This window comes from Carassius auratus, chromosome 40 (genome assembly GCF_003368295.1).
Source record: "Carassius auratus strain Wakin chromosome 40, ASM336829v1, whole genome shotgun sequence".
Taxonomy (NCBI): domain Eukaryota; kingdom Metazoa; phylum Chordata; class Actinopteri; order Cypriniformes; family Cyprinidae; genus Carassius; species Carassius auratus.
In genome coordinates this window covers 499,058-571,146 of record NC_039282.1, presented here as the reverse complement: position 1 = coordinate 571,146, position 72,089 = coordinate 499,058, and the positions used below count along the sequence as shown (strand labels likewise).

Sequence of the window (72,089 nt, the reverse complement as noted above, 5' to 3'; positions counted from 1 at the left end):
AGAGTTCACATCACCATTTATAGAGGAGGGAGAGGTAAGAGATCGGTAATGAATCAATACAATCCACTCAGTGATATTTATGATCGTGATCCAAACACTCCAAACCACATCCAATTCAGTGTCAAACGTGTGCAATTACAAGACTCAGTTCTCAGTTACTCAGCTCCTCTCCAATGCAAACGGGGTAATTCGCTCTCCTGCTGTTGTTCTCGAATCCCTCATCAAGCAACACTGTCCTCTTCATTCACCCGTCCTCCAGTAACTATTACCACCCAATAAAACGACTTTTCACAAGGGAGAAAAACCACACGCACCACCTCTCTCTCTTGCTTTTTATCCTCTCCACTGTTGATGAGGCCTCACGCAAACTCTGAGTAAATCCCCCACACCTGTTGCCAATCCATCATTTGGGGTTGTCACAGCAACAAACGCACACACAGGCCTGGGAACAGGGTTACACTCAAAGCGTTCCCCCGGGAACACTGCTTCAGCGGGAATAAGTTCCACATGCCATTTGTCACACTGTGACACTAAGTAGAGCATATCTGCCCGAGAGCACACCCATGGGAGATGGTGAAGCAGAGTTAGAGACAATAAACATGACACAACATGTACCGATCTCAGCAGACAGATTTGAGTCTATCCGTTCTGCAACAAAAAAGGACAAAACTTTGCAAACACTGATTAAAACTATACTACAAGGTTGGCCAAAGAACAAGGCTGACACACCACAAGAAATGGGTCATTATTACCTGTTTCAAGAGGAGTTGAGCTGCCAGGATGGCATTGTTTTCAGAGGAGAACGAGCTGTTATTCCTAAGCAGCTTTGGAGGGAAATAACACAATGTATACACTCTTCGCATTTAGGTGTGGATGGATGCCTGAGGAGGGCCAGAGAGTGTGTGTACTGGCAAGGAATGAATGAGCAGATCAAATCACATGTACAGCAGTGTGACACCTGCCACGCAGTGGACTGTAACCAGCAAAAGGAGACACTGCATCCACATGAAATGCTGGACAGACCTTGGGCCAAGGTAGGCACTGACCTGTTTACTTTTGACAACAAGGATTATCTAATTACAGTAGACTATTATTCAAATTTTTGGGAAATTGATTACCTGACAGACATCAAATCGACTACTGTTATAAGAAAGCTGAAAGGTCACTTTGCCCGCCAGGGTATTCCAGACATTGTCATCTCTGACAATGGCCCACAGTTTTCATCACAGGAGTTTCAGAAGTTCAGTGACCATTGGGCATTTCTTCATAAAACTTCATCACCTGGCTATCCTCAGAGTAATGGCAAGGCAGAATCAGCAGTCAAAACTGCCAAGAGATTGGTAAAGCACAAATGTCAAGACAGGATCCATATCTAGCAATCCTAGATCATAGAAACACACCAACACACGGATTGTCAACCAGCCCAGCACAGAGATTACTGAGCCGTCAGACAAAGACGCTTCTACCCACGAAAACCAGCCTCCTACAACCAAAGATTCAGAATTCTTTGAAAGAATTGATAACAAATCAACAACGGCAACAAACATACTACAACAGATCAGCCAAAGACTTAGACACACTAAAACGAGGTGACCCTGTCAGAATACAACCATTTGAGCCTCATAAGATCTGGAGAAAGCGGACGGTGGTGGAGCCCATTGACTCAAGATTGTACAATGTCCAGTTGGAGTCTGGAGGTGTTATAAGGAGGAACAGGAGACATCTCCGAAGGGACCAGGGAATGACCCTGAGAGTATCCAACCAAACAGAGACTGTTGTTGCTGACAATATAGAACACGCAGGAACTGCAGATTCTCAATCACAAACATCCAACAATGTGGAAAGTCAGATGCAGAACACCAAACAGACAGACATCCCAGCATCTAAAAAAAGCTGGGCGATTAATAAAGAAACCGCAATACTTAAAAGACTATATCACAAGTTAAAAAAAAAAGAAAAAAAAAAGTGAAACTGTCCTAAAGTAATGTGATATTAATATACAAAAGTTATAAGGAAATGTATCTTATGTTTGTATCAGAAATCAAGAGCTGTTCAGAATGCTAGTTACATGTAGCAAGTTTAAAAAAAAAAAAAAAAAAAAAAAAAAAAAGAGAAAGGATGTGACAATAGGAACAATTGTTGTATGTTGTTGTAGTGGGGAACCAGAAGAGGGAAGCACACTATGGGTAAACGCATGTGGAAATGAATGTAGAGGCTTTCAAGTTTATTAAAAAGAAAGTCAAATTAGTTACAGAAGTCTGTCTTTATTGAATAGAGATGACACTTAAAACATCACCTGCCTGTAACTTTTTCTAGTGTGTCTAGTTTCAAGATTTTTCTCTGTGTTTTGTGGCTTTGTTAACATAAAAAGAATAGATCACCAAAAATGAATATTCTTTCATCTCTCTATCAATTCTATCAGGGTTTTTTATTTGTATACCATCATTTACTCAAGTTGTTATAATCCTGAATTAGTTTTTTAGTTATTTTGAAGAATGTGGGTAACCAAGCAACTTAGTCCAATAATCAGCCACTTTTTGACAGGCTCTTAGTGTGTGTGCGCTTCACAAGTACGCGCTCAGAAAAAGTGCATACAGAACAACATGTGAAATAAATGTTGAACCGGAAGGGCTTTAAAGCAGATGCAAACAATGTAGTTTTGTGATTGTGCATAAGTGCATTGTCTTGTGAGTGTAACTCTACTGTTAATATTTGTTAATATTTGATGTGAATGTATGTCGCATTGTGCAGTATACTGATACAGCGGTGCCAGAACTGCAACTGCTAGAATGTGTGCTGTAGCACGATACTATGATATTTCTTCAAAAGCAGATAGTGGAGACATAAACAAAAATGATCAAAAATCATCCTATGGCACACGCATAAATACTAAGTATAATCAGACTTACACACACAAACAAGCATAACAAATTCACTTCACAATATTAGGTCGCTGTGTTATGAACATGTAAAACTGTATCGCACACATAGTGGTAAATTTATTTATTACACAGACATATATATACATTCATATATGTTGCACTGTACAGCCCTGCTATAAAGTGATAGTTCACTCAAAAATGTAAATTACCCCATGATTTACTCAAGCCATCCTAGGTGTATATGGCTTTCTTCTTTCAGACAGATGCAATGTGAGTTGTATTAAATAATGTTGCTTCAGAAGGCCTTTATAAACCCCGTGGACCTATGTGTACTTCTTTTATAATGGATGGGTACCTTTTTATTTTTTTTATTTGTATTTTTTTTTTTACTTTAATGTTGGGTTGACATAAACTCACATTGTAAAGCATGGATTAGCTAGACATAACTTAATACAAGATTGTATTTGTCTGAAAGAAAAATTTAATATACATCTACTGTAGGATGACTTGTGTCAGGTGCGTAGATTAGGAGGGGGATGTGCCTGTGTGTGTGTGTGTGTGTGTGTGTTTCATTCATACTTGAAGCCTGAGGGTGCTCTCACGCAGAAAAACATACCAGGAAATTCCTAATATGGGCAAACAGTTGTTTTCACAGAAAAACGTTTTATACAGTCTATGAGAAAAACAGACACTTTTGGAAACACGAACACATTAAACATACGATTGTGACAATATGTGTTTTTTCAAGTCCTCTCCAGCAGGTGACAAATAAAGTATATGAAAAATGCTATTATTACAGTATAAAAACTATTCTGCCTTATTATGTGATAAAAACGTGTATGTAGTTTATAAAAAAAAAAATCATTATTTTTTTGTTATTGTCCAGCAGTTATAGATTTCTAAGCTAATTAAAAGCTAGAACTTAGAGAAAGATTAAAGTTGCCTATAGTATCCACCACTAGTCAAAAGTTTTTGAACAGTACGTTTGTTAATGTTTTTAAAAAGTACAGCAAAACAGTAAAAAAAAAATATTTATAGTAGCCTATTTAAAATAATTGTTTTCTATTTGAATATATCTCAAAATGTAATTTATTGAGATTTCAAAGCTGATTTTTTTTTGGCCTCATTACTCCAGTCACACAAATTCTGATTTGCTGCTCAAAAAAAATAAATAATAATAATAAAATAAACTTATGATAATGTTGAAAACAGTATAATTTTTCAGGTTTCTTTGTTGAATAGAAAGTTCAGAAGAACAGCATTTATCTGTTATAGGAATATTTTGTAAAATGATGCCTTTATCATCACTTTTGTTCAATTTGAAGAATCCTTGCTTTTTATTTATTTTACGGAAAAAAAATATATATAAAAAAATATATATATATATACTGAATCTAAGCTTTTGAATGGAATAGTGTATAATGTTGCGGAAGCTTTTTATTTCACATAAATGCTGATCTTTGGATCCTTCTATTCATCAAAGAATAATGAAAAAAAAAATGTATTCATCTGTTTTAAATATTGATAATCAGCAAATAAGCATATTAGAATGATTTCTGAAGGATGTGACACTGAAGACTGGAGTAATGATGCTGACAATTCAGCTTTAAATCACAGGAATAAATTATTATTTTGTTATTTTAAATAATAAAAATATTTTAAATAATTGCAGGCTTGGTGAGCAGAAGAGACTTTTTTAAAACATAAAAAATCTTTACTGTTCAAAAACTGTTGACTGGTAGGCTATATAAATAGAAACGTTATATTGTAATATATATATATATATATATATATATATATATATATATATATATATACAGAAATCACCCACACACCCACACACACAAATATATATAAAATATATATATGTGTATATGTGTGTGTGTGTGTGTGTGTGTGTGTGTCTGTGTGTGTGATTTCTGTCCCCCCTCACTTCTGAAAAGATGGCTACGCTGTTGGCTTGAGGGTGAGTAAATCATGGGGTAATTTTGATTTTGGAGCAGTAGGTTGTGCTGTCACTAAACCTCGTATCTATGCTCAGATGACTGGACCAACTAGTCATAAAGTTTAGTCCAATAAGAAAAACCATTGCTGAGATGCATCATGACAAACCTTTCGCGAGACTTTGTTTGAAGAGGGAGGCAAATTGGTTTAAAGCAGACATAACACACACAGCTTCAGTCAATTTAATGTTAACCTTAAGTACCTATAGAGTAGTACTGCATCCTTCATAAGAATTTTTAGTTTTATTAGACTTATAAAAGATGGCTATAACGGTACCGCTTCTGAAAAGAGTTGAGCTCCTGGAGGCGTGTCGTGGGCGGAGCTAAAGAGTCAATCACGCAAAGCTTTTGTGTAGCATTGGTCTGCAAGCTGTGACATCAAAATAAATAAAACAGGAACGTAAACTTTATTTACCTAAATTAACTATGGCTAAAAATCATACCCTGTCATATACAGGTGCATCTCAATACATTTGAATCGTGGAAAAGTTTATTTCAGTAATTCAACTCAAATTGTGATGATTTTGGCTCATATTCAACAAAAACCCACCCTGACATTATAATTTATTGAGATGCATCTGTATATTCAACCCAGAAATTGGATCCAGAGTCTGAAAGTGAACAGCAAGAACAACTGCAGCAACAACATCTACAGCAGGACGTCTCTATCTATCTTATTTTTCAACATGGAAATAAGCCGTTTTCTGTGAATGTGCGAGACTTCCAGTTCATTAGCCTCTGTAGGGAATTATAAGATTAATAACAACATGCAGTAAACACTAAATCTGTTCATAATCAACAGGGCCGGCGCTAGCCATTTGGGTGCCCTAAGCACAAATGCTTGGCGGTGCACAGAGATTCACCTTTTTCTCGACTAATTTGGTCTAGGCCTATGTTACTTTTGTATATTAACATGATTTTAGAAATATTTTATTTGATATTTATACTAGTAGCCTATTGTGATGATTTTTTCACGACCCAGATTTTTTGGTGCCCCCCCAAGCACTTGGTGCCCTAGCGCTGTGCGTGATGTGCGTGTGCGGAGCACCGGCCCTGATAATCAAGATAATAACCATTAACATAATACTGTAAGATACTCCAGTTTGCAATATCAAGAAGCTCAATGAGCCGTTTTGTACAGTTCAAAATAGCTGGATGCCAGACACATAAAACGTACAAACCAAGGGAGAAATAAGGTGGAAATGGTAACTGCTGTAATTATTTGCTTAGCGGTTACTCTGTAAATGACTTTAATGATGATGTCGTAATTTTTTCTGTGCTCAAAAACAAAAAGTAAAATCCTTCTCGACTCGAGCAAGTCCTGTGCAGTGCTGTTGATGACTTCTGTAACCAGAATGAAGCGCGTTTGTGGGCTTTGCTCGAGCTCTGGTTGATGTGTGCACAAGGAATCCTGCTCTTTATGATGTCATACAGGGCCAGACTCAAAAGAAAACCTTTCAGAAAATTATTAGAACCCTGATGGAGTGTATTTGGCAGAGAAATACCATGTTTGACACAATAACCCACACAGCAAAATCCCCAGTGTTAATTTAACACTCTTGAGTGTGGACTCATATAAACACTAAAGCAGTGTTAAAAGTAACACTGAAGCAGAGTTGAAGTTAATGAGATAATTAAGAAGTTAATTGAGTTATGATTGACCATTATTGAAGACACCTGATGTTAACAAGCAGAATCACCAACTGAGAAAATCACAATTTGTGTATCACCATTATAGTGTTCAGTGTTTGCTTTAGTTGGGATCTTGACCCTTCAGTTATTATCTTTAGATTTTATGTGGCTGTGGTGACTGAATTATATCATACAGACAGACCACAGCAAAGGCAATCATGTGTGCCATTGATTGTGATTTGAGCTATTTGTTATAGAGTGACCTGAATGCCTGAGTTTAAATTTCTTTACTGCAAACATAAATTAAGTGAAAAAGAAAAGTAAGCAACCCAACATTTCTGACATAGTATGACATGTTTTTAATAGTTAGTTCTACATAAAAAAAGTAATATTTTGTTTGGACACACAGACATCAGGAATCAGCGTGACCATCAAAAAAGCATGTTGTAGCCAATAAAAACTCATCCATTTCATGCATACTGAGTTTTGTACACTGTTAAAGAGTTGGATTCCCATGCTAAACTTGGACAAAGTTTCAAAAATTAAGTTGTAGGTTTGAAGGAGTATTTCTGTTCCAAAAATACTCCTTCCGGTTTGTTCCAGTTTTTTTCGAGTATGGCTCTGTGTGACGTTAGATGGAACGGAATTTCCTTATATGGGTCCTGAGGCACTTCTGCCGGAAGAGCGCGCGCTCCCGTATAGCAGAGCACTGAGAGCACAACAGACATTCACTGATCAGAGCGAGAGACCGAAATGTCACAAAAGAAGTGTGTTTTTGGTTGCCAGGGCAAGACAACCCTGCACAGATTACCAAAGAAAAAACAGCATCAAGGGACCAGTGGATGGAGTTTATTTTTACAGAGCATCAACAGAGTTTGATCGGAGCAAGTGTTTGTGTTTGTTCCCTGCATTTCGAAGATGCTTGTTTTACAAACAAAGCCCAGTTTGACGACGGATTTGCGCATCGTTTATTCCTTAAGGATGATGCAATCCCAACGAAAAAGGGTCACGATTGTGTGTTGGAACCCCAGGCGGTGAGTAAAACTGCTTAAAATATCTCTGCCTCCTTGTTAGTGCGTCCCCCTCCCCTCCCGGAGACCCGGGTTCGAGCCCCGCTCGGAGCGAGTCGTTGCTGCTGCTGCTCTCGTTCAGTTTCAGCCTTCACAGCTGTCACAGCTTCCAAACGCTTTCAACGCAAAAGTCTACTGGCGCTCGTGATTCTTTAGCTCCGCCCACACGTCACGCCTCCAGTCGGTCGTGTTTTTCCGGGAAAAATCGGTATAGACTATCTTTCTCTTATGAATATAATAAAACTAAATACTTTTTGGAGTTATGAAGGATGCAGTACTACTCTATAGGTACTCAAGATTAACAGGATATTGAGTGAAAATGAGCATTTCACCCCCCCTTTAATTAAAAAAAATCAGAATCACTTGCAAGAGATACCTACAAAATGTATAGAAAATACAGATTTTTTCATTGTGGAATCAAAGCTGTGACAATCAATAATGGAAGTTTTACTTTGAGAAAAGACTGTAAATGAGTTCAGTGATTCATGTCAAACAACGATTACATTAAAACATAATCATCAACACGCGATGATTTTTGCTCTTGGTTTGACAAACAAACTTTAAAAGTAAAAAGTTACAAGCCAAGATCCCAACTAAAGCAAACACTGAACACTATAATGGTGATACACAAATTGTGATTTTCTAGTTTGGTGATTCTGCTTATTAACATCAGGTGTCTTCAATAATGCTTAATCATAACTCAATTAACTTCTTAATTATCTCATTAACTTCAACTCTGCTTCAGTGTTACTTTTAACACTGCTTTAGTGTTTATATGAGTCCACACTCAGAGTGTTAAATTAACACTGGGGATTTTGCTGTGCAGCTCTTCAAAAGTGTAAATAACGTCCATTTCACACATACTCCATCTGCGGTGCATATGCGTTGCATATTTTTTTACGCACCCATGTTAACAGATTCCAGCGTTCACAATGCACACGGTTGTGGTCCGTCAGTGCATTCCAGGAGCAGTGCGTCTGCAGCAGTGCAGCGATTGTTTACGTATGTCTGTTTTAGCTTTGCTGCATGCGCTGAATTAAAGTGACAGCGCATTGTTCGCAGTAAAAATGAACATGGATTGACACGGAAATGCAGTCATTTCACAATAAATGTATACTAATTAAAGCCTACTGTGTTTCACACGCAACACGAGTTTTGGCTCGATTTAAAATAAGAAAAAGAGCAACTTTAGAGAAACAAGGCAACATTACATATGCACTTTTATAGAGGCAGAAAAACAAAGTTATTTAAGACCCATTAGATTGCATGTAATAAAGATTTAAATGCAAAAGGCACGAGAGTCGACTGTTTCTGTCAGTGGTGAGTTTTAATTTTAAATGTTTGTGATGTCCTAACAAGAAAGGTAGGCTAATGTTGTGTTTAAATGTGTTGCAGCTTGTTTCAGCAACTTATTATAAAAACTTTGCAGTCAAATGCATGAGTAATACGTTGTTTATATTTCAATTTAAATATGTCAATGAAAGATTGTTACTGTACTGTGATGAAAGAGTATCACAATGCTGAAAAAGCTTTTTGATTTGTTTTATTTATTTTTTTTTTTACATGCTTTGATATCAAAATAATGGACAAATGTTGTTTTTTGTGGCTTATACAGCCGTGGATCAGTAGCGGACTGCAAACGCGTCCTGTGTGAAAGCACAATGAATCCGTGCTGCTTCAGCACCACATACATAACACACACGGACTGCATACGCACTGCGGATTATATGTGAAACAGGCGTTAGTCAGAATAAATGAAATAGCATTAGAATTCACCTTTAAAAAAAACTGCATATTATGAAGGAGAAGAAAGGCATAACTCAAAAACATGCTAAACATCTGTTTATGAAGATATGATGAACCTCACCTGAAACTGTCAGTGTAACTGCATCACTCTCTTGTGTCCAGCGTGATCCTTCTGTCTCTGATCCTTCACAGCTGTATTCACCTGCGTCAGACTCAGTGACAGACATGAGTGTGAGTTCTGGCTGATCACTGAATTCAAAGTCTGAACCTTCTTTATTCCAGATGTAGAGCCAGCTAGTCACTCCTTCATCATTTATGTCACATCTGATAGTGACTGTCTCTCCTCTGAGCACATGTTGAGCAGGTGTAATGGTCACTTTGGGTTTAGGGCTTTCTGTACAATGCCAACAGTTCAGAATGATAAAATATGACAATAACAAATATAAAAATCAGCTGTTTTTAGTGGATAAACAGTTTCTTCTTCTAGTCACAACACACAAACAACAAATAACTTGTTAAAAATGTGTATTTAAAATCATTATAAAAACGATCCTTTTCACAGTTAGTTTGTAACAGTGTAGAATCACTCATGTGAATATGTGATGAGATTCACTCACCGTCAGTGTGTGCAGAGTGGACGCTTGAAATCAGCACTAAAACACAGAGAATAACTCACTAGAATGTGAATATGGAGCTGATTTTGTGTATTTTACATTAGTTATATAAAGATAGATTCTATTCTTCCTTTGCTTGTAGAACACCATCATTTTACTCTCAAATGTTTCTCAGTTTCACAACATACAGTAGTTTTGTGTCAGTATCTGAATAAAATATGTCAATATTTAGCTTGTGTTTTTTTTTTCATCATCACAGCAGAAAGTGTAATCCCAAGCAGAGTAATACATTTCTAAAGACATACCAGTGAACAATTAGTTAAAGCTTCTGTGCAAATCAAACCAACAGAACTGACTCAACAAACACTATAACAAAGTACAATAAATAAATCATTTAATAAATAAACTGATTGAATGATCAAAACACGACGGAGTGCATTTCTCTTTCAAATCCGGCACTAACTGCACACTTACTCCCTCAAGCTCATTTTTACAGATATATCATGGAAGGGCAGGACAAGAAAAGAAAAATGCAGGAACAATAAATCACTTGATCCTATTCACAATATAAGAGCAATTAAAATCCACTGAAATACATCAAGAGAAAACGTTACTCACAGAGCACAAGAGGAAGAAGACCGAGCTCCATACTGACCGAATAATGACAGACGGTTAAAGACTCAAGATGTCCTGATACCTACAGTCAACATAATGACTTATTACAGATATACAAACACACCTCATGTGTTAGAAAATGTCTTTTTTGGAAAATGTCACAGAGCTCAAACTGAACAAACCAAACCACAAGAATGAGCTCATGTCTATCTGTTTCTATTCTATCACACCTCTGACACTGATGGTGTCGAATTTGGCTCTGATATATTTGTATCTCTGAACACGGAATCATATTCATACACAGAGACAAGGGATTTAATAATTCTTATGTCCGTTCCTCACAGCAATGGCAAATACAAAAGTGTATTCAACATGACAAAAGTCACTGTGCAGCATGCTGTCTTTCTCGGTTCAGTACCTAAAATCTAGTAAAGGATCCTTTTTCCTTCTATCTAATGACTTTTAAAGGCTGTTCACATGTTTAGAGCCATGAAAACACCAGGCTCATGAGAGCCATTTGTTCTATTTAGATATTTCATTAGTGTAACATATCTGTTAGTTGTTAAGCTACATTTTTTAAGGGTCAACACTTGACTGGAATTATTAAATATTGCACACATAATTAGCTCACACACACATGTATGCACCACACTAATTATCATCAGTGGACAGTCACACAGTGGGGTCACAGCGAGGGGAATTTTGTTGATGAGTAACTGACAAATTCAAGAAAATTACTTTCAAACTCATTAAAGAGAATCATACGGAGCCCTGCACAAGACATGCAGGAAAAAATAAAAGGCTAAATTGTGTGCATGATTTATTAATTTGTTCCCTTAATTTACTAAAACGTGCACACGAATACTATAGCATTCCCTCGATTCATACATTGTGCACGATTTACTAATTCTTTCCCTCAATTTGCTCGAATGCAATAGTAAATCGAGGGAACGAATTAGTAGATTGTGCGCACAGTTTATTTATTTTTTCTTGCATGTCATGTACAGGGCTCCATAGAATCATATTGGTTGAATTGCATTTTATAAATAAATTCAAGAAAGATTATATTGACTTCAAACATTGGGGGCAAAGTATTTGTCTGAAATTATAAATTCTTTATTAGATAAATATAATGTTTGTGAAAAAAATCCTAAGAAAAGACATTATTCAATGGACATGACACATACCCTAAATTGCAGAGACTGAAAGAGGAAGTACTTTATAGAAAGATGAAACAGTGTGTAGAGAAGTTCACATCAGTTTTTTTTAGATCTGTTTTTATTCTTGCTTTATGCAGAATAACTCAAGAGTCATAATCAGTGTTGCTTGCAAAACTGATCATATATCTGGTTAATATATATATATATATATTTATACACACACTGTTACGGAGTAACAGATGAAGGTGTTTATTTTTAAAGGTACAAGCAGAGGAGCAGGTAGTGTCGAGTGAATAGGAGTTCGGATCCGTGCAGGTAAGGCTGTGACTTCTTGAAGGGACGGTGAACCACACACACGCACTTCAGGGAACTGGGTCCTTCGGAGAGAATCTTTGGAGAGAGTAGAAGAGGAGTTAGTCCTTATAGTAAGCATACGGGAATGATCTTGTCGCGAACGTGACCGGACAAAGACTGAGTGCGTGTGTGTGGCTTTTGTAGTACAGCGCTGATGAGTGGGTGATGAGGAACAGGTGGAGGTGATCTAATACTCAGGTGAGGTGTGGGCTTCCATTTCGCCAGGTTCTGTGGCGGGAGAAACAGAAGGATGTTGAGGTTTAAGGAGTGACACATGGAATGTGGGGTGAATCCGGTACTCAGGAGGGAGCTGGAGTTTATATGTGAGCGGATTTATCTGCTGGGTGATGGTGAACAGGCCAATGAATCTGGGACTGAGCTTGCGGCAGGGTAGACGCAGGCGGATGTCCCGGTTGGACAGCCAGACCTTCTGACCGGGTTGGTAGTGGGGAGCCTGGGACCGGCGAAGGTCGGCTGTCGTCCTGCGTCTGCGAAGTGCCCGCTGTAGCTGGTGATGAGCCGCGTCCCAGACCCTCTCACTCTCCCGGAACCAGTAGTCGATGGCGGGGACATCCGAGGGCTCTCCTGACCAGGGGAAAAGAGGTGGTTGGTAGCCAAGTACGCACCAGAAGTGGGTGAGTCCGGTGGTGGGTTGACGGAGGGAGTTTTGTGCGTACTCGGCCCACCCCAGCAATTGGTTCCAGGAGTTCTGGAGGCCGTGGCAGAAGGTACGGAGGAAGCGTCCAATCTCCTGGACCTTCCTCTCCATCTGCCCGTTAGACTGGGGGTGATAGCCGGAGGACAGACTGATGGCCATGCCTAGGAGGGAATGGAATGCTCTCCACACCCGGGAGATGAACTGGGGGCCTTGATCCGACACGATATCTTCTGGGATGCTGAAGTACCTGAAGACATGGTTGAACATCAATTCTGCCATTTCCATGGCAGTAGGTAGGCCCTTTAGAAGAAGAAGACGACAGGATTTAGAAAATCTATCCACTATAACCAATATACAGGTGTTATTGTCAGAGGGTGGAAGGTCCGTTATGAAATCCACCCCTAGGTGTGACCACGGGCAGTTTGGAACGGGCAGAGGAAGGAGTTTGCCAGATGGTAGGTGGTGAGGACTCTTGAACATGGTGCAGCTGGTACATCCACTCACGTACCTTCTGACATCCGAGGCCATGTTGGGCCCACAGAAGTGTTCCCGTAGCAACGAGAGGGTTTCATTGACCCCTGGGAGACCAGTGCCAAATGATGTATGCGTGGAGTGGATGAGTGGAGTGCGCCGTCTCCTGGGGATGTAAAGGTGTCCTGGTGGGCAACCCGGCGGGGTGTTAATAGGAGGTTCGGCTGGAAGAAGAGTCTCAGCTGACCAGGTGATTGAAGCGATGATAATATCGTCCGGGAGGATGGGTTCTGGATTTTCCGATCTCTCTTTGGGAGCGTAACATCTGGACAGAGCATCAGCCTTCACATTCTTTGCCCCTGGGCAGTAAGAGATGGTAAACTGGAAGTGGGTGAAGAATAACGCCCAGCGGGCCTGTCTGGGGTTGAGTCTCTTGGCTGCTCAAAGGTACTCCAGGTTCTTGTGGTCAGTGAGAACTTGAAATGGGTGTTTGGCTCCCTCTAGCCAATGTCTCCATTCCTCCAGGGCAAGTTTAATGGCTAGCAGTTCCTGATTCCCGATGTTGTAGTTAACCTCCGCCGGGCTGAGTTTCCAGGAGAAGAAGGCACATGGATGGAGGCGGCTGGGATTCCCCTGCTGCTTGGAAAGGACCGCTCCCACTCTGGTGGTAGAGGCGTCCACTTCCACCACAAACGGTCGATCGGGGTTCTGGATGTACCAGGAAGGGGCGGTCGTAAAGGCTTGTTTGAGGGCTTGGAAGGCTTCAGTGGCGGTTGGAGTCCAGGCAAGAGATTTGGGCTTCTGGCGGAGTAGGTTGGTAAGAGGGCTGGTGGTAGTACTGAAATTGTGTATGAATCGCCTATAGAAATTGGCAAAGCCAAGGAATCGTTGCAGCTCCTTGATAGTGGTAGGAATGGGCCAGTCCCTGACTGCACTCACCTTCCCCTTGCCATCCGGATGCCACTGCGGTCGATGGTGTAACCAAGGAACTGCACTGAGGGCTGATGGAAGGAACACTTTTTGGCTTAGAGATAGAGCTGGTAGTCCCTCAGGAGTTGCAGGACCTCCGCAACGTGGCGCTGATGTTCTGCCAGGCTCCGGGAGTAGATCAGGATATCGTCAATCTATACTAGGACGGACTTGTGGAGGAAATCCCGGAGCACCTCATGAATGAAGTCCTGGAATACGTAGGGGGCGTTAACAAGCCCATATGGCATGACACAGTACTCATAGTGGCCAGTACGGGTGATGAAGGTGGTCTTCCACTCGTCCCCCTCACGTATCCGGATAAGGTTATACGCGCTGCGGAGGTCCAACTTGGTGAACACAGTGGCACCACGGAGATGTTCCAGGGCCACATGGACAAGGGGAAGTGGGTACCGGAATTTAAGAGTGATTTTGTATAGTGCTCTGTAATCAATGCATGGTCTCAAACCTCCATCCTTTTTTGCCACGAAGAAGAAGCTGGAAGCAGCAGGATAGGTAGATGGAGGAATGTACCCTTGTGCCAGTGCCTCCTTGATGTAGTCCTCCATGGCCTTCTCCTCAGGATTCCTCCAGAACCAGCAGATGGATCTCCTCATGGTGCAGAAGTCCAGTTTGGAGGGAGATGGGACCCACACAATGACATATGTATTTCTTGCTCAACGGCCTGCCGGTGATTGTGTGGACCTGGTAAGTGGACGGCGTGGCCATAATAGGGAGTCGAGCTCACGGCAGAGGGCTCTGGAGATGAAGTTGCCGGCTGACCCAAAATCAAGCAGGGTGGAAACTGGAATAGATATATCCGCGGCAGTAAGTGTCACAACATTGGTGAGTGGTTTCAATTGGTATCTTGAAGGGAGAATGGCACTCACCAAGGGGATGAGGAGGACAGACGGGGCACACTGCTATGGTATGCCCCAGAGCTGCACAGTAAAGGCACAGATTCTGGGCCAGCCGTCTTTGACACTACGCCATTGTGAGGTGGTAGGAGTCGACTATCATCGGCACGCAGGCTGGTTCTGGGGAGCTGACGTTCTCTGGTCGGCCGAGTGAAGTGGAGAAATGCGCCTGGCACTGGTGCTCTAAGCACGACTGCATACGAGTGGCAAAGCGGATGGACAGCTGGATGAATCGCTCGAGGTCGATGGTATCTTCGTATGCAGCGAGATGCACCCGCTCTCGGGGTTCCAGTCCTTGACGGTAGGTCGTTAGCAAAGCCTGGTGGTTCCATCCACTGGAGGCCGCCAGAGTCCTGAACTGCAAGGCATATTAATTGACAGATATTTTCCCTTGTTTTAAATTGTACAGCTTCTCAACAATAGAAGTATCCCAGGCAGGTCTGCCGAAAACCTCATGGAAATGGTAGATGAAGCTAGAATAAGACTGGATAACTGGGATATTTTGAGTCCAGAGTGAATCTGCCCACAGTAGTGCTTTGCCTTGCAATTGGGAAATGATAAAGGCTACCTTAGAGTGGTCTGTAGGATACAAGTGCAAATGCATTTCCAGGACCAAATGCATCTGCCATGAGTGTTCGACGGAGTGCATCAACCAGGTCTTGAAAGGGGTCCGTGAGGCTCATGCTTGTGCCTGTCGGTGCTGGTCCGGTCATCTGTTACGGATCACTCGGGAAGCTGAGGAGTAACAGAGGAATATATTTATTTTTAAAGACACAAGCAGAGGAGCAGGTAGTGAGGAGTGAATAGGAGTTCGGATCCGTGTAGGTAAGGCTGTGACTTCTTGGAGGGACGTTGAACCACACACACGCACTTCGGGGAACTGGGTCCTTCAGAGAGAATCTCTGGAGAGAGTAGAAGAGGAGTTAGTCCTTATAGTAAGCATACAGGAATGATCTTGTCGCAAACATGACCGGACAAAGACTGAGTGCGTGTGTGTGGCTTTTGTAGTGCAGCGCTGATGAGTGGGTGATGAGGAACAGGTGGAGGTGATCTAATACTCAGGTGAGGGTGTGCGCTGTGATTGTGTGAAGGTGGAACCTGGCGTGTTTGTAACACAGACACCTTATTACAGTTTTTTTCTCAGTTGCTATATAAAAAGCATTATATTGGCCACAACTATTAACCCTATATAAACACTATTCATGTGCTTCACAGCTCTAAACACATATTCAGCTCTTCACAATGTCACCACAACCAGCAGTTCTCACAGAGTGAACACCAGTGTGCAACTGTTGTACCCACCATTCAGAACCACAGGATGTGTAAAAATAATCATGTGTGAATTCAATTGTTACTGTGGGTAAAAAAAAAAAAAAAAAAAATAAAATCTACATATTTAGGAATCAATTCAAACTTGATAGTGTTATTTTTATTTGGATACAGATTGTAATAATGCCTGTAGTATAATGCTGCAAAGTCCAAAATAGACATTTAGAGAATAAATAATATTCTGTAAAGTAAATTTTTCTTGGTTGTGGTTCTTCTACTTTTATTCTGACACAGCAAGATTTTTTTTTTAAACAAAACATCAGCAGCAGAAATAGGCACTCTATTTATTGAAGAAAGAAATAGAGATGAAAGCATGAAACATGGCAGCAAGAGACTTACACTAAAATAAGGAATATACACTGAACAAAATGATTAATGCAATACTTTTGTTTATGCTCCCTTCTTTCATGAGCTGCAGTACTGCTGCTCCCTATACGCAGAGTACACAGATTGCATATGGCACCAACTCCCAGGAGAGACACCAGCCAAGTTGCTCAAAAATAACAAATACTTTCGATATTAATATTAACGTATATACATAAATAAAAATCAAAACATTAACACACACACACACACACACACACATACACATCATATATATATATATATATATATATATATATATATATATATATATATATATATATATATATATATATATATATATATATATACATACATTAGGGATGGTAAGCGATTAAAATGTTTCATCTAATTCATTACTAATTCATCACATCTAATTAATTGCTAAAGCAATCGATATGAAAGGGATGCTGCTTCAGGCTCATCTATTGGGGATGGTTTCATTAAACTAATCTGACTTTTTCCAACACACTGTGTTAAAATCAGTGACATGCTGTTGCTCAAGATAACTGGTGTATCGATAAAGTTCTTGATACTTAAATGAACAGATCGTAAATTTCGCTTGTATGAATGCTAAACATTATCTGGACAAGGGCTAATGCTGTTGCCTGAATTTGAGCACTGAACATATGCCATACCGCTAAAGGGGCATTCTGATCGTTTTAGCTGTTATAAAAGAGCACCCTTCGCTACTTCTATTCTTCTGTAATAATGCTGCCCCACTCTATGCACTTCTGAAGGTCTTTGCTTTAAGCTATCAGGGTATATATATATATATATATATATATATATATATATATTTTTTTTTGGATTTAGTTATTTAAATGAAGTGTATTGGTTCACAATAATTTGCTTACTGAATGGTTAATCATTGTTTTTCATAAAATAAATAGCTCAGCTCGAGTCTGCGCGTGTGGTTGTAGTGTGCTCTCTATTAACGCACGGCCTCAATAGAGAAAAAAAAATGACACATTGAAAATTACAAATTATGGTAAACTGAGAACTAAATACTTGTTTAGCCCCCTGTTAAGTCTGCTTGTTTTTTTTTTTTCCATGGGAGAGTGTGCGCTTTGAGCATATAAAAAATAAAATAAATTAATTAAAAAAAATTAATTCCCTACTCTGTTAAACTAAATCTTAAGACTGTTACAATTAAAGTTGGAACCAACGAACATACACTTTAGTGGCATGCAGCCAAACATATATACATATATATGTATATAAACATTGTATATAAACTTTCTCTTTCAGTCTCTGCAATTAAGGGTACATATCACGTCCATTGATTAATGTATTTTCTTAGGATTTTCTTCAAAAAAATTATATTTACACTCAAAAAAAATGAATTTTCAGTTTTGTTCACTTTACCTGAACAATTCATGTTGAATTAATGCCATTTTGGCTATTTTTCATGTCAACATGATTGTGTCATGTTAAACTGACTTAAAACTGTCACTCGTTGGTTTAACATAAAGTTTTCATTTTGAAAGAACATGTTTCAATCAAGTACTTTAAAATAAGTTTTACACTTCCCATCATGCCTTGCACAGGACTGGATATGGGGAGGGAACATGTTGAAATAAAGTGTTATTTTATGCAGTTTTTAATAAAATGTGAAAATAAGTAGACTTTTTCATGTCTAATGCTCTATTATGTGGGCATTTTGAAATACTTTATATTGCTGTATTTTGTGAGAGTTACAATTGTGGTGAAGTGTGGAGCTTGTGGTTGGGTTGAGGACCTGGTTAAAAGAAATTCTAAAATTCTTAAAAAAAAAAAAAAAAAGAAACTTTAATGAGAGAGCTAGTGCATGATGTACACATAGTAGCATCCTTAAACTGCAAACAATTAACATCATGTGTAAAGGAAAGTTATATCTTACTTGCTAATGTTTTTATAACACTTTGGCTAAACTTGCATGGACAGTGGTTCTACATGATGTAAACATATTATCTGTACTCAGATATTTCATGTAGGATGAACTAAAGCAAACTGAGTAAACTCAACTAAAAGTAGACATGTCCTTATAACTTGATTTATTCATGTCCAAATAACATGGTACAAACATGTGGAACCACTGTCCATGAAATAATCATGTTCAGCCAAAGAGTCATTTTTTTGAGTGCTTATAAAGGATTTATAATGGAAATAATATAATGGCTTTGCACCCCATGTCTGAAGTGAAGTCACACGGTCAACATTATCTTGAATTTATTTATAAAATGCAATTCAACCCCAAAAATATGATTTACTTTAATGAGTTTGAAAGTAATTTTCTTTAATTTGTCAGTAAAGCTATCCTCGCTGTGAACCCACTGTGTGACTGTCCACTGATGATAATTAGTGTGGTGCATACATGTGTGTGTGAGCTAATTATGTGTGCAATATTTAATAATTCCAGTCAAGTGTTGACCCTTAAAAAATGTAGCTTAACAACTAACAGATATGTTACACTAATGAAATATCTAAATAGAACAAATGGCTCTCATGAGCCTGGTGTTTTCATGGCTCTAAACATGTGAACAGCCTTTAAAAGTCATTAGATAGAAGGAAAAAGGATCCTTTACTAGATTTTAGGTACTGAACCGAGAAAGACAGCATGCTGCACAGTGACTTTTGTCATGTTGAATACACTTTTGTATTTGCCATTGCTGTGAGGAACAGACATAAGAATTATTAAATCCCTTGTCTCTGTGTATGAATATGATTCCGTGTTCAGAGATACAAATATATCAGAGCCAAATTCAACACCATCAGTGTCAGAGGTGTGATAGAATAGAAACAGATAGACATGAGCTCATTCTTGTGGTTTGGTTTGTTCAGTTTGAGCTCTGTGACATTTTCCAAAAAAGACATTTTCTAACACATGAGGTGTGTTTGTATATCTGTAATAAGTCATTATGTTGACTGTAGGTATCAGGACATCTTGAGTCTTTAACCGTCTGTCATTATTCGGTCAGTATGGAGCTCGGTCTTCTTCCTCTTGTGCTCTGTGAGTAACGTTTTCTCTTGATGTATTTCAGTGGATTTTAATTGCTCTTATATTGTGAATAGGATCAAGTGATTTATTGTTCCTGCATTTTTCTTTTCTTGTCCTGCCCTTCCATGATATATCTGTAAAAATGAGCTTGAGGGAGTAAGTGTGCAGTTAGTGCCGGATTTGAAAGAGAAATGCACTCCGTCGTGTTTTGATCATTCAATCAGTTTATTTATTAAATGATTTATTTATTGTACTTTGTTATAGTGTTTGTTGAGTCAGTTCTGTTGGTTTGATTTGCACAGAAGCTTTAACTAATTGTTCACTGGTATGTCTTTAGAAAGAGTTGATATTTATTACTCTGCTTGGGATTACACTTTCTGCTGTGATGATGAAAAAAAAAAAAACGCAAGCTAAATATTGACATATTTTATTCAGATACTGACACAAAACTACTGTATGTTGTGAAACTGAGAAACATTTGAGAGTAAAATGATGGTGTTCTACAAGCAAAGGAAGAATAGAGTCTATCTTTATATAACTAATGTAAAATACACAAAATCAGCTCCATATTCACATTCTAGTGAGTTATTCTCTGTGTTTTAGTGCTGATTTCAAGCGTCCACTCTGCACACACTGACGGTGAGTGAATCTCATCACATATTCACATGAGTGATTCTACACTGTTACAAACTAACTGTGAAAAGGATCGTTTTTATAATGATTTTAAATACACATTTTTAACAAGTTATTTGTTGTTTGTGTGTTGTGACTAGAGGAAGAAACTGTTTATCCACTAAAAACAGCTGATTTTTATATTTGTTATTGTCATATTTTATCATTCTGAACTGTTGGCATTGTACAGAAAGCCCTAAACCCAAAGTGACCATTAAACCTGCTCAACATGTGTTCAGAGGAGAGACAGTCACTATCAGATGTGACATATATGATGAAGGAGTGACTAGCTGGCTCTACATCTGGAATAAAGAAGGTTCAGACTTTGAATTCAGTGATCAGCCAGAACTCACACTCATGTCTGTCACTGAGTCTGACGCAGGTGAATACAGCTGTGAAGGATCAGAGACAGAAGGATCACGCTGGACACAAGAGAGTGATGCAGTTATACTGACAGTTTCAGGTGAGGTTCATCATATCTTCATAAACAGATGTTTAGCATGTTTTTGAGTTATGCCTTTCTTCTCCTTCATATTATGCAGTTTTTTAAAGGTGAAGTATAATGCTATTTCATGTATTTTGACTGATTTATACTTTTGAAGAGCTGGATTCTTGTGTCAAACATGGTATTTCTCTGCGAAATACACTCCATCAGGGTTCTTATGATTTTCTGAAAGTTTTTCTTTTGAGTCTGGCCCTGTATGACGTAATAAAGAGCAGGATTCCTTGTGCACACATCAACCAGAGCTCGAGCAAAAGCCCACAAACGCGCTTCATTCTGGTTACAGAAGTCATCAACAGCACTGCACAGGACTTGCTCAAGTCGAGAAGGATTTTACTTTTTGTTTTTGAGCACAGAAAAAATTACGACATCATCATTAAAGTCATTTAACTTAGTAATTTACACAGTAACCGCTAAGCAAATAATTACAGCAGTTACCATTTCCACCTTATTTCTCCCTTGGTTTCTAAATTGGTCTGGCATCCAGCTATTTTGAACTGTTTCCAATGGCTCGTTTTTCTTCTGGATATTGCAAACTGGAGTATCTTACAGTATTATGTTAATGGTAATTATCTTGATTATGAACAGATTTAGTGTTTACTGCATGTTGTTATTAATCTTATAATTCCCTACAGAGGCTAATGAACTGGAAGTCTCGCACATTCACAGAAAACGGCTTATTTCCATGTTGAAAAATAAGATAGATAGAGACGTCCTGCTGTAGATGTTGTTGCTGCAGTTGTTCTTGCTGTTCACTTTCAGACTCTGGATCCAATTTCTGGGTTGAATATACAGGTGCATCTCAATAAATTATAATGTCAGGTTGGGTTTTTGTTGAATATGAGCCAAAATCATCACAATTTGAGTTGAATTACTGAAATAAACTTTTCCACGATTCAAATGTATTGAGATGCACATGTATATGACAGGGTATGATTTTTAGCCATAGTTAATTTAGGTAAATAAAGTTTACGTTCCTGTTTTATTTATTTCGATGTCACAGCTTGCAGACCAATGCTACACAAAAGCTTTGCGTGATTGACTCTTTAGCTCCGCCCACGACACGCCTCCAGGAGCTCGACTCTTTTCAGAAGCGGTACCGTTATATCCATCTTTTATAAGTCTAATAAAACAAAACATTATTACGAAGGATGCAGTACTACTCTATAGGTACTTAAGGTTAACATTAAATTGACTGAAGCTGTGTGTGTTATGTCTGCTTTAAACCAATTTGCCTCTCTCTTCAAACAAAGTCTCGCGAAAGGTTTGTCATGATGCATCTCAGCAATGGTTTTTTTATTGGACTAAACTTTATGACTAGTTGGTCCAGTCATCTGAGCATAGATACAAGGATTAGTGACCTACTGCTCCGAAACGTTGCCAGTTTATCAAACACTAGTGATATCCCAATGTGCTTATACTATGCTCTTACAGTGATAGTTCACCCAAAAATGAAAATTACCCCATGATTTACTCACCCTCAAGCCATCCTTCAGTAGGTGTATATGGCATTTTCCTTTCAGACAAATACAATCGTAGTTGTATTTAGTAATGTCCAGCTAATCCATGCTTTATAATGTGAGTGGATGGCAACCCAACATTTAAAGTAAAATAATAGGACCCATCCATTATAAAAGAAGTCCACACAGCTCCAGGGGGTTTATAAAGGCCTTCTGAAGTGACGCAATGCATATATGTATTAAAAATATTCTTATTTACAACTTTATAAACCTTAATCTCTATTTCTGCTACCTGTCATAGAGGCATTCACTAGTGAGTACACAGCAAAATCCCCAGTGTTAATTTAACACTCTGAGTGTGGACTCATATAAACACTAAAGCAGTGTTAAAAGTAACACTGAAGCAGAGTTGAAGTTAATGAGATAATTAAGAAGTTAATTAAGTTATGATTAAGCATTATTGAAGACACCTGATGTTAACAAGCAGAATCACCAAACGAGAAAATCACAATTTGTGTGTCACCATTATAGTGTTCAGGGATAAGAGTAAGAGCTATAAACACTATTGAAATATTTCTGTAGACTTTACAGCACTAATCTAAATGTAAAAATATATCTCAGCTTCCGCAGACTCAAGGTCTTATAAACCCATGATAATTGGAGTGACTGCAGGACTGACTATCACTTTTTTGATCATTGTCTTCTTGGTCCTAATGTGGCGCTACAGAAACAACAAAGGTTAGATTCATTTTTCATGACACATTTGCAAATGCTAGCTCTGTTTCTAATGCTTGTGAGCTTCTATCCCACAACAGCCTGACATACTCTTCTGCTTTTCAGTTTTCAACCGCACTATACAAAATAAATTAACAAATTGGGTTATCACAGGGATTCCTTTTTTTTTCTTTTTTGCAGAACTGAAGAACATTTATAAAATATAAATAACCATCCATTACCATTACCATAACCAAAAAAAAAACCTGGCTATGCGTTCTATACTAGACTAACTGAGACTTGTCATGGCACTTGTATACTGTTGTTGTTCTCTTGTTGACCTGACTGCTTCTATTGTTCTCATTTGTAAGTAGCTTTGGATAAAAGCGTCTGCTAAATGATTAAATGTAAATGTAAATTTTCCACCATGAAGAGCTTTTTTTCTATTGAAAAGGTTCCTTTTGAAGTTAGAAGTTATTCCTGGATCCACAGATGCCAATAAAGACATTTTATGTTTGTGTAGGTGGAAGATCTCCCTCTACTGTCAGTCAACAGCAGAGCCTCAGTCAGACATCAGAGCAGAACCAGAGAGAAGTGCGAGACAAGACACTGCTGTCTGGTCAGTCTTTACCCTCTACCCATAAATCTATACACAGCAAAATCCCCAGTGTTAATTTAACACTCTTGAGTGTGGACTCATATAAACACTAAAGCAGTGTTAAAAGTAACACTGAAGCAGAGTTGAAGTTAATGAGATAATTAAGAAGTTAATTGAGTTATGATTGACCATTATTGAAGACACCTGATGTTAACAAGCAGAATCACCAAACGAGAAAATCACAATTTGTGTGTCACCATTATAGTGGTCAGTGTTTGCTTTAGTTGGGATCTTGACCCTTCAGTTGTTATCTTTAGATTTTATGTGGCTGTGGTGACTGAATTATATCATACAGACAGACCACAGCAAAGGCAATCATGTGTGCCATTGATTGTGATTTGAGCTATTTGTTATAGAGTGACCTGAATGCCTGAGTTTAAGTTTCTTTACTGCATACATAAATTAAGTGGAAAAGAAAAGTAAGCAACCCAGAATTTCTGACATAGTATGACATGTTTTTAATAGTTAGTTCTGCGTAAAAAAGTAATCTTTTGTTTGGACACAAAGACATCAGGAATCAGCGTGAGCATCACAACAACGGTGACCATCAAAAAAGCATGTTGTAGCCAATAAAAACTAATCCATGGCTCCCATCATGCATTGCGGCATGAATAAATTATGAGCTGAACTGTCTTTTTAACTTTTTATTCTAACTATATTTTATTTTTGCTGTTTTTATGTTCATTTTTTGTATCTAGTTTTGTGATGTTCAGAGTTGGTCTGTTTATCTGAATATGTTGTTTGTCACCGTTGTTGAGATTCATACGTTGATTATTGTTATCTGTGTGTGCCTAAAATTACAATTCTTTAATAAAAAAAAAAATCAGAATCACTTGCAAGAGAGACCTACAAAATGTATAGAAAATACAGATTTGTTCATTGTGGAATCAAAGCTGTGACAATCAATAATGGAAGTTTTACTTTGAGAAAAGACTGTAAATGAGTTCAGTGATTCATGTCAAACAACGATTACATTAAAACATAATCATCAACACGCGATGAATTTTGCTCTTGGTTTGACAAACAAACTTTAAAAGTAAAAAGTTACAAGCCAAGATCCCAGCTAAAGCAAACACTGAACACTATAATGGTGATACACAAATTGTGATTTTCTCGTTTGGTGATTCTGCTTGTTAACATCAGGTGTCTTCAATAATGCTTAATCATAACTCAATTAACTTCTTAATTATCTCATTAACTTCAACTCTGCTTCAGTGTTACTTTTAACACTGCTTCAGTGTTTATATGAGTCCGCACTCAGAGTGTTAAATTAACACTGGGGATTTTGCTGTGTACCCCTAAACCTTTACAGGCTGAGATGGAAGACACTTACGGGTAACTTCAAACTGACAGGATGGATCTGACAATTAAATAATGTTTTACTTTTCTAAAGTGTGTGTGTGTATATATATATATATATATATATATATATATATATATATATATATATATATATATATATATATATATATATATATATATATACACACACACTAAGTAGACATCGAAAACGCCTCTTTTACGTGCGGCTGCGGTATAAAGTGCATTTGCAGCTTTTGACCACTGAGTGACGCTTTAACCACAAGTTATCAAACAAGCGCATCAAAGCACATTTTCGCAAATAGACGTCAGTTTTGCCTCACTGACGTGTTACATTTGACTGCTTCAGTCACGGAAAATGAAAGAAAAACACTATAGTTTAAATATTTAATATATTTAATATTTAATATTCACAGATGAAAGTTTGGTATTTATGAAGTAATGTGCATTTCTTAGAACAAATTCAAGCAGGATAAATATCAAGCCTGTGCCTGAGTCTGTGCTTATATTTTCTAAGCTACATGGTATTAAACCATATTTTAGATTTGACACATATAAAAGGTGTGCAGTATTATTTATATTATATTAATTATGTGTTATATTATTCAAAAGAAATTGTGGTTTACTTTGCATCGGAGCATTAAAAGTGGTAGCCTATTTTAGGGGGGTAGGCTACATGGATTAATATGTAATGTCAATATTTTAATATATCATGCCTATATTTTAATTTATATTTTAAATATAAATATATTTTTTTCCTTTAATAAAACAACATGCATTTTTGTTATTCGTTACCTGTCCTTTATTTTGACATAACTTATTGGGAAAAAGACATTTGTCTGTAAACTGATTAAGAAATTGTTGCATGTTTAAATGTGAAGCACTGTATAATTTCGTTCCCATTATTTAGGCCTAATTTGCCTCAAACAATAAACAAATAAAATTAAACCGGCACGATTAAATCTTTGAAACTCTAAAGAATTAATAAAACGTCCTCACAATTAAACTCAAGTTCTCTCATTATAATCAACAACATTCACACGATGAAAAAAAAAGCTTTAGTAATTTTAAAGGGAACCTTCTTTATTGCTTTTAAGGGTAATATCATATGGCCTAAAACAAAAATTCAATTTATTATTATTTTTTTTTAAAAAAACCTGATTTATGATTTAAATCCATTTTTAAATCAATATTCAAATGACGAAGAAATTTTACAAAACAAGTTTTAATATAGTTCTTTATCATTCATCTAGCAGTCAAATTTATAACTGCAACAAGATGATTTAAAAAAAAACAGTACTGTTATACCTAAATGCTGGAAAGACCTTTATTTTTATTTTTATTTTATTTTTATTTTTTTTTAATACTAGCCCATCATGCATTTAACCATCCACTCAGCTTTAAAAGCTGTTCAGATTAACAGATTAAAACTGGCAGCTCTGCAGTGAGTCAGGGACAAAGGACCTGTTAATATATTTTCTAGTTTATATTTCCATCTCGTTATGCCACTTGTTTGTAAATAGAGCAGGAACTTTCTGTGTGTCTACACCGGACGCGGAAGTTGTCATCTGTGCCCCACAGCGAAAAGTGTGTCTAAACTTGATGACATCACACTATAGTGTCAAATCATCTGAATACAGTATCAGTACATTTCATCATAAACAGAACGAGCATCAATTCACTGATGGGGATAGTGTCCATCACTGGGTTCTGCTGTCTTTTGTTGGATCGTTCCACTTGTGTCTGGTGTAGACCTGGCGTGCGTTTTTTATTGTTTTATTTTACAGCCCTGCTTGTTTTAACGTTTTTATTAAATATCTGTATTGACTGCATGGTCATATTATCAAATTATTTACTGCCATGCGACCTACAAAAGTAAAGCTTGGCGAGTCGATCAACAAGCATTGCTGCAGGTTGATTTTTGGCGGATGTGCTGTGCTTGTACTGCTGCGGTCGTCTTCGTTTCATCAGGTGAAACATCTCTCTCACTCGCAGCAGAGTCTGTGAGAAGCAACAACTTCCCCTCCGCGCGAACTGATACCAGAAACACGCTCCGCCTTCACTCTGTGAATAAAGTATTTCAGTATGTTTGAAATGTTATGTTCATAACATAGCATATAAAATAATAATAATAATTAAAAAAAATAACAGGAGAGTTTCAAAGTGGCTTAAGCTATGTGTAAACTTTTTCCCTATATCACATGCCAAACTAATAACATTGTAAGCATTACATCTTTAATTGCTGCTTTCTGCTGTGGAAATTTTGTTTGTGATGAAAATAACATCTTTGTCAGTTATTTTATCTAAACAGATCGATAAACTTCTTCAAGATTTCAAAATCAGATAGCATGCTGATAATGTAGCACTGTAAGATTACATTTGTTTGAACGCATTATTGCAAAAGTGATTGAGTGTGAATCTGTTTAAATCATGCTTTAACCTGAAAATAATCAGTAAAAGAAACAGACTAACTCTTAACATCCCGCTCGACTCTTACAGTCATTGTAACCTTCTGATCAAGCTAAATGTTTAACATGAATTCTTGCTGAATATGCAGTTATATGGCTGTTGGCATGAATTGTACTCGTAATGGAGTGCTCTGGGAGCAGGTGAAAACCACGACGCTCATAATCAAGTGTTTGTGCAAAAATTATTAATGTGCATTAATGACAGGGAGGCGCCGTCTCATCACTTAAATTTTACATGATAATGAATGTATAATTTTTTAATTAACATAATATCGTGGTGTCTCACATACATTAGAAGTACTATGAATATAACCAAAACAACAGTCCTATATAAACCGGTTCAGCAAGTGAAAGCCTCATAAGACACTGTCCATATGAAAGAGCAATTCACACATTTATCTCGACCCCCACAAGCCATGAATAACTACCCAAAACCCAACCCCCTCCAGCTGAACAGAATTCGGTCTGTGTTTTGGCTCTGAGGAACGGTGTGTCACTGGGCTGAAACATGCCTGCACTCAGCAGCACTAGGCTACTCTTTGTATTCATAATTTTCTCGCAGCCCATTATTTTCACAAAACCATAATGATAATAACAAATCATCAATTAATAATTAATCATTATTTTACGAAAATCATTGCTATTTGTGATCGTGGATGTTTGCGGAAGGCTTTAAGACCAAGCGGAGTCCTCTGTTCCCGCCTCACAGCGCGCGGGTCTCCGAGGCTTCACTGTCTGCGGTTTGACTTTACTGAATCAGATTGAGGACAATACAACTTATTGATCATGAGACCAACATTTAGCAAGGCAGGAAAACATTCATTCTAATGGAAGGAAGACGTATTTCACTGAGCTAATGCTGTTAGAGAGAGAGAGAGACAGAGAGAGAGAGAGAGAGAGAAACGAGTCTAGGGCTATTCTTAAACTACACAAGATCTGATTAAACAACCCCACAAACAGCATCACCAGCTCCACTTATTAATAACCAGACTGACTTTATTTCTGTCAGACGTCTACAGAAGATCTTATTGAGAATGAACTAAGGTTTAGATGTTGATTTATTGTTTCATTTGAAGTAACCATGTTAGAGATCAGTGTTTGCTTTAGTTGGGCTCTTGACCCTTGATTTCTGTCTTAGTCTTTTCTCTGGCTGTTATAACCGTGTGTTTCTAAAACATATTTGTTGTAACTCAAAAGCCCAAAAGAAATGCCATCAGATGTTAACCTGTATCTAGATGTAGGTTGTAAATATATATATATATATATATATATATATATATATATATATACACATACATACATAGGCCTTATATTTATTTGCTGTTTAATAAAAATAGCATACATATGATCCTTTGTGTGAAGGTCTTCTTTTAATTTTTGTTAAGTAGACTGTAGTCTAAGACTATCCTACATTTAAAAAATTACCAAATTGTAAAAAAAAAAAATCTTTTTTTAAAATGTTACAATGTTATATCATATTGTTATTGTTGTTTTACTTACTGCTATCTCATTTTATAATAACATTAATTTCGCAATCCATCCCTTTGTGCCAACTGGTGGTAGTTTCATGAATGATTTCAACACGCGACTGAATTACAGTTACCGCGGCGGTACGTGCGGCGGTAAGGCCCAGATAGGCTGGCCACCTACTGTATATATATTAGGGTTGGGTAAAAAAAATATAAATTTTTCGATTAATCGTTTTTTAAAATGTGGTCGATTCAAAATCGATTCTCAAAGGCCATGAATCGATTTTTTCCACATTTATTTCCGCAGACATTGAACGTAAGATTAAGATTAAGTTAACCTGATGTTAACAAGCAGAATCACCAAACAAGAAAATCACAATTTGTGTGTCACCATTATAGTGGTCAGTGTTTGCTTTAGTTGGGATCTTGGCTTGTGACTTTTTACTTTTAAAATGTGTTTGGCAAGCCAAGAGCAAAAGTCATCTGGTGGTGATAATTATGTTTTAATGTAATCATTGTTTGACCTGAATTACTGAACTCATTTAAACTATTTTCTCAAAGTAAAACTTCCATTAATGACTGTAATAGCTTTGATTCCACAATGAAAGAGTCTGTATTCTCTATAGTGGCTGTTTTGTAGGCATCTTTTGCAAGTGATTCTGATTTTTTTTTTAATTAAAATTTTTGATTTTAGGCACACAAAGATAACAAGAATCAGCGTATGAATCTCAACAATGGTGACAAACAGCATTTTCAGATAAACAGATCTACTCTGAACATCACAAAACTAGATACTAAAAATTCACATAAAAACAGCAAAAATGAAATATAGTTAGAATAAAAAGCTGAAAAGACAGTTCAGATCATAATTTATCCATGCCGCAATGCATGATGGGAGCCAAGGATGATATTTTTTATTGGCTACAACATGCTTTTTTGATGGTCACCATTGTTGTGATGCTCACGCTGATTTTTGATGTCTATGTGTCTAAACTAAAGATTTTTATTTATTTGTTTAGAACTAACTTTTAAAAACATGTCATATTATACCAAAAATCCTGGATTGCTTACTTTATTCACTTAATTCATGTATACAGTAAAGAAACCTGAACTCAGGCATTCAAGTTACTCCATGACAATTAGTTCAAACCACAATCAATAGCACACATGATAGCCTTTGCTGTGGTCTGTTTGTATGATATAATTCAGTCACCACAGCCACATAAAGTCCAAAATAAATAACTCAAGGGTCAAGATCCCAACTAAAGCAAACACTGAATACTATAATGGTGACACACAAATTGTGATTTTCTCGTTTGGTGATTCTGCTTGTTAACATCAGGTGTCTTCAATAATGGTCATTCATAACTCAATTAACTTCTTAATTATCTCATAAACTTCAACTCTGCTTCAGTGTTACTTTTAACACTGCTTTAGTGTTTATATGAGTCCACTTTCAGAGTGTTAAAGTAACACTGGAGATTTTGCTGTGTGCGATGTTACCAACGAACCTGTCATTCATTCATTGAGTTTAAAGCAGTGGTTCTCAACCCGCGGCCCGTAACAAATTCAAATGAGGCCCACCATATGCTGAACACACACACACACAAAACTTATGCAACTCACTTGCAGAAGTTCAAGCAAATGGAAACACCATACGCAGCAATCATCGTTAATTGAAGAAATGTGGCAAAACATCTCTGGAGAGAACCTCATATTATTAAATTCAAAAGTGCTTTCCATATTTGGATCAACATAGGCTACATTTGTGAACGCACATTTTCTGCAATGTCTCTGAGCAGAAGACCGCGTGGACAGGTGCGCGTGATCAGTACTAGTAGTAGTAGTGGTCAGTAGTAGTCAAAAGCACAATTGCACATGTTATGGCAGTGTGAAGAAGCCCATTGCCAATCAAACCTGTGCAATCCGTCAATAAAGAATATAAAGACAGCGATGTGCAATGATTCTGGGCAACTGTTTGTTCACATGTTTGTTGCAAAGAGGACCATTAGCGTACGCTTTCGGAAGTATAAATGGAAGAAGTCCGCGTCAGCGCTGGCCGTGTCTGCGGCAGGATTGCTCATCCGGAAAATATAACACAGGCTTTACAATCGCAACTTCAGTGTGCTGTTACTATATCGAGCCGAATTTCACAAAATTGTTCAGCTCCTGACAGAATCAGGTAGTAGAATTTTTTATTTTTTTATTTCAATGAATCTAATAGATTAGATATCATAATATTTAGGCTATAATATTATAAATCAGGTTGGTTTGTATTGGTGATGTAATGTGCGTGCGGCCCGCGAGACTTGTACTTGGACCATAATGCGGCCCGCTGGAAAAAAAGGTTGAGAACCACTGGCTTTAAGGGTTTCAGGTGCTTTGTCGACGTCGATGAAACCTTCACATAAAAAGTCGGAGGTATGAAAGCATTTTAGATTTCGTAAGCAAGACGATGACGATAGTGTTGTGGACAAGAACAAAGCATTTTTCATCTTGCATCAAACTTGTATTTATTTAACATAAATTGTGTGCATTTGAAAATTAGAGATGGATTCTGTTTTAATGTACCCAAGTGTACCTAAATAAAAGAGTTTAATATACAGGTTTGTGGCTCTTAATTTCTTTTTATTAATTAACCAATTGTAAACTTATTTCCATTGTTCTTTTTTATATATATAGTATTTGTATTAAATCTATATTCATTGCCTTGAATTGAGAATCGAGTATAGAAAATAGAGCTCAAGATCTTTGCCCGAACCCGATGGGACCCAATCGGAATTTATATAATTTTACACGGGCTCGAGCTTTGTTCGGTAAATGAGACGTCATGTAGCCTAATGTGTTTCGATTAGCGCGAGAAAAATGCGTACATGATTGGGTACAAAAAGAGCCTCTCAGAGTGGCAGTGTTTCTCAGAAGTCAAGATGGGCAGAGGATCACCAATTCCCCAAATGCTGCGGCAAAAAATTGTGGAGCAATATCAGAAAGGAGTTTCTCAGAGAATAATTGAAAAGAGTTTGAAGTTATCATCATCTACAGTGCATAATACCATCCAAAGATTCAGAGAATCTGGAAAAATCTCTGTGTGTAAGGGTCAAGGACAGAAAACTATACTGGATGCCCGTGATCTTCGGTTCTTAGACAGCACTGCATCATATAAAGGAATTCTACTGTAATGGAAATCACAACATGGGCTCAGGAATATTTCCAGAAAACACTGTTGGTGAACACAATCCACTGTGCCATTTGCCGTTGCCGGCTAAAACTCTATAGGTCAAAAAAGAAGCAATATCTAAACATGATCCAGAAGCACAGGTGTTTTCTCTGGACCAAGGCTTATTTAAAATGAACTGTGGCAAAGTGGAAAACTGTTCTGTGGTCAGACGAATCAAAATGTGAAGTTCTTTTTGGAAAACTGGGACGACATGTCATCAGGACTACAGAGGACAAGGACAACCCAAGTTGTTATCAGCGCTCAGTTCAGAAGCATCTCTGATGGTATGGGGCTGCATGAGTGTGTGTGTCATGAGCAGCTTACACATCTGGAAAGATTAGCACCATCAATGCTGAAAGGTATATCCAAGCTCTAGAACAACATATGCTCCCATCCAGACGTCGTCTCTTTCAGGGAAGACCTTGCATTTTCCATCATGACAATGCCAGACCACATACTGCATCAATTACAACATCATGGCTGTGTAGAAGAAGGATCCGGGTACTGAAATGACCAGCTTGCAGTCCAGATCTTTCACCATAGAAAACATGTGGTGCATCATAAAGAGAAAGATGTGACAACGAAGACCTAAGACAGTTGAGCAACTAGAAGCCTGTATTAGACAAGAATGGGACAATATTCCTATTCCTAAACTTTAGCAACTTGTCTCCTCAGTCCCCAGACGTTTGCAGACTGTTATAAAGAAGAGGGGATGACACACAGTGGTAAACATGACCTTGTCCCAACTTGATTGCCATGTTGATGCCATGAAATAAAAAAATCAACTTATTTTTCTCTTAAAATGATAAATTTTCTCAGTTTAAACATTTGATATGTAATCTATGTTGTATTCTGAATAAAATATTGAAACTTGAAACTTCCACATCATAGCATTCTGTTTTTATTCAAAATTTGTACAGTGTCCCAACTGTTTTGGAATCGGGTTTGTATTCCGTTTCCTGTTCTTAGCTGACAGGAGCGGCACCCGGTGTGGTCTTCTGCTGTTGTAACTGATCTGTTCCAGCATTCGATTGTTCAGAAATGTTATTCTGCATACCTTGGTTGTAACGAGTGGTTATTTGAGTTACTTACTCTTTCTATAATCTCTAACCAGTCTGCCATTCTCCTCTGACCTCTGACATCAACAAGACATTTTCGCCCACAGGACTGCTGCTCACTGGATATTTTCTCTTTTTTGGATCATTCTCTGTAAACCCTAGAGAAGGTTGTGTGTGAATATCTGAGTAGATCAGCAGTTTTTGCAATACTCAGACCAGCCCGTCTGTCACCAACAACCACTCCACGTTCAAAGTCTCTTAAGTCCCCTTTCTTCCTCATTCTGATGCTCGGTTTGAACTGCAGCAGATCGTCTTCACCACATCTAGATGACTAAATGCATTGAGCTGCTGCCATGTGATTGGCTGATTAGCAATTTGTGTTACCAAGCTATTGAACAGGTATATAGTTATATATATATATATATATATATATATATATATATATATATATATATATATATATATATAATATGCACGTGTATCTGTGTGTGATTAGAAATCAATTAATGTAATTAATTCATTACAGGAACTGTTCATATTTATGATTCTCTTGATGTAACTGTTGATATTGACATAAGCAATGGTAAATAATAACATCTTTTAATTATATCATCATGATAAGCACAGTAGTTTATTTGTCAAGAAATTGTAAATGAAAGCCATCTTTTTATCACTGTGATATCTGCAGAGCAAATCAAGTTAAACCAAGTGTTTTTTCCTCATTGTAGACAGTGTAAGTGCACCTTCTGAACTCACCTATGCTGAGATTGAACGGAAATCTACAAAGAAACAGAAGAAAAAGAAAGAAAACAAAGGTAAACTGAAATAAAAGTATCTGCTCTTATGATGTTATGATCATAACAGTAGCAAAAATCACCACATCATTTTCCTAAATGTCAGTTTGTGGCTGTGAACGGTGAAATGACCTGATACGAAAAGCTCATTACAATTCATTTATTTTGAGATCATTTGATCATGTTATCGTTTTTAATTAAAATAACTATTCTCTCTGTATTAAAACAGACCACTGACTAACATATATTAGCAGTAGAGATTTTATAAATATATTGATATTTCATATCACTGTTGGACATACAGCTACATGGTACATGGTGACTGTCAGTTTATGTGCATATGACAGGATTTTTCAGAAAAATGAATACAAGACATAGTCAGCCAGATGATGAACATTATTAATATTATTAATAATTAATAATTATTATATGATGCATTCACACTTGTAGCAATATTAGTTGGTTCTGTTGTTGATTCAGGGTCAGCATCATCTGTGGTCCTCTGAGGGTCAGCATCATCTCTTCTCAGGTGTTCTGGATCCAGACTGGAGCTTGTGTAAATCAGCAAAACAGAGAAACAAATAGAGACATCATTAACATAGCTGCTGATCCAACAAAGTAAAATTAATTAGTTTAACCCAAGCTAATGAATAAAAATGCACGTTTGATCAGATGCAACTACACTCACAATTAAAAAGATACATTATTCGAATGCTTGGTGAAAGAGATGTGTTTTTAATCTAGATTTAAACAGAGAGAGTGTGTCTGAACCCCGAACATTATCAGGAAGGCTATTCCAGAGTTTGGGAGCCAAATGTGAGAAAGCTCTACCTCCTTTAGTGGACTTTGCTATCCTAGGAACGACCAAAAGTCCAGCGTTTTGTGACCTTAGGGTGCATGATGGGTTGTAACGTGGTAGAAGGCTAGTTAGGTACGCAGGGGCTAAACCATTCAAAGTCATCAATCACAGTTCACACACACACACACACACACACACACACACACACACACACACACACACACACACACACAAACTGCTTATACAAGCCTCAACCAGAATTGAAGAATAGAATGAAACTGTGTATAAAAATGAAAACGTGCATTTTGAATTAATTTGTATATATTTTTAGGTGCTGGATCTGGTGAAGTGACTTATGCTCAGGTTAAATATTAATGTCCAAAGGAGAAATGGATGCTGATGGGTTTCTGTTGAGAAGGAGTGGAAATTAACCAGGATCAACAATGATCAGTTATCTTTGTGATATTGAGCACTTGATGGAAATAGATTTATCAGGACTTAATATTAATGATTCAAACTGTTGTGTGCTTCAGAGAGTTTGCATGCTAATATTTGATTATACATTGAAAAAAAAAAAAAAAAAACATGATTATGTTTTAGTAGTGCAGTGTTTTCTGAGTGGTTAATACTAGCAGAGGCAGTAGATTATTAGTAAAACTGAGATAACACAATATTCTTTTCTGACTGTTGAGTAAGTGAACAAGTTTCATTTTCCCTGCAAATATTAAGGAGTTTTAAATTGTGATTATGAGGTCTGAAAATGCTGTCTTTAAATGTAAATGTATATAGTGAAAATGTATTTTTGCATTTTATTTTGGAAATATATATCTAGCCCATCTGTCAAATAGTTTAATGGACAGAAAGCCATAGCACTTTGAGTTTCCAGTCTCTTAAATAAAAAAATAAATAAAAATAAAAATAAAAAATCTTATCCAGCAATAATAATTATATTATTATAGCACAGCCATGGAAATACATTAATAAAAATGCTATAGCTTGCTTGTTTGTCTTATCCTAACTGTTGAGTATTAGAAAATGGTTTTATATACAATGTCTTTCAAAAGTTTGGGGTCAGTAAGATTTATATAATATATTATTATTATTATTATTATTATTATTGTGATTTTGAAAGAAACCAATACTTTTATTCAACAAGGACGCATTGAATTGATCAAACATGGCACGTGCAATGTTTCAAATAAACGTCAAAGGATCCTAAAAAAAACTACAATAAATAAAAGTATCAGGGTTTCCAGAGAAATATGAAGCAGCACGACTGTTTTCCACAATGACAGGAACAATAAATGTTTATTATTTAGAAATATTAGATTGATATTCAGCATATTATAATAATTTCTGAAAGATCATGTGAGACTGAAGACTGAAAATTGAGATTAAATTATTTATAAAATATATTCAAATAGAAAACTTTTATTTAAAATTTGCGTCATATTTCACAGTTTTACTATTTTTACTGTGTTTGGTCAAATAAATACAGCCTTGTTGAGCAGGAGACACTGGAAAAAATAATAAACAAAAATACTGACCCCAAAGTTTTGAATGGCTCTAAACAGTTATTTTAGTAATTTTAATTAAATATTATTTGTTAAGATAAACAATATCAAACATCCTGAATACACTGTTATGTATAATTAGCATTTCCAAATGTATGTTTTCATTACAGACGGATAACGACTCTAGGTGATGCTTACTGTTCAACAAACAGCATCTCGATAAATTGAACTAACAAATGTTCTTCATCAATTATTATTTCAGAATATCAGCATACCAAAATATTTGTGCACTGTTTGGTTTCGAAAACTCAATAAATATGGAAAGAAATAATAATCTACTCCATGATTGTCTCATTTCTTTAAACCTGATTACTTTCACGTTATCATGGATTTCAAATGATGAGATCTAAAATGATTTATTATCCTGTAGCTCCCTCTGCAGGACAATATTAGTGTTGCAGCCTTCAAATGAAAAACCATAGATATAAAAGACTTATTTTCAAAATTAATGCAAGTACCCCAAGCATCAGGAGTACATGGAAACTTGGCAAGATAACATAACTCTATAGATTACTTCTATAATATTTTGTTTTATATAAGAAGAAACTCATCAGGTCAGGAACACACTGCCAGTGATTCAGTAACTCGGCTGATCTGGTGTCAGTGTGTACCTTGCATGTTCTGACAGAGCTGTGCAAATTAACAGAAAAATGTCTAAAAGTGTCAAATGCTTCACACAACTGATTTTCTTTTCTGCTTTTACTGAAGTCTGAAGTGCAAATGCACAAATATCCTAAAGACAGTGCTATGCATAAACCATTTAATTGTACAAATGTCACATTGACAAAGATATAAATTACATACAAAACTGAATTGCAAAAAAAAAAAAAAAAAAAAAAACTGCATTAGTGATGACACAGAAGATACTTGATGTGTTTCAGCCATGAACATCTGAATCAGTGAATTGTTCTGTAAATCATGACAATGTCTGAGCACTACAGACCCTTCATATGAACGCATTAGTGAACGGGAACAGTGTCAGATTTGAACTCAAACATCATCTGGTGTATTTCATTCTACCGAGGCATTCCTTCATGTGCAGTTCAGGTAAATGTTTTGTTCTACATAATGTTATTATATAATATTATTTTAAATGCCATTCAAAATCAACAAGATCATGACCAGCATGATGTCACTGTATTCATTCTGTCATTATTTACATTAAGTACAATAGTCAGAATATACAACTGAATCTCACAAAACCCTTTTCAAAAACACATTTCAATCCAAAGATGACGGAAACCAGAAATCAGATTTAGCATTTATATTAAATGTTTTTTTTTTTTTGTGAGATTCATCTTTTTGGCTTTGGCAGTGGATCATCATCCATGAGCGTCTGATATGTTCTCAGCAGGTTTATTTGCTGCGTTTGAGCCAGTCTCTCCAGGGCGTCTGGTTCTGCTCGGGGCAGATGTCTGATCGACCGGACGGCCGTCTGGACTTATGCAGGAAAGAAAGCCGACCCGCTGATCTCTTCTGAGGCTGTTCTGTCTGCTGCTGGCTCCTCAGCTGCTGATTGATGATGACCTGGATATCGTCCTGCAGGTGCACACAAATAGTTAATAGACAATACATTATAACATTTTAAAAATTTACTTCTGCACATCAGTGTAAAGGATTTGGGTATTTGAGTACTACATAAAATTAATAACCCCCACACCCTCACAAAATTACTACAATTGTAAACTTAAAATAAAAACTGAATAATTGCATTAAATTATTAATAAAAAGCTATGACAGCATCTTAATTATATTAAAATAACACTGATAGAGTGTTGATGTATTTGTTTGTTTGTCAGTGAATCCATCCTCCAATTCAGATTCATCCTCATCCTCATCCAACAGAATATATTTCCTGTTCTTAACCAGCAGCCAACAGACGTTAAAATACAAATCAACTTTTTTTTATCATTTAAATTTTATCTACTCATTGAAAACTGAAAAAGCAGTTACACGTCATTAAACAGCTGCAGGCTTCCACTGTGAACAGCAGGGGGCGACAGAGTATCCATTACTTCATTAACACACAATACACTCCTAATCGATGTGAGGACTGAGAGGACAAACACACAAAAGTTTCTTACCTGCCAGGCCTCCAGTTCCTGGGACAGCTCAAGTTTGCGCTGAATGGCTTCCAGGAGTTGGTTGTTTAAACACATCATATCATGCTTTGTCCTCAGCAGCTCTGTCTCCATCACAGTCTTCCTGCAGGAGAGAAAACAAACACAAAAACATGAAAAATGCCTCTTTTCTAACAGACAAAACTAAAAGTATCTAAAAGAAAATGTCCCTCACATAACTGAATGAATTCACTTTCTCATTAACATTTATAGAATCATAATACCAAGTGAATGTTCAATATTTACTTAGTGATGGCATCATCGCGCTCCTTTATGGCCTGCTGAACTACTTCCTGCTCCACAAGTCTCTCGGCTCTCAGCATGAGCTCTGTGTTTTCGGCTATGAGACGCTCATTCTGAGAAAGAAGCAAAAAATATATATTATTAATCTTCTAAATGATTTAGCAAATATCAAGTTAAGTCTGCTTTTTCAATTCTTCCACATGTACAGTACATACAGGGAATCGAAATTGTCTTACTCTCAGACCCCCGGTGCATACAGATAACATTAACAGTAGAGCCTAAAAATCTAGATCAAATATAAAATATAAGATACAACTATACAATAAGGGAATGTAAAAAAAAGACATAATAAAAATAAAGTTAAATGAAACCGAACAAGCAACAAACAAACAATGCAGATAAATAGACTTTTAGTGCAAAAAAGGCTTATTCGGTCTGATTAAAGTGACAAAGGGCTCAAGAGCAGTCATTTTATTCAACTGACGGATGAGGTAGTAGAATGATGTCCGTTCCATGCTGAACGAGGTAGTGAGCAGACTATGGTGAGACCGGTTCCATAAATGTCCTGGAGGGAGGGGAGAGAAGACATCAATGATCTTCTCAGCTGTTCTCACTATGCGTTGCAGATTCTTTCGGCAGGACGCGTTGCAGGCGCCATACCACACAGTGATGCAGCTCATCAGGATGCTCTTGATGGGGTTCAGGAGAGGTCCTCTGTGATGTGCACACCCAGGAACTTGGTGCTGCTCACTCTCTCCACAGTCACAACTTTTGATTGTCAGAGGAACGTGCTGAGTGTGTCCTCTCCTGAAGTCAACAACAATCTAATTTGTCTTCTCCACGTTCAGAGAGAGATTGTTGTCACTGCACCACCCGGACAGCATCTTTGTTGCTAATGAAACCCACCACATTCGTGTCATCTGCAAACTTAATAAAGAGGTTGGAGTTGTGTGATGGTGTGCAGTCATGGGTCAGCAGAGTGAAGAGGAGGGGGCTCAGCACACATCCTTGGGGGGCCCCAGTGTTCAGTGTGAAGGTGCTGTATGTGTTGCTGCCGACCCCGACTGCCCGAGGTCTTCCAGTCAGAAAGTCCAACAGCCAGTTGCACAGCGAAGTGTTGATCCCCAGCTGGACCAGTTTGTGAATGAGCTGTTGAGGGATGATAGTGTTGAATGCTGAACTGAAGTCTTTGAACAGCATTCTGACGTATGAGTCCTTTTTGTCCAGATGTGTGAGTGCTGAGGGGAGGGTAGTGGAGATGGCATCATCGGTCGACCGGTTGGATCAGTAAGCAAACTGGAAGGGGTCCAGGGGGGAGGGCAGACTTTATGTGATGCATGACTAGCCGTTCAAAGTACTTCATGAGAATGGGGTAAGTGCAACAGGACGGTAGTCATTGAAGCAGGATGGAGATGGCTTCTTCGGAACTGAAATGATGGTGGTAGGTTTTGAAACATGTGGGAATAACAGCCTGACTCAGTGAGATCTTGAAAATGTCTGTGAAGACATCAGTGAGTTCTGCTGCACAGTCTTTCAGTACACGCCCAGGGATGTTGTCAGGACTCGGAGCTTTGGGGGCATTGAACCTGTTGAAGGATCTCCTCACGCTGTCTGGGGTCAGAGTCATCACCTGGTCTCCGGGAGAAGGTGGAGTCTTCTGTGCAGTGGTGCAGTTTTGTTTTTCAAAAAGCGAGCAAAGGCGGCGTTCACCTCGTTCAGCAGAGAGATGTGGCAGTCACAGGTCCACGGTGGCGTTTTGTAGTCCATAATGGTCTGTGTCCCCTGCCACAATCTCCTAGGGTCTTTGCTGTCGCTGAATTGATGAGCTATCCTCCTGGAGTGCTGTCTCTTAGCCTCTCTGATGCCACGGGACAGGTTGGCCCTGGCTGTTCTCAGGCCCACCTCATCTCCAGCTCTGAAGGCAGCATTCCATGTCTTGAGGAGTCTGTAGACCTGCCCTGTCATCCACGGCTCCTGGTTGGCCCGGATAGTGATGGTTTTGTGACGGTTACATCATCCATACACTTGTTGATGTAGGCTGTGACAGTCTCCGAGTACTCCTGGAGGTCAGTGGTGTTATTGTATGTGGCAGCCTGCTTAAACACATTCCAGTCAGTGGTGTCAAAACAGTCCTGACGACCCTTCCGGCCACACTTGAAACTGTTTGTGAACTGGTTTGGGGACTTTAATGAGCAGTCTGTATGCAGGCATTAGCATGACAGTGATGTGGTCTAAGACACTGAGGTGGGGGAGGGCTTTGTAAGCTCCTCTCTGTGTGCTGTAAACAAAGTCCAAAATGTTATTACCTCGTGTTGGAAAGTGAATGTGTTGGTGTATCTTTGGAAACACACTCTTTAAGTCAGCATGGTTGAAATCCTCAGCTATGATGAGAAAAGCATCGGGGTGTGCTGTCTGCTGCTCACTGATGTGTTGGTACAGTTCATTTAGTGCGTCGTTCCTGTTGTAGTTGTTTGGAGGAATGTAAACCGAAATGAGCTTTATGGCAGTACATTCCCTCGGCAGATAGAACGGCCGGCACTTAATAATCATAAACTCCACCAGGGGTGAGCAGTGTTTGCAGATCACAACAGCATCGCGGCACCACACGTCATTGATGTAAACACAAAGCCCGCTGCCGTGGGTTTTTCCTCCCGCGACGAGAGCTCTGTCCGCTCGATAGCACATCAGCTGGTCGAGCTGAATACTGCCATCTGGACGCTGAGCAATGTTTCCGTGAACACAAAAACACAGTCTCTTACAGTCCTCCGAGTTGAACATAGTAGTCGGATGTAGTCCAGTTTATTGTCCAAAGAGTGTACATTAGCCAGTTCGATGGTGAGGATAGATGGCTTGTGTGGGTTAGCCGTTAGCCTAGCCCGGATAACTCCTCTCTTATCCCTCTTCTGCTTCCTCTCACGCCACTTGTGTTGCCTCCCCTGTGTCGTTGAGAAGCAGTAGTGGGGTCGGTGATTGTGTAGGTCCCGCAGCTCTTTGGCATGCATGGAGTTTAACTCTAAAAATGTGGTTCTGCCAACATCCAGCAGAAACTCATGATTGTATGCGCACTTAAAAGACAAGTAGATGCGATGAAGACCTACAAAAACACTGCGACTCACAAGATTAAAAAGAAGACATGAAAACACCATTCTGTTGGGAGCGAGAGAAGGCGTGTCGGTCTAATATCGCTAGTAAGAATGTTAACATTACACAAAATTATAAAAGAAAAAGATCACACGCAAGTGCTCTGTATTCTGTCTGCTTGAAATCTTAAAAGTTGTGTGGAAAACTAATTTCAAGCATTTTAATCTTAAATTACTCAACTTTAATAACCTAATAAGCTCTTGTAAAGGGCCCCATGTCAGGATTCAAGGGTGATGCTTGGTAATAATAACTTGGAGAAAGTTTCTGTGTGTTAGTCATGTGTGTGAATATTTGAAAACAATGAGGTGGCACTATCAGTCTGGTGTAGAGAAGTGAAAAAGAAAGTGAGGATAATGGAAAATGGTGCCTTTTGAAAATACACAGCTGAAATGACAATGCGACATTTCCATTCACTTTATGTTGATGTTCCAAGATAACCAAAACAAAATCAAACTTCATAACTATAAAGACAACAAAACCAAGGCCCTCTTTTGTAAATCTGCTTAGGGTCCCATAATGTACAGATTAAAATGTTACAGAGAGTTTTTTCATGGCAAACAAGCATTATTAAAGTATAATTGCATCTCATTAAATATTTCTGAGCTTTCTACAGATGCAGAAACTTTCACAAACTGTTCAACATTTGAATAGATGCTGGAAAAAAGAAAATCACATTAACTGAATAAAAGATACTGCAATGTAAATGTGATAGTGTGCATTTCCTCGAAAATATGCTAAATGAACGCTAACCCACATTTGTACAGCGTGAAAACTCAAAACCTGCTGAGCAAGGACTGGGGTTAAACGGTGTATAAACAGTGGAAAGAAGGAACAAGACAAGCCAGGATGATTTTTAAAGGTGAAGTTTAAAGGCTTTCCCAGAAGTAACACACCTCACCTTTACCAACTTAATCCGTGAAAGGCCCAAGAGAGTCAGTGAGCACTAGTTTTACTACACATAGTGAAGACTTTTAAAAGGTATTTTTAAGACAAACACAATACAACATCCTATTAAAATGAACACTTCATAGTTTGAAATCAAATTCTTGCAGATCTCCATTACTTTTTAATTCAGCTAAATTCTCTCTCTCTCTCTCTCTCTCTCTCTCTCTCTCTCTCGCACACACACAGTACTCACAAACACTAGAAATACAGTAAGAGATATTTCCATATTCTAATCACACTGGGGACATAAAAAGTATTTCCTAAATATTTAAGGCTTTCATTTGTGGAAGGGCAAATTAAGACTTTTAAAGGAAACCTTGACTAACCCTTTGAATCCCAGACAGAAAAGCAGTGAATCTTGGTTCACAAATTCCCCAGGGGTTGCCAGGCCTTCCAAACAATGGAGCCATTCTTTTTTTTTTTTTTTTTTTTTTTTAAACTGAGCCCAGGTCGGGGCAGTGGTTTCGGGCTGCTGTTAGCTAACGCATGAAGCACTGTTACCTGATCCTGCAGCTCCTGTATCCGGATGGCATTCTCACACGGACCACTCATCGATCCCACAGCGGACTTCCTCTTCTCCTGCAGACACAATGATACAGAAGCGTTCAGCACTGCATGCTGGGTAGCCTTGGAGAATTTGTCAAGTGTGGTCTTTGTTAGACTGTGATGGCAGGGTGCATCTCTCTACAGCATCCACATCTCTTCATCGATCCTCACTGAACACACTACAACCTGAACAAAAACTCTGATGCAATTCCCACTTCAGTAGTGAGAAGTTTGTTTAAAATCCAAACCTTTTGTTAAATGAAACATATTGCACATTAACTTTAAATCCTAATGTTATGCTATGTACTGATCGAGCTTACGGAAATAGGGCCCTATAATACACCCGGCGCAATGCGATGCAAGGCACAGCGCAAGTGTGTTTGCTAGTTTCAGTCCGGTGCCATTCGTATTTTCCCGTCCAGCACCACATCTATTCATTATCATATGCATTTGTGCTCATTTTTGCGCCCATGGGTGTGCTGGTATAAAAAATGAGGTGTGTTCAGGTGCAGTGCTGTTTTAAGGGGCTGAAAATAGACTGTGCCATAGACCAACTCAAACCTGGTCTAAAGTCTGGCGCAATGTTTTTTCTGTTATTTAAAGAGCGTACACGCTGCTTATTAAATACGGACACACAGCAGCACACAAACATGCCAAATATTAATAATTAAAGGATTGCAATACATAAGATTTTTTGTAGGCTAAATAAAATAGATAGATAGATAGATAGATAGATAGATAGATAGATAGATAGATAGATAGATAGATAGATAGATAGATAGATAGATAGATAGATAGATAGATAGATAGATAGATAGACAAATCCATCATGGCACGAGTGCAACTGGCTCTTAAAGGGAGTCGGAAGATGAGACTCTGATTGGTTTATTGCATGTTACGCCCAAAAAAACACCCATTACTCATTAAGAGAATTGGAACAATTCGTTCAGACCATGCGCGCTAACCGTTTTTCCATTGTTAAAATAGCAAAAGTGGATTTGGACAGGCCCTGAGTGCACATGTGCCGTGTGCTTTACATTTTGCATTTAGAGAGTTAAAAAAAATTCTCTCTTTTACTAAAAATTTTATAGCATCATTTTCTTTAAGAGCATTACAATATCTTGTTTTCCTCGGTTTGGTGTGAGTTTGGAATATGATCCAGGAATGTAATGAGAGATTTGCCCAATGGCAAAAAGCACAAACTGATAAGGTCTGAATGCAGACATACTGTATGAAGATGTGCGCTTGTAATGAACGCAAGTCATCGTTGCTGAAATGTGAGATAGTGTGAGATGTCAAAATACTCCAGGGAGGAAGATATGTCATATGCAGCACATTGTTATGTTTCTGTACCTGTAGTGTCTCACTCATCCAGTGTGCTGTGTGTCTCAGCTGTCCCAGCATGCCCTGCAGGCTGTCATCTGAGTCCTGCTCGGCCTCTGATCTGTAGGCCACAGGCTGAAGCAGTTCCAGGATGCAGTGCAGCTCCTGACACACCTGCTGGGCAAGACATGTTCTAGTGGTGCCAAATATCAAAATAACAGGCATAAAATATAAATAATCTGAAATGTAAATGAAACCTAAAGAGCCCTCTTGCTGTCCACTACAGCCTCCTAATCAAGAAGCCTCATTTCTTTACAAATGCAGCAACTCTATATAATACACACAGTGCACTTCACATAATAGTGCAGAAAGATTCCAAAATTAGGGCTGTCAAGATTATTTTTGCGATTAAAATGGTTTAAAGCATTAAAAACAATGCAGCATCTGCTTCTTGATGTAGATTTTATGTGTTTCCCCACATCTTTCAGTATGTGTTACAGTATATTATCACACAAAGTACTGATAAATGTTTTAACTAAAATGAACATGGGATAAATGAACTGACAGCTCAGTCAAACAGAGGTGTGATTTTAACAGACACATCAATATAGTTCTGTGTGCACTGCATACAAGCACAGCTAAATGTGATAGAATGGGTTCGTGAACATTAAGATCACTTAAATAACAATAGTTTTGTAACGGTTAAAAAAAAAAGTCTATTAAATGTTACAAATAATTGCAAAAATTTTACTGTAATGTTGAACGGCTAGATTTCTCATTTTGTCTCCAGAAATCGATTTAACAGACAGATCAGCATCAGTTCTGGCATATTTGCCTTCATTCATAGTACTCCGTAAAGAGAAGCCATTAAACAAACATTTCAAATAAATCTTTGTGCTGTTCCCTAATTATTTTTGAGTTAAAAGGTGATAATATAATTACGATTCGTGTGGTTAATAATGATTAAACAGAACTGTGAACAATCTTTTTTTTTTTTTTACTAATAAAAATGCATATTGTAGTAAAAATCTGTACTGAACTTTTCTTTAAACACTTTTCAAGTAGAAATTTAAATAACATGTTCCTCGACTCTCCTACTATTTTTATTCATTCCGGGATTCCACTTTTGCATATGATGAACATTGCTTTTCAATCTTAAGGGTGTGTCACACACACACACACACACACACACACACACACACACACACACACACACGTCTGGTGTATCCAGGGAGTATCTTTTTTACTGGATTGCATTTACACCTTCACTCCAATGTGTCTCCAGTAAGACTGGATAGAGAAAGAAAAAGCATCAGGTTGTGTTAACTGAAACCTGAATTTAAATAGCTGTGTGTGTAGAGTGTAGCTAGAAGTCAATTAAACTGAGATTTATAAGCACATGAACAGAGGGCTCTTCTGTAACATTCCAGTCTGGCATTATCAGGTTACAGTGAGCTGAGTTCAGAGTATCACCTGTTCTTTGTCCAGGCTCCAGTCTGCCACGTCCAGATTGTTTTCAAGCTCAGACAGTAAAGAGGAGTCGTTGTGACTCTTCTCCTGGAGGGCCACCTCCTCCTGCAGCTCCTGGACCTGACACTGCAGCTCTTGAGCCCGGGATCGAACCCCGTGCACTTCCCGCCAGGCCTCTGCCAGCTGGGACACGGAGAGGAGAGAAGAAGAAGAAGAAGGAAAAAAAAAGTGTTATTCTTGTAAGTCATGTACAAATATGTACAAAAGAGTCAATTTAGCTGAAATGTAATGGTTTTACTTTCATGAAGTACATAATGTACTTTATAAAGTCTCGTTAATCTCAGAGATCATTTCAGACCCTGATTCTCTCATGCTTCACGACTCTCTTCAACACTTCTGAATCAGTTCTGAGCTTAGCTTGTGTGCACAAGAGACAGACATATTCTGCTTTCTACCAATTACACACAAAAGTATAAGCTTGTATGAAGTTTCACGATTGAAGCGGATTAATTGCAGAGAACACATGTTGAGAAACGTGTGGTTTCAGCCATATTTTCCCTTCCAAATGCATCTGTAAGCATCATTTATGCCATGAATGAAGCACACTTACTGACAGACGGCTGCTTTCAACTGTTCACGTGCACTTTGTGTGATCATACTGAAGGTGCTCGTGGCATGTGACGGTGCATAACTCTGTGTGAGTGGTAAATTTCATTTTCATCTCAGTGTCAAATTAATGTAAACACAATCAGCTGTCTCTTGAAGACAGGACTAAACATCTCATATTTCACAAACAGATCTGTTCATTAGAGTGAAAGCAGCCTATTAGAGCTGCCACTGTTTGTGATGTCACCAAGTCTGTTGCCTTTTTCTCCATCACACTCTATAAATCATAAGAAATTATATTTCACTTGAAAACTTAATCTCAAAATTCACCCTTTGAGACCCATTTTAAATTCAAACATTGCATGATCATGAAACTTGTACGTCAAAATCATGTTACAAAATGTTTTCGTTCATGAAATATAAAAATGTAGGTTTGGATCTTTCAAGTTTATGTTACTTGCACTTTCAAGTTTATGTTAAAAAAATGTGAGAAACTCTGAGATAGCGAAATAACGTTTTTCACTTGACATGTGTTTCTTTGTTCACCTTTGTTACTAATTTGCAATATTTGTATGTACTTTATACATTACATAATGTACTTTTATTGGTAATTAAATAATAAAAAAAAAATACTAAATTTGATATTCAAGTCAGTAAACTCCGTTAATAATAAAAAATAAAAAATAAAAAAAAAAGTGTTCAACGATTGTTTTGGAAGCGGATCATGATTCCCAGAATCAAAACAGGATCATGAGGTGGATCAATGGCTGATCATCAGCATTTGAGAATGTATCATATGACTACATTTTTATCATTCATAAGAACTACTGTAATTTTTATGAGACAAATCCTGAACCACCAGATTCCAGTTTCACATGAACTACATTCAGAGTGAAGCATCCTGCTCAGCTGAGAACAGTGTGTGTGAGCGACCGAACCTGTTGTATGTGTGTGTGACTCTGTTGTTCTTGTAGATCCAGGCGTGCGTGGAGCGCCGTCACGGTGTCTTTTAGTTCCTCATTCTCGTGACAAGTCATCTTTAAGCGCTGCTTGAGTGTTTGCTCCCGCTGCGTGAGCCGTGCCACCTGAACGCACACAAACACACACATTAGTCTATAATTCAACACATTCTACAGTCATTCACACTACAGATGCTGTCGCTTTCTCATTTAGTCATGTTTTGAGTCAAATAGCCATGTTTGAATGTAATCCTTGAATGGAAGAGAAGGTATGATGATGAAGGGCGAGCGTGATGACCCTCTGCAAAGAACTGCATTCTGCAGCCGTGTCCCAATTCAGAGGCTGCATCCTTTGAATGCTGCTTTTGGAGATCAACAGAATAAAGGCGTCCCAGTTCAAGGGCTCCTTCAAATGTGTCCTTCATTTACCTGGCTATGAAGGAGTCAGTAGATGGGTCCTTTCCCAAGAATCACTGCACACCAGTGATGACAGGATTATTATTCAGTTTAAATGCCAGATTACATTTTTAAATTTAAAGGGATAGTTCTCCAATAAATAGTTAATTACCTATCCTCATACCATTCCAAACCTTGATGTAGAACATAAAATGATATTTTGAAGAATGTTGCTAACCGAACAGTTGCTTGTCCACATTGACTTCTACAGTATAAAAAAATAAAAATACTATGGAAGTCAGTGGCTGGTTACCAACTGTTTGGTTACCAACATTATTCAAAATACTTTCTTTCACTTTCAAAAGAAGAAAGAAACGCCTACAGGTTTGGAACAAAGGGGTTTGATGACAGAATTGTAAGTTTTGGGTTTAACACGAACATTAAAAAAACAACAACACTTAAAAGCAGTTTTGGCATGTGACAGAAGATGCAATTTTATAGACTGATTCTTCATGTAAATACTTCTACGGTATATAAATTGGCCAAGATGAACATTAGGCAGGTTGTGAACCCGGTTTATCTTTAACTCAGATTGATCTTTAAGGTGAAGGTGGGGCCTTTGACGTTCTTCCAAGGATGCAGACTCTGAGATGGGACACAGTTATTGTCTAGTTTATGCCACAAACAAAGACAAATGTAAAGTTTTTTGAATGTTCCAATCAAATTTGAGTTCTGGAACGGACTACTGCATACCATTTAATAAACCGGCATGTGTGTAGAGCTGCTGATTCAATGTAAATATCATACAGTGAGTGAGTATGTTTCAGTTTCTCACCTGTTCTCTAAGTGCGTTGATGACTTCTTCGTCCTGGGGTCTGGCTTGCCCCCTTTCTCTCATTTCTTCTTTCAGTCTTTGAAGCTCGCTGGTCATGGCTCGCTCCACTTCCATTCCCTAAACATACACAACACAGCACACCAATCAAACCACTGTACGTCCAAACGCTTTCCAGCTTTCAGAGATGTTCAGAAATCAAACGGGTGATATCCAGGAGAGGCATCATCATTCAGAAGAGAAAGTAACCTAACAAAAAGACATGTTTTTCCATTAAGGAATGCGTCCCATTTTCATAGTGAAAAGAAGTTAAGTTCGCTTGATAAGAGCTGAACAAGAGCATGCACTGGCTGCTCGGGGGCCTCTGGTGATGAAGCTGAATCAGCAGATAACTGGACGGACGTCAGTGTGCATCACACACATTCAGAAGCTGATCAAAGAGCCGCATGACTGATGAAGCTTGGCATCCTGGTCTTGGCAGTGGCATCAGTCACTGGGAGCCTGTATGGGACGACCCCACGCTCAACAGCATTTGCTCAAAGAAGAAAATACAGGAGAAAAACCAACTCCAAGTCCAAATGTGCAACGCTTGGCCTTGGCATAACAAATGCGATTGGATATTAGAGTAGATGGTAGTCCAATGGGAGAAGAAGATGTGAAATAGTTTTACTCACAAAATAAGTCAAAAGGAGCATGTAGATCTAAATTTAAGATAGAGAGGACCACAAAACAAGAGCATCTGACTCCAAAAACCATCTAACAGAACAGCAAAACTACTATTAGAAAATGCATTGTTCATTCTCCAGTGTTCTTTTATAATGAAGTGTTATAATAACTTGGTAAAGGCAGACAGTATTCTTCAGAAAGCATATCAATGTGGCATCTCCAAACTAATAAAACTCTATTAATCACAGAATCAGATTGTATCACTGAAGGGACTGCATTACTAGCAGTATTCACTAAAATAAGGTTATTTTTACATGGCACTAAAGCTTTCAAAGTAGAGAAGTAGCTTAAGGTGAACAATTCCAAAGAAAAAACAAACCAGGAAATACAGGGGACAACAATTCTGCAAACAGCTTTATGTACTGGTAACTAAGTTCATCTTGGTGCTCCAGCGGTCCAGGTTTTTATGCATATTAGCATTAGTGTCCCTGGTTATAGTTTTAGCATATTCATGAATGTTTGTTTTGCTAATTGCTCTGTGGTTGTTGTTGTTTTTTGCGGAAACAGGGTGTTCATGCTGAATCTTGAGCTATGTATTGCACAATGGGGATAGCATCAATGGGGATAGCATTTAACTTTCACGATAGTCACAGACTCCAGTTGGAGGATATCAAACATTTTTGAAATTTTGAGATGATTTTAGAACACATTGTTTTCATTTGTGATGCGTCTCCTAGCAACAAGGCACACATTTCTGTGTGAGTTTGTTGTGATCAGAAAAAAACTTGAAAGTCTGGTAGTCAGTCGTTAAGTGAATGATGACTCTTTTTTTTTTTTTTTTACCCGATTTAAAGAGTTGTGTAGTATATTCCAGACTTAAGTGATCGACAGCCTCTATCATTTACTTTCAGTTTTCACCTACTATTCTCTTTCGCTGATGCTTTTCTTTTGTTGCTATGCTTTGTGAGTACGCAGTAAAGAATGCTGTTCTTAGAAACACCAAACTACTGGTCCATGAAGGATACAGATGCTCCTGTTAAACGGCCTCCCAGGATTTGATCTTTCTGGACATCTGTCAAGTCACTAAGCACTTCTACTAAACACTGCTGAAAAGAACTTGTACTACACTGATATACAACCTAGAGTGTGTGGACAACATTAAAAAATGTTGATATTAACCCATATAATAATAGGGGTTCACATAATTTTGTCCAATCCCTGTATATTGTGAAGAATATTTTTTTTGTTCTCCTAAAGTCATGCTACAGTAGGAGGCATCACTATCTCCACTGCTCCTACAGCTATTAAACTTTGGGAAATAACGTGTATGGTATCTCAGATCATGCAGTTTGTGGAGAGCAGGTGTGGCATTCACAGCACAGCAGGTGACTGGTGTGAATGATTTACAAAGCCATGCAATTAAACTGTGACTGATCTCGTGACCACAGCAACTCTACACTTCCAGTATGCTCCTTTAAAGCAAACAATTTAAATAGATACTCCTGAATGTTTGCTAGTTTAGTTAGCAAAACTGCATTCAAAGACTCCTTTTGATGTACAACTTCCCTGCAATAACTCTGTAAACAACAGGGAGACAGATCTCCTTTAAATGACCTGCATTCTCCTGATAGACTCATTAGCGCTTGGGTACTGTACAGACGGTTAGACTCTAAGAGTTTGTCATCAACAGTAACAACAGGCTATAGAAACCCCTCACAGATACACACATTTGAATTAACCTCATCCTAACCCTCACACAAACATCTCTGCATCTTTAGGAAGACATTACAGTATTTAATAAGTTCATTAATCATATCAAGATGGTTTAAGGTTGTTCTGTCTTTGTGGGTACAACACAAAACACACACACACGCTTACTTTTGACCCCAAAAGTAAAACCCACTACATGCACAGACATTCACACACGTAAATACTTACCATTCAAGGCCTCACACAAATCAAAAAAAAAAAAAAGCTTTTTACCAAAACAGTCAAAAGCACATCTGAAATCGAACCATAAAAGCCCTTTATCCGCTATAGACTCCAGTCGAGACCCTGTTTGAGCGCAGAAACCAAAACATACAGATGTTGGGAGCCGTGGTGGAATGAGTAAGACCTACTTCCTCTTCCTTCGGAGCAGGACGGGACACATAAACATCAGTGTTTCCTGATCCTTGATTTCTTGGTCTCTACGGCTGTGTGGCGTGTGGAGGATGAGAGGGTGTGGGACTCCCAGAGGAACGGTACGAGTTAACCATTACTCTAGTCCAAACTCACAACAATACATGACTACAGAGCACAGCCTTAGTGCAGGGAGCCTCAAATCTGGCCCACCAAACACACCTGAGCAAGCTAATCAGTGTCTGCAGGATCATTAGAGAATCACAGGTAGGTGAGGTTGATCAGGGTTGGAGCTAAACTCTGAAGCGCACTTGACCTCCAGGACAGGATTTGAGGAACCCTGCTCGTGAGTCTGAACCTGGCAAGTGTACAAACCTCAACCTTTTGCATAACGCACTTGTGAGATTAGACCGGACGAGTCGAGTGTGAGAGGAACGTCTGTGAAAGCGGTTTCCTCACAGAATGAGTCAACAGCAGCGGGTGCATCTAAATTTAGATTTCTCATCTCTTACAAGAAGACGGAGAGGATTTGTGGAAGGCCTTTTCCATCACAGGAAAAAAAATCTGAAAAAGATTCTGACTTTCTTTCACGGTTTCCATTTCGAATTTCTGTTTTGTGTTTTTTTTTTTTGTTTCCACCATAATAAAAACAAACAAACAAACAAATATAGTGAATGACTTTTTATATAAGAATTCAGAGTTTTTCTTGTGTATTGTAAATTTATATCGTTTATATATAATATGTATATATATATATTTATATTATATATATTCATGTGGTAATTTGGTTCATGTCATGCCTAATAAAATTAATTTTAATGACAAGTTCTTCCTGCTACTTGCTCTCTCTCACTCTCTCTCTCTGTTACATTTTTTCACTTTAAAGTATTTAATATTTATACATCATGGTGTTATTTGTTTGACTTCCTTTAATTTATCCTGATAAAACAAAAGTTATTGTATTGCAGTAATATTTTAATATTGAATTATGGCAATGAGAATGTACTTAGAACAAATATTATGAAAAATGTGAATTATTTAACAAATATTCAAAATTGTATTTAAAGAAATTGGTAAAAAAAAATAGCATCTTAATAGAATAAAAAAAAAAGAAAAACACTTAAGGAATTATTAGGGAACACTATTAACTAGCATGTACATTACTGTTAAATAATAGTTGACTGTGTATTAGTACTTATAATCACATATTAATGCCTTATTCTGCATGACTGTATTACAGATAATTTAACACAATACCTAAACTTTTGTAAAAATATATTTTTTACATATTTATTAAACCTGTCATTATGTCCTGACAGTAGAATATGAGACAGATAATCTGTGAAAAAAATCAAGCTCCTCTGGCTCCTCCCAGTGGTCCTATTGCCATTTGCAGAAATACATCGCTCCCAGTAAAAAACAACCAATCAGAGCTGCGGTCTGCAACTTTGTTTGTGTTCAAAATGTAAAAAAATGTATATAATAAGCGAGTACACCATGAATCCATTTTCCAAACCGTGTTTTTAGCTTGTCCTGAATCACTAGGGTGCACCTATAATAAGTGTTTATATTCAGACTATTTTAGATTGCTTCGGGGATACCGCGGCGGAGTAACCCAGTACCTTTGTGATTCTTCATAGACATAAACAGAGAGAAGTAGTTCCGGCTACGATGTTCTTCCGCAAGACGCAAGCAGTTCTGTTTATTAACCGCTAGAGCGTCAAAAGTTACAGACTGCAGCTTTAATAGAATAATAATTATATTAATATTTTTATAGAGGAATTATTTCTGATTATTCTAAAATATGTTTCATTTTCTTTATACAAAATATAATTTCCTGTTTTTCTCTTTTGATTCTGGGCTGAAATGTGAAACTTTTTTTTTATAATGTTATCTCTGGAATCTACTGTGGTTTCGCTCATATGGCCTTAACCAGGAAGGATGAGGAAAGTGAAGAGGAATGTCACAGAACAGCACTGCCACAAACCCTGAGCCAAATACTGTCACCACGCACTCTTCACAAAGCCGAAATCAGCAAGTGACCCCCTTGTCATTCATAGATCACTAACACTTTTCAATAAGGTCCGATTCGGTAATGCTAATGCATCAGCTAGCATAACCAGCAGTGAGCAATACAAGTTTACACCATTTACTAAATCTCTGTAAATGTTAATCAATAAAACTAAATTCTTCATTGTTTCTTCATGTTAATGCATGCTATTTTTAATTTAAAAATGCATTAAAAGACGCTAAAAATGATCACTAACTAAGATTAACAAATGTTGCAGAAGTATTGCTCATTGTTCTTGTTTTCTGAAACTGTAAAGTGTTACCCATAGATTTATTTAAAGTATGTATTATAGGGTTGGGACGGGCTTCCTCATACTGCATTCACAATTTTTGGATGCCAGATCATTTTTCTGTATCATATCTGTTACACTGAGCCTAGGTACAGTGTGAAGTCATCTTTAACTGAGCAAGAGACGATGTCTGTTGCATTATTGGCTTTTACAATCGTTACGGTCTTTTATGAGCCCTGTATGCGCATGTCCTCCAGTTAAGTGTGTGGTCTGGTTTTGCCGTCTGCTAATAAAGGACAAATTAATTACCTTGTCAAAGCAACAAATGTCCTTAATGATCGCATCCTCAAAACTGGCTCGTCACTACATATATGATCATCCAAAAGATTACAATGGTTTTGATATGAGAGTGGCTAAACGATTGATCATAGTTGTTTGGCTAAAAACTTATAATCTCAATTATTGCCATTTTATTGCACTTTCACGTAAGCACGAGAACGACATCTCGCATGATTTGATTTAGTCACAGCAGACAAACCTTCCTTTAAGCAGAATCTAGATCTGTGGAACTGTCTTCAGCTCATCTGGGCTTTTTCTGTAATGTAGAAAGAGTGTGTGCACATAGCTGCCAGATTGGGAAATTAAATAAACCACTGGTCAAAAAAATGGGGGATTTAAACTCTTGAGATCTGGCAACCGGAATCTTGTGAAGGCTTGTTACCAATGCAAATATCACTGATGATTATTCTTAATAAATTGAGAGAAACACAAGAAATCGTGATAAAGAATACTATCCATCGTGAAGCCTGATAGTATCAAGCAATAACTGATTTAACATTGATCAACTGTGAGTGGATGTGAAGGTTTACTTGAGCGGTTACTGAACGCCTGCAGATCCAGTGCTGCAGGATGAGTTATGATCAGATCAGCGACCGTGATATGAGGAACAGTGAGAGTGATGTTTGAGTACAGCAGGTGTCACTGACCCTCTGCAGCTGTTCTGCGAGTCTCTGGCTGTGTTCGCTGTGCTCCTGCTTCAGTCTGCTCTTCTCTCTCTCCGTCTCACTCAGACTCCGCTTCAGTCTCTCGACCTGCGCCTGCAGCTCCTGCACGTCTCGCTCCAGCTCAGACACCTGACTCTCCCACTGCGCCTGGCAGTCCTCCAGCTTCACCCGCAGCTCGAACCGGCCCTGCTCCAGCTCCTGACGACACAGACCACTCCGAGATATCACACTTTGATTTGACCGTCCACTTAGACATTCTACATAAGTGATTTTGTAACATGTCACCTAACTCTCAGTATTTGTAGACTAGGGAATAAGTTAACATGTAGTTGCATACTTACTTGTCGTATAATTCGTTGAATGTTTTTTTATAGTCAGTAGAATATGTAAGGTGGACTATCAGAATAAAGTGTTACCCACTAAAGCTATAAAATAACCTTGTTAAACACAACTACGCCCGGGACATTTGTTTTATTGTATTTACATTTAGTAAACATTCAATGAATGAATATAACTGCTTAGAATTGTCTTAAAAGTTGGTCATTAGATAGATAGATAGATAGATAGATAGATAGATAGATAGATAGATAGATAGATAGATAGATAGATAGATAGATAGATAGATAGATAGATAGATGTTCCTGAGTGAGTGGTCATAACTTTTTAAGCATGTTACATTCAAAGGTACACTGAAAAAAAAAAAAAAGATTATTTTTTGTGGTTAAGTGGTTAAAATCTATTTATCTTAGCTACATTTAAATTTTACTGGAAGTTAATCAACTAAATTAGTTTATTTAAATAAAGCTAAAAGAAATTGATTGCAACAACTTACTATAAAAATATTTAGTAAATTCAATGAATATTTTTTTTTTCAGTGTAGATTGGTCTAACTTGAATTCGAAACTTGTTAGGTCAAGTAGTCAGATTATATTAACCTACCTAAAATGTGTAATGTAAAGGATTAAGTTACTAACTTTGTACTTTGGTATAAAAGTAAATGTTTTTAAACGGCATGGAAATATTTGAGACCACTGTACACATAGTATTACAAATGTGATATTAATATATAGACACAAGTTTAAAAATGAATATAGAACATCATCTTGTATAAAGCGGAAGTGATGTGGACACTGTATAGACCTCCGCTGACCTCGAGCTGCTGCGCGTGCTGCTCCTGGAGCGCGTCTCTCTGCTGTTTCAGCTGTGTGTTCTCCAGAAGAAGAGCGTTCCCCAGCTGAGCTGCCAGAAGAACCTCGTCCTCCTTCTGCCGAAGCGCTGCCAATAGATCCTCACTGTCTTTATACTCCGGCGGACCTTCATCATGACTTAACTCATACGAGTAGAAGTCTTCCTCCACTTCCATCTTATGTGCTTTATAACACAGCTCTTCTCCCAGACTCATGGCGCTCGTGTTATGAGTGGAAACAGTGAGGCTCACGGGGAAAACTACCCGAGGTCTCGAGTCTCCATGTGTTTGCGCTTCTGAGTGAGAGAGACTGAAACTGGGTGAGAAGCCTCTGGTTGACAATCATGGGTTTGTTTGCACGCGGATGATGGAAAGAGACTCGTGTGGGCGGGGCTTGTGTACTTTCAGGTGACTCGTTACTGTAATATTTTTCTTTTTTTTCCCCTTTAACAAATGTATCACAATAACATAAAAAAAATAAACAAGAGACTGATGGTGTAGGGTTATTACTGTTGCAGAATGCTCACAAATATAAACTTTACAAACAAATAGCTAAAGTAAGGACTACAAACAATCATCATATCACAAAAGTGAAACGGATTCACAAATGAACAGAATAAAATGCAATGCTATATATATATATATATATATATATATATATATATATATATATATATATATATATATATATATTACAAATTAATAATAAAAAAAAAAGTTTTCCACTCTTGAACCAAAGCGATGGGGGAAACTCCGAAAGGGGCGGGATTTTCACGAAATGCCCCGCCCCCGTTGTGAGTCTCCGCCCTTTCTGGAGTGCTGCCTGCAGACTACTGTGTATCCTTATGAGGAGTGTGCATTAATTCACTAACAGGTGGACGCCAGCCACTTGTCTAGTCAGTAGTCAATGAAAATTGTTTAGATTGATTACAGAAGGAACTTAATATTGAAGTTAAATATCTTAAGAGTATAAGACATGACAAGTTATTTATTTACATTTCTATACTCGTAAAAAAAAAAAAAAATAGTAAAGCCTAAACCACAAGCACCAAAATAAAAAAGTATACCTCTAGATAAGATATTTTTTACCATACGACCCCTGATAATTTATAATTTATCATAATCCTTGACTGAAACAGTAATGTATTGCCTGTCATTAAACATGAATAAACATGACCACAGCATGCATTAATTTAGTAATTTCAGACAATTTTGAAGTAAAAAAAAAAAAAAAAAACTGAAATATTATTTTCTTGCTTAAAAAAAGTACTCTAGTAATCTTTGTTTTATTTATAACATGAAAATTATAGTGCACATATGGCCTCATACTCAATGTATGTATGTACAATGTATGTTGTAAAATTACATACTGAACAGCCTTGAAAAAGGTAGGGTGATATTTTCCCTTTGATTTCAAATAAGATAATTAGATCTAGAAAGGACTCCATGCATGAATCACTGGAGCATCAAACACTTCATGACTTTCAGCCAGAGATGTGCAGTCTGGATGTGTTGAAGCTAGCGGCCAGAAGTCAGAGTGATTCTGCAGATTCTGGCCAATTGGAGTGTGGCTTTACAAACTTCACACACTTGAAAATACATAATGAACTGTTGTTTGCAATGTCAGGAAAGAGTGTCGCTAATATGCTTTGCTATAGACAATGTTGTAGCAGAGTCTAGAAGAAACGTGTACACGGAGTCCAGCAGATTCAGGCTTGTTCTAATACAGAGCTCATTTCTTCAGTTCCAGACATCTCTGAAATGTGTGGGGGGTATTTCATCAATCCATCCTCCTTTATGCTAATCTACATCCTATTTACACCTGCCACTTTGTGTGTCTGATCAGATAGTTGTACGCTTTTTTTTTTTTAAGTTGAACTGTTCACAAACAAACTACATTGAGTTTATATAATGAAAATTAAATTGATCAAGTTGTGGTTTTAAAACCAATTCATTTGATCCATTTCAGTTAAAAAGTAAATTAACTAGCATGTAAATATTAGATTTATAACTGGCAGCAGCACAGTCTTTCTCCACTGAGTCAATGTAGTGTATGTGTTCATCTAGTCACTCAAACCCCGAGCACCAGCTATACTCTTTAGCACAATGCTAACCACAAACCACTCGAAAACTTACTTAAATGTCAAAGGTAACAGCATTAAACTCACTCAAACACATAATTACACTTAAACGTCAAGGTTCAGGGGTCGATAGGATCAGCTAAACCTCTCCGAGTCATGAAAGTCACAAAACTAGTTTCGTCCGTTTTTCAACTTTTATTTAAAACATATTTCGCCAAACACCATGCCTATTGTGCAGTACTCAGACATAAAAAAGGAAATGTTTTCCCACTCAGTCCTCGTCGATTGAATGAAACTATCTTTGATATCAGCTGCAGCCAATGCTGATAATGCTGACCGAGGTCACTACTGCGGATCACAGAGGTATCAACACATTCGACAGTATTGGACTGGCATCTTTTATTCAGTATCTTCTTCTTCTCCAAACATGTACACAGAAATTCCAATATACAGTGTGTGTGTGTGTGTGTATATATATATATATGCATACATATATATACATATTATATATATTGGTGTAATGATGTTCTCTAAAAAGTCAAGGGCATGGGACATGGCTGCTGTGCGTTTAAAGAGAGGAAGGTGGTTCTCTGCTGTGTTATAACTAAGGGTTGGGGATCTGTTAGACAGACAGTGGAAGGTGCGAGGGTTACAGAGCATCTCCAGAGCATCCGGTCGAGCGTGTTGGGAGCTACACAGAGCAGAGGACACCAAACACTTGCTGCGCTTCACAAGACTGCACTCTTCCCTGTTCTGAAAGATGAGCCAAAAAACTACTGAAGTGACACAGTACCAAGATTTGTTGTGTGACGTTTATCACAGGAAGTCTGAGCTCAGGACAGACGCTCTGGGTGGACCTTCCAGTGGCTTTTATTATGTTTATTTTAATTTTTTTATAGATGGCGTGCACAACACCTTCACTGCTACAGTACTGAAATGTCACGCTGTTCTCCCTCCCTACAGTACTTCAGACGTAACAGGACTGTGAAGTGTTTTTGTGGGGTAAAATTTCTAAATAAAGGCCCTATGTAAAGACACACCTTTGGGTAAAAGCATCAATCGAATTGTTTGCCTCCGCTCCTCACAATAACTTGGTCACAGGCTCTAATTCTACATCAGCACTCTTACTTTGGGATGTGTCGTTTACACTCACCCAGTCTTTGGTCAAATTCAGCTCATTTATCACACAGCTAAACATCCAATCAAACTGTGCAGCTCTAGATGAATGAGGGGGGATTAAGCCAAGGGATGGCCATCTCCCCGATGTGTCTACAGGTATGAGTACAGTAAAGTGTGCGTGTGTACATGAGGAAACAGAGATGATCAGAATGTGAGAGTGGCTCCGGACCTCTACATCATACCCATCTGCATCAGAGAGTTAGCGTATGCCATGGGCTTGACATCTGGATGAGGCTGAGGAGAGGGAAAACAACATTTAGCACAGTCATACACAGCTATCTAGTGATTAACTGACCCTTCTGGGGTTATTATGCAAATGAGAGTAGCAGGGTTTCTGCAGGTTTTCTGAAGGTACATTTAAGACCACACAATATTAAGGTTGTATTAGCAACACTTCAAAAAGTTATGCAGAATGCAAAGTGACTGCAGAATGAATAGTGCTCGACCGATATTGATTATTTATTATGTTCGATGCCAATATGTTAGAGAGCAGAGTGCTGACATAAAGCTGCTAGATATGATATCACTATTTAATTTAAAGATAATTAAAACACATGCATAACAATTGCTGAAATTAAATGTATGTATATTGCCGATAAATAAACTCCAGATATCGTCCCGGGCGATATATGGGTGGACCACTAACACCGACTGAATGTAAGTATGAATCATGTGTGAATGTAACTGACCACAGCAGTAAACTGGTGAAACTCTGGCTTGAGGTCTGATCCCCTGAGATGAATGTACGCTCCTTTATTTCCCATCTGGTCACTTCAAACAGAACAGAAGCACACAGAAGAGAAGGAATGAATATACACAGGAAGAGTAGCCGGAGTCTCTGTTCAGGGTTAGGACATTTCATTCTGACTTGACCCAAACATGTTCTAACACTTAGTTTGTTTTCAATGAGACTGTAATTCTTTTAATGCTGTCAAACGATGAATCCCATCCAAATAAAAAGTGTTTGTTTACATATTATATGTCTGTGTACTATATGTATTCATTATGTGTGTGTGTATATATATATATATATATATATATATATATATATATACACACACATATACATTTCTATCATTAAAAAATATTTACCGTATTTTCCGGACTATAAGTCACACTTTTTTTCATAGTTTGGCTGGTCCTGCGACTTATAGTCAGGTGCAACTTATTTATCAAAATGAATTTGACATGAACCGAGAGACATGAACCAAGAGAAAACATTACGGTCTAGAGCCGCGAGAGGGCGCTAGCAGTGTGAAAGTGCAAAATCTAGTGACCTGGGAACAATTGCCGGAACACTTTACCCGTGTATTTGCCTGAATGGCAGTGTGAAAGGGGCTTATACTGCTCAGTGCTGCTGTAGTCTACACTGAAGACACAGAGCGCCCTCTCGCGGATGTGGACGGTAATGTTTTCTCTTGGTTCTTGGTTCTAAATAAATGCGGAAGAAAGGGGATTTAAGAGACTTTGAACGTGGAGTGGTTGTTGGTGACAGACGGGCTGGTCTGAGTATTGCAAAAACTGCTGATCTACTCAGATATACACACACAACCTTCTCTAGGGTTTACAGAGAATAGTCCGAAAAAGAGAAAATATCCAGTGAGGAGAAGTTGTGTGGACGAAAATGCCTTGTTGATGTCAAGAGGTCAGAGGAGAATGGACTGGTTAGAGATGATAGAAAGACAACAGTAACTTTCAACAGCATGAAAGCATGGATCCATCCTGCCTTGTCTCAAGGGTTCAGGCTGGTGGTGGTGGTTTAATGATGTGGGGATATATATTGTTGGCACACTTTTTGCCCCTTAGTACCAATTGAGGTTTGTTTAAACACCACTGCCTACCTGAGTATTGTTGCTGACCATGTCCATCCCTTTATGACTAATGTGTACCCATGTTCTGATGGCTACTTCCAGCAGGATAATGCACCATGTCACAAAGCTCAAATCATCTTAGACTGGTTTCTTGAACATGACAATGAGTTGACTTTACTCAAATGGCCCCCACAGTCACCAGATCTCAATCCAGTAGAGCATCTTTGGGATGTGGAGGAACGGGAGATTCACAGTATGGATGTGCACCTGACTTTGTGATGCTATCATGTCAATATGGACCAAAATCTCTGAGGAATGTTTATAACACCTTTTTGGATCAATGCCACGAAGAATTATTTTTACTGAACATATTTTTCTAAAACATATACATGCGTGTGTATTTATATGTACATAATAAATATATAGAGTACACAGACATATATTATGTCAACATTCACTTTCATTTTGGATGCGATTAATCATGCTGACTCGTCTGACAGCACTTAATTATTTATAATAATGGGGGGAAAAATTAATTATGCTTTCCATAATTCAATGTGCATTAGACTGATGTCTAATGTAATGAGTGCTGACTCTGCACTCTCTCCAAATAAAGTATTTGGCTTTATATTCTGATATTGACAAAATGTGGCAAATAACATCTGCTGATTTTTGTCCCACAATCTTCAATTCTGCAATTTTAGTCTCTTTAGCTCTTATTTTTAGTAATAAACATAAAGTGGAAGAAAATTACACTGATCGCCATTAGACGATCATTTTCGTAATGGTACAGGCAGCAGTCATCAAGATTAATGCAGTGATAATCATTTGGGCTTAATTTTCTTTATGCAGTATCTAATTCTTATTTTGGGGTAAAATATGTTGCATCTGTGTCAAGACAGTGGCTTAAAAACAGTTAGCCAAGCTATAATCTGTCTTATTTTTTGGATTATAATCTAACTAATCTATGTGTTTATGTAACAGAACTAAAAACAAATTACCAGTACAAAAAAAAAAGACTAACTTGTAAGACTAGTCTAAACCTTTTAAGCAACCGGCCCCAGGACATGTTTTCAGCATGACCTTCACCCAGATGTGTTTACGACCCTTGGTTGATTGTAATACGTCCTGTTTGTGTAAATCAGTTTCGTACCAGTAGTTTGGCGCTGAGAACACGGTGATGCACTTCCCTGAGTGGGTGACCTCGTAACCCTCGGCCTTCACCTCGTGACTGCGCACGATGTACTGCAGCTTGTTCTGGTCCAGGAAGCGCTCGGTGACGTCAGGCCCAAACTGACAGCTCACACCGCGCTTGCTGACGGACCGCCCGTCCTGGAGGAGAACACACATCAGTCAAACACAGCTGTGACCCAACACCCTCACTCAGCTGAAGGAGAGGAACAGAACTGACCTGCGGCTGAGGATCTGACCACAGGAGGTCACACATCGGACCTGCGCAAGAGAGTTACAAATTACTACTGGAGTTTTACATTGAGTCCAATGAACAGTGCCTGGCCATGCAACACTTGAGTTCCTGAGACCATCTCAGTAAAATTTAACAGTGTTTCTCTGTAGAATCCATTAGGGCCGGACAATTTTATCGGTTAATTTAAATGGATAAAAAAATATTATGAGTAAGTTATGATTACACACAATAACAATAAGCCAACGCTAACAGTTAAGAGAAAGAAACGATTTGATTGCACGATGGCGTGTGACACACTCTATAAAGCGACCTAACAGAACATATTATCGCTAGTTCTGAGCGGCTATTCACACAGAATGGGTTTCTGCTTTTAAAACCATGAGACGCAAGGTTATGAGACGCGAGTTGAACTTCTTTTAACTTAATTGCTGCGTTTTAGAAAGTTTGCAGTGTGAGACGCTGTAAAAGATGTGAGATGCGAGCGGATTTTCTGGAATTTTGCCGATAACAATAATCAGGGATCGTTACTTTCCTCATAAATCATTGACTCCCAAAACTTGTGATGTTCTTCATATTCTGTTAGGTGGTTAGTAAGAGTAACAGCAATCAACTTTTCCAATAAGTATAAATTTAGTTTGACCTTTTATGTGCATATATATATATATATATATTTTTTTTTTACAAACTCATTATAAACTTTATTTTTTTACTGATATTTGAAATACTTGTAAATATTTACCTGAACTGCAGAAGGTAACAGTCTTTTATTTGAAGAAGGCTTTTAATTAGAGGCATGCCTTTATTTCTAATTCCGTGTTGACCACGCCCCGGCCACTATAAGAGGCCCAAACTACCGGTTTTTATTTGAGGAATTATGGTATACTTTAAATATAGACCTGTAGTAGCCAATAAGTGACAGAAAATCACTGCATGAATGAGTCATTGAGTCATTCAGTCAACCGATTCGTTCAAAAGACTGAACGATTCAGTAACGAAACACCGTCGTGTGCTGCTCAGAGACGAAAACAGTTCTGCTCTGGCTTTGTTTGGAACAATTTAAGTCACTTAATATTAACTTCTTGTGTATTGAACGGTTCATCAAATCAATATCACATTTGCAATCATGCTGCTATTGGGAGGAATACATCACTCTTTGAGTGATATTAACTATATCTAATGATATAATTATAAAAGACAGATAAAAGTCATACCAGGGCATTTTTGCCACTATGTCTTGAATTTTGGGGGAATTCTAGAAGTACTTTACAAGACTTAAATCACACAGTAAAAGAGTGAGCTCCCGCAGTAGTGTAACCTGCATCTCATTATGTATATGTGCACACCCAGAGTGTGTGTTTTTTTAGTTTTTTTTTTTTTATGATTTAATCGATCAAATCCCATATCGTCAATATTTTTACAGGTGCTGGTCATATAATTAGAATATCTTCAAAAAGTTGGTTTATTTCACTAATTCCATTCAAAAAGTGAAACGTTTATATTCAAAATTACGTTTACATTTTGGCCAAGAAACGTTTAGCATTTTTCTTAATTTATATTAATTCTAAATATACAGGAAATGTTTAATATACGTTTGTATAGTATCTGCCTTCATATTTAATAAGTGAATGTGTCTTGCCTTTACATCACGTTGACAGCTTCATCTGTCATGCGCTTGGAATAAAACCGTCTTTAACCAGATGATTTCATTTTAATACGGAGAATGTTACTTGAATCATGTTGTAGTTTTATTTTTAAGTTGACTAGTTAAGAAAAAAAAAAGTGTTATCAAACAACATTTTGGTCACATCACAGTCTGCGCAGAAGCACATAAGCTTGGACATGAACAAAATGATCTAGTGATATCACACACGTCTTACCAGAGTCTGGAGGCTGTCTGTTCCTGTCTATCTTTCTGATATCATCTAAGCTCACACCGTCCTCACTAAACAGTCCTCCATGCATCACCTGAAACACAGTTCAACCCAAATGAAAACTGAAGGATATAACTTGAAAGTGGTGTAACTGTGACAGCAGATGCGCTGAAACCGCTCATACCAGCACTTTGTTATTGATGCACTGAGCGAGAGGAAGCCACTGGAAGACTTCACTGAAGAGCTGGAACATCTGAGCGGTGTACTTCGCCTTCACCTCACCCTCGAAGCCGTACATCTGATTCATGTTATCCGTCTCGTGGTTCCCTTCACAGAAAACACCTTTCAGACAATAACGTTTACCCATCACACACTCGCACACAAGCGTGTTTGGGAATCTCACCTCGAAGCAGGTGGAAGTGTTCAGGATACAGCAGCTTGAAGCCAAACAGCATGAGAATGACTTCTACAGAGAAAGAGCCGCGGTCCACAAAGTCACCGTTAAACAGCTGAGAGCCTGACGTCAAGGCTATTCACTGGATCTCAGGGGGGGGACATTTGTTTATAATGCAAAGATTAGGTTTAAGGTGTTGAATTCAATATTTATTATAATATTATACAGTTATACAACAATTCATATTCCATGACATACTCGAGGTGTGACAGGTATGAGAACATTACAGACCCGAAAGGAAAGGATACGTATGGATTAGTTACAGATGGTAAACCGTTCAGCTCAAAGATATTTAGGAGATCATAGTACTGGCCATGTGTGTCTCCACAAATAGTTAATACTTCTGTCTAAACATCAAGAGAAAAGAAAAGTGAGAACAGCATTATCATTTTAAAGTTAAAGGAAACTACTATACGGACAATAACAACAACAACAGAAAGACAGAAAGAGAGTTGCAGCTCTTTCAGCGACTGAAGACTCTTACCTCTTTTAATGATATTTCAACAAGACTGGGAAGCTTGGATAAAACCTCTTTAACTTGAACCAGCATCTGAAAGACAGTCATATTGATTATGATCCTGAGTCAGTGAATATATTGATTTATTCAAAAATACATTCAAAATGCAATCCATTAAGACCCATCTTACACCCATCTTCTCTGACAAACTTATTTACATTTTACCTTTATTTTCATTTCATTAGTTTCATTTTGTGGCCATGATAAGGATAATGACCAACAGATAAAATAGAAAAACTACATAAATAAATACATTCAAAAAATCATGTTTTAATTGTGTTTTATTGTGTTAGTTAGCTGGGTTTTTTTAAGTTATTTTTTAACCTATTTGAAATAATCCAACTGCAGTTTGATTGAGTTTAATTAGAGTGCACAATGAAAAAACATGATTTCTGAGAGTTGTTAAAAACTGAGATAACTGTTTTTGCAAAGAGTTACTACAGAAACTGAATAATCAAATGAAAAAAATAATAATTAAATTCAGTGTATGAGTTAAATCTACATAGATTTTTATTACAGCTTCAGAAGTTACCCAGAGCAGTGAGTGATTTGTCTTGTGTTGTCTGAGATGGAAGTGGGTTTATTGGGCTGCTGTCACTTTAAGAGCTAATGCATGGATCTAATATCTCTAAGCACATTCTATTCTATTTTTACCCAAATGTTTAAATTAATTTAAGACAAATCTGACTGTGTTTATATACTTGCCCACATGGGCATTTTTATAAATTTGTGAGCATTTGACCGTTTAAAAACAATAAGCCAAAAAGAAGTGTGACGTTATATGTGCGCAATTCGACTGTGTAAACAAATCATCTCACAGACGATGTCTGAGCATCAACCTGAGTTCTCTTTCAAACTTTTTAGAGCTTGTTTTTAAACCACAAGACTTTAAAGTGCAAGTGTGCAGCACTACAACATCACGTGAGCGTGATCCAGGTTAATTGATAGGATTGATGTATCACCCATCACAACAGTTACGTTTCAAGATCTCTCTGTGTGTGTGTGTGTGTGTGTGTGTGTGTGTGTGTGTGTGTGTGTGTGAGCCACTCACCTGGTAAGCACACTTTCTGTGCAGTTTCTTCTGGTCTTTGAACCAGGCCATCAAGTCTTTCATGAACTTCAGTGTAACCTTCCCATCTTCAAGCTTAGGTCCAGCATAGTCATCCTCGATCACTGGTGGGAGACGATTTAAAAAGATCAAAGTGTGTCCAAATCATTACAAATCATTAATAATTCATATTTGGAACTATTTTTTAACGGCAATGAATTTTCCATTTTTTTTTTTTTTTTTTGCAACAGGTAAATAGAAAGACCCAATGTCATCAATTCATTTCTCAGTCCCACACACTTCTGCTTCAAAACAAAACATCGTACACAAAGATTTATAACAACTGACACTCTAATTAGCACCTTATTACTACAATTAAATAATTTCTCCATTAAAATAACAAATATAAAATATATAAAAGCATATTTCAAATGCTTTGAGCAATGTGGGAAAATAGGAAATAAAAACTAGTTTCCACTTTATTTGAAAGTGTCCTTGTTACAGTGTAATTACACAGATATGAACTGAGGGATATTACTTATAATAACACACAGGGTTATGTTTAGGGTTGATAGCTTGTAATGAAGCATGATTTACTCCTAATAACTGTAACTTTTCCAAGCACTTACTCATGTTCTCGATGTCTAAGGAGTCGACGACCGATCGTTTGAGCTCGTCGCTGGCGATGGCCCGCTCAAACGCCTTCTGTTTGACGATCTTATTACACTCCTGGTACTTCATCTTGGCATCTTTGTCATTAGGACGAACTCTAACCACCTGTTAGTGAGGAAAGACAACAGCACAAAAAACTATTACTAAAACAAAATCAAGTCACGTCTGTGTGCTGAGATGAATGTGCAGTTTTAAAGCTAGAAACTATATTTTAAGGCACAGTTATGGTTTTTCCCCACACTGCCAAAACCTGTATCAGAACAGTTCCTTTCGTTCTTAAAGACGTGTTGCTTGAAACACAGACCCGTTTACTTTATTTTCATATGTGCAATGACTAATCGACATTGAGAAAAGAGAGATTTTCTTTCCTAACACTGACCTAGCACATAATTATCATTTATATATTCACCAAAATAAAAATTCTGGGCCGAAATTGAAAATTTTACATTTTAAGTCAAAACATAATAAAAACATAATATAGTGCATGTATGCTTCTTATTTTTCTAGCATGGACACCGGGTGTCTTTCCTGAGATGTGACGTCTTTCTGTGGTTGAAATAGTGATTAAATGACTGTATGATGGAAGTTTCTTTCTTTTAGCTTCATGTTTCTCACGAGCTGTGACTAGAAGAGGAAGAGAGGATCTGTTTATGTGCTGCTTGACTGGAGTAAAGCGATCCGTCACGCCACCAGAAGAAATGTGTCAGACCCACACGCATCGCTTGTATTCATGATAAAACTGAAATGTGAACGCTGTTTCATCACAGCCTTTATATATCTCATATTAAAAGTAACAAAGCAGCAGACTGGATGACAGGTGCACTAAACATAATATCTAGACAAGCTGACGCATCACCAGAAAGCCAGAAACCGCTGTATCAGTGATATATATTGATCTAGAGTGAGTCTCACCGTCTCGTAATCTTTGAGCGCTGCTTTAAACTTGCCCAGGGCCATGTTGGAGGTGGCCCTCCGGTAGTAGCCCTTGATGTAGCTCTTGTCCAGCTCCAGGGCCCTCGTGGCGTCCCCCAGCGCATAGCCGTAGCACTCGGTGCGCAGGTACGCCAGACTCCTGTTACTGTAGTAGACGGCATTGCTCGGGTTCAGCTCCAGTGCCTCCGTGTAATACTTGATGGCGTTCTCATAGTCTTTATCTGAAACCAGAGGATATGAATCATGATATATATATATCACAGAGCACTGGGCAACACTGTCAAACAAGAGCCTGCTAGAGACGAGACTTTGTCGATTGTTTGGGAGGTTGGAAGGGGCGAGGAGCGGGAGCCAAATTTCTGCTGATGGTATTGCATTGGTCTGATCAAGTTTTATATGCTTTAATAAAAAGCGAGAGCATGTTAAGATCATCAGTTTTCTTTTGATGAGAAAGACTGAGTGTGAACGAGTCACAAGCCCACCTCCTTGCCTCTATTTGGTGATTGGATGCCGCAAATAGTTCCCAAAAAGCTGATTAAAGCTGCACTAAAACTGTGCATGTGAGTATTTGTCATGAGTCAGATTTAAGAAGATGTCTCTGAAATGCACTCACTCATCTAACTCTATCTAATGTATTATAATGGGTTTATGTGAAGATTGATTTAAGTTCACTTAAATCAGAAATTGTTATTTTCTTACAGTCTAATAAATTTTCAAATTAATAGCGCTGAAATATCCTGTTATGTTAAATGACTAGTCAACAGATAAATATTAGAGGGAAAAAAAACTATTTCCTAGAGATACAGAAGTATTTGGATCAGTGATACTCGCCAGTCATTAAGTAAATATACAAATAAAAAAAACTACATTAAATTAGTTATTTAATTTCAAATACAATTGTATGTGGTTTTATTTGTAGTTTCAGTTTTACTTTCAGTGAACTATAACAGCCCTGTCTTACCCAAACTAAAAAACACTCCAGGAACCACTTTGCGACTGTATATCAATGTGAGTTCAGAGGAACACATGAAGATAATTTAATTAATTCACTTTAATTATATTTTTATTAATATTAATTATTATGATAATAAATAAAAATCCAAACGGTTACATTATAAAATATTAAAATATTATTTTAAATAAATACATTTATTGGGGACTCAAAAAAATATGTATATACTTAGTTAATTAGTTAAATGTAATAATAACGATATTATTATTGCTATTATAAATATTTTTTATTAATAATAAAACAATACATTTGGTGCTGTCTCTAATTTCAGTGTTACAGTGTCAAAAGTCACATTTACTGCACTGGCTCATGTATTTGTTTTATAATTATGTTTTATTTTAGATGCTAAAAACATCCAACAGTTAAACTAATGTTCAGGTTCTCCGGAAGAGAAACAACAGACACAGACAAGGCTGCATCTCATTTCTAGTCTTACTTGATCTTAGTGCTGCGTTCGACACCATAGATCATGACATACTCATAGATAGATTACAAAACTATACAGGTATTCAAGGGCAGGCTCTAAGATGGTTTAGATCCTACCTGTCCAATCGCTACCATTTTGTTTACTTAAATGGGCTTTCATCTCATTTATCATCAGTAAAATATGGAGTGCCACAAGGATCCGTCCTAGGTCCCCTACTATTTTCAATATATATGTTGCCCCTTGGTAATATTATTAGAAAATACGGAATTAGCTTCCACTGTTATGCTGATGATACTCAGCTATATATCTCAACGAGACCAGATGAAACTTCTCAATTATCTAAGCTAACAGAGTGTGTTAAAAATATAAAAGATTGGATGACAAATAATTCTCCAATTAAATTCGGATAAGACAGAGATATTAATTATTGGACCAAAAAACACTACACAGAATCTTGTAGATTACAATCTGTAACTAGACGGATGTACTGTTACTTCCTCTTCAGTCAGAAATCTGGGTGTTATATTAGACAGCAATTTGTCTTTTGAAAATCATATTTCCAATGTTACAAAAACTGCATTCTTCCATCTTAGAAACATTGCCAAGCTACGAAACATGTTATCTGTTTCTGATGCAGAAAAGCTAGTTCATGCATTCATGACCTCTAGACTGGACTATTGTAATGCTCTTCTAGGTGGTTGTCCTGCTTCGTCAATAAACAAGCTACAGGTAGTCCAAAATGCAGCAGCTAGAGTCCTTACCAGGTCAAGAAAATATGATCATATTACCCCAATTTTACAGTCTCTGCACTGGCTACCTATTAAGTTCCGTATCAGTTACAAATTATCATTACTTACCTATAAGGCCCTAAATGGTTTAGCTCCAGCGTACCTAACTAGCCTTCTACCATGTTACAACCCATCACGCACCCTAAGGTCACAAAACGCTGGACTTTTGGTCGTTCCTAGGATAGCAAAGTCCACTAAAGGAGGTAGAGCTTTCTCACATTTGGCTCCCAAACTCTGGAATAGCCTTTCTGATAATGTTCGGGGTTCAGACACACTCTCTCTGTTTAAATCTAGATTAAAAACTTATCTCTTTCGTCAAGCATTCGAATAATGTATCTTTTTAATTGTGAGTGTAGTTGCATCTGATCAAAGGTGCATTTTTATTCATTTGCTTGGGTTAAACTAATTTTACTTTGTTGGATCAGCAGCTATGCTAATGATGTCTGTATTTTGTTTCTATGTTTCTATGTTTCACATCCCGTGGTAACTAGGATTTACACAAGCTCCAGTCTGGATCCAGAACACCTGAGAAGAGATGATGCTGACCCTCAGAGGACCCCAGATGATGCTAACCCTGAATCAACAAACAGAACTAACAATTATTGCTAAATGTGTGACTGAATCATATAATAACTTAATTAATAATATTGATAGTTCATCGTCTAGCTGACTACGTCTTGTATTATTACTATTATTTTTTCTAAAATCCTGTCAAATGTGCACAAACTACTAGCTACTACTAAATATTGTAGAAACATAATTTTCTGTAAAGTTGCTTTGTAACGATTTGTTTTGTAAAAAGCGCTATACAAATAAACTTGAATTGAATTGAGTGACAGATGCGACGCGTCATAAACCCCGCCCACTGAGCTCACGGCATCATAATCATAAATCTGCTGTAATCAGAGCATGTCGAGTGTCACAGCAGTATCACAGTCTCGCCTCAGGACAGCAGCTCTCTCCTCGATATGTGGAGAGTGAACTGAGGAGTAAAGTCTGATCTGTGGAGAGTGAACGGATCACAGAAGAGTGAAGTGTGACGAACGCGCGCTTGAGGAGTCTGTCTGATTCAGCGCGTGCTGCTCGTGCCCGTCTCTTATCACACTCATCATTGCTACCGAGGCGACAAACTCACCAGCACAGCCCTATCCAGGCCACATCAGTGCAGTCTCTTATTTACAGCACACATCTGACAAGCTCTTACCTTTAAAGTAGTTATTCGCTTTCTCCTTGAGTTTCTCTGCACTGGCATTCCGCTCTTCTTCCGCCATCTTCTCACTACCGTGTTCCGTCATGCTGCCGTGTGTACTAGGAGAGCTGTCGCAAACACCCGTAAAGAGGGTCGTAAAGCGCTGTTCGCCGGAGAAGAGCAACTCAACACATATTCTCATTACAACAATTATAACCGGGTTTATGTTTTTAGATCATATGAACGTGTGCAAGTTATTGCAAAATGTTGTGGAAGAACTTTATTTCCACTGTCAACATTCATGTCATTAAAAATAAATTACTTAATTATAAATGAGAAAAGAGGATGTCGTGGTTAA

At 37.7% G+C, this 72,089-nt stretch overlaps 2 protein-coding genes and 1 long non-coding RNA gene across 3 annotated transcripts; 1 reads left to right on the top strand and 2 right to left on the bottom strand.

The window, feature by feature from the left end:
- The first annotated feature begins 23,035 nt into the window (after positions 1-23,035).
- Positions 23,036-34,071, top strand: LOC113058972 (uncharacterized). The gene is made up of 3 exons (XR_003278040.1): positions 23,036-23,132; positions 23,632-23,727; positions 34,027-34,071. It is a non-coding gene; the product is annotated as an uncharacterized LOC113058972 (long non-coding RNA).
- A 3,057-nt stretch (positions 34,072-37,128) lies between these two features.
- Positions 37,129-56,804, bottom strand: LOC113058187 (BICD family-like cargo adapter 1). Its single transcript, XM_026225858.1, has 10 exons — positions 56,288-56,804; positions 55,120-55,335; positions 49,050-49,166; positions 47,798-47,944; positions 46,257-46,436; positions 44,814-44,957; positions 43,416-43,493; positions 38,832-38,941; positions 38,550-38,670; positions 37,129-38,004 (listed from the first exon to the last, which is right to left on the bottom strand). Exons 1-10 carry the CDS (start codon positions 56,537-56,539, stop codon positions 37,822-37,824), a joined length of 1,548 nt encoding a protein of 515 aa, XP_026081643.1. The 5' UTR covers positions 56,540-56,804; the 3' UTR covers positions 37,129-37,821.
- Positions 56,805-58,783: 1,979 nt separating this feature from the next.
- Positions 58,784-71,863, bottom strand: LOC113058185 (serine/threonine-protein phosphatase 5-like). Its single transcript, XM_026225857.1, has 13 exons — positions 71,747-71,863; positions 68,295-68,536; positions 67,340-67,487; positions 66,714-66,835; positions 65,630-65,695; positions 65,394-65,492; positions 65,095-65,200; positions 64,876-65,018; positions 64,698-64,785; positions 62,806-62,846; positions 62,548-62,726; positions 60,273-60,354; positions 58,784-59,817 (listed from the first exon to the last, which is right to left on the bottom strand). The coding sequence occupies exons 1-13, from the start codon at positions 71,835-71,837 to the stop codon at positions 59,755-59,757; spliced, it is 1,470 nt and encodes a 489-aa protein (XP_026081642.1). The 5' UTR covers positions 71,838-71,863; the 3' UTR covers positions 58,784-59,754.
- Positions 71,864-72,089: the final 226 nt, after the last annotated feature.

What these genes read in the sequence shown, in the direction of transcription:
- LOC113058187 (XM_026225858.1), bottom strand. Translation starts at nt 56,539, where the DNA reads ATGAGTCTGGGAGAAGAGCTGTGTTATAAAGCACATAAGATGGAAGTG. An exon ending in GGAGCCTGGACAAAGAACAG is followed by an intron (nt 44,958 to 46,256) that starts GTGATACTCTGA and finishes CTTGCCCAGCAG; the next exon opens with GTGTGTCAGGAGCTGCACTG. An exon ending in AGGAACTGGAGGCCTGGCAG is followed by an intron (nt 38,005 to 38,549) that starts GTAAGAAACTTT and finishes GTGCACCTGCAG; the next exon opens with GACGATATCCAGGTCATCAT.
- LOC113058185 (XM_026225857.1), bottom strand. Translation starts at nt 71,837, where the DNA reads ATGACGGAACACGGTAGTGAGAAGATGGCGGAAGAAGAGCGGAATGCC. An exon ending in CTTAGACATCGAGAACATGA is followed by an intron (nt 66,836 to 67,339) that starts GTAAGTGCTTGG and finishes GTCTCCCACCAG; the next exon opens with TGATCGAGGATGACTATGCT. An exon ending in CAGACAGCCTCCAGACTCTG is followed by an intron (nt 62,847 to 64,697) that starts GTAAGACGTGTG and finishes TCTCTTGCGCAG; the next exon opens with GTCCGATGTGTGACCTCCTG.